The sequence below is a fragment of the Bubalus bubalis genome, chromosome 11 (assembly GCF_019923935.1).
Source record: "Bubalus bubalis isolate 160015118507 breed Murrah chromosome 11, NDDB_SH_1, whole genome shotgun sequence".
Lineage (NCBI taxonomy): Eukaryota > Metazoa > Chordata > Mammalia > Artiodactyla > Bovidae > Bubalus > Bubalus bubalis.
Window position 1 is genome coordinate 79738041 of NC_059167.1, and position 72089 is coordinate 79810129.

The 72089-nt window shown below is 39.6% G+C and overlaps 1 pseudogene and 4 gene segments (V, D, J or C); all 5 read left to right on the forward strand.

The window, feature by feature from the left end:
- Window positions 1–8087: 8087 nt before the first annotated feature.
- LOC123327521 lies at window positions 8088–8886 on the forward strand. The segment is given in 2 exon segments: window positions 8088–8313; window positions 8475–8886. Coding segments are annotated over 2 exon segments (384 nt in total).
- Window positions 8887–12902: 4016 nt separating this feature from the next.
- Window positions 12903–14242, forward strand: LOC112587990. The segment is given in 2 exon segments: window positions 12903–13158; window positions 13891–14242. Coding segments are annotated over 2 exon segments (369 nt in total).
- Window positions 14243–32445: 18203 nt separating this feature from the next.
- Window positions 32446–33062, forward strand: LOC102391526. The segment is given in 2 exon segments: window positions 32446–32534; window positions 32656–33062. Coding segments are annotated over 2 exon segments (453 nt in total).
- Window positions 33063–41039: 7977 nt separating this feature from the next.
- Window positions 41040–41853, forward strand: LOC112587976 (annotated as a pseudogene).
- A 6960-nt stretch (window positions 41854–48813) lies between these two features.
- Window positions 48814–49632, forward strand: LOC102391857. The segment is given in 2 exon segments: window positions 48814–49049; window positions 49209–49632. Coding segments are annotated over 2 exon segments (369 nt in total).
- The last annotated feature ends 22457 nt before the right edge of the window (window positions 49633–72089 follow it).

Genomic DNA, 72089 nt, shown 5'->3' on the forward strand with positions numbered 1-72089 from the left:
AGCCCTCCTCCCTCCTCCCTCCTCCCTCCCCGTACCATCCCTCTGGGTCGTCCCAGTGCACTAGATAGCATTTTTAAAAAGCAGAGACTTTATTTTGCCAACAGAGGTCCATCTAGTCAAGGCTATGGTTTTTCCAGTGGTCAGGTATGAATGTGAGAGTTGGACTGTGAAGAAAGCTGAGCACCAAAGAATTGATGCTTTTGAACTGTGATGTTGGAGAAGACTCTTGAGAGTCCCTTGGACTGCAAGGACATCCAAACAGTCCATCCTAAAGGAGATCAGTCCTGGGTGTTCTTTGGAAGGACTCATGTTGAAGCTGAAACTCCAATACTTTGGCCACCTGATGCGAAGAGCTGACTCATTTGAAAAGACCGTGATGCTGGGAAAGATTGAGGGCAGGAGGAGAAGGGGACGACAGAAGATGAGATGGTTGGATGGCATCACCGACTCGATGGACATGGGTTTGGGTGAACTCCAGGAGTTGGTGATGGACAGGGAGGCCTGGTGTGCTGCGGTTCATGGGGTGGCAAAGAGTTGGACATGACTGAGAGACTGAACTGAACTGAACTGAACTGATGTTATAGTAGTTGGTACACATGTGAGGAAGGATCAATTTCTTGTACTTCACCTGCTGAACTGATAACAAATAGAACATGTTAAAGTCATCTCCACAAGTTCAATGGCAGTTTTTCTCTGGGTATTTTGGCAGCACCCAGTCACTCAGGTTGTCATGAAAAAGCTGATTAAATGAACGGCTAGGAAATCAACCTGTGCCTGTGATGAAAGGACTGACTATAATGGGTTTATTTATTTAGTTCAGTTGGTGAAGGATTGGAATACGTGTGGTTTGGGCCCTTGTGAGTTACCTGGGCATATCAGGGACCAGCTGGTAGTGAGACAACCTGTGACTTTGTGAGGGAAGAAAGCAGGGCCATGGGGGCCAAGACGAATTAATAATGTATTAGGCCACAGTAGTTCAAGGGTGTCTGATACTGTAATTCATTTCAGTTCTAATATTCCATTTGTTATTTCCACTTCTTCAGAAGATAGAGGGACAGTAAGAGAAGTGAAATTTCTGAGTGAGGGCAAAAGTTTATATAACTGTCTCAGAGGAACTGCTTCCTTATATAGATACAATTTGAAATGACACAGGTAGTAAACACCATATCAAGTTCATTTTTAATTATGGTGAGTGCTGTGGTTTATCAAAAGATTGCTTCCACCCATGTGAAGAATAAAAATACTGTTACTAGTACATACTCATAACCCATGGAGATGTGAAATTGTTTAAATTTCTTTTGGAAATACTCAGTTATTTCCTTGGTATAGTATTCTAGTTCATATTCGACTTTTACAAATTTTATGAGATTTTGTGGGTTCCAAGAAATGCATGAGGTGACCCTAACATCTACCAATCTAGAAAATGTCCTACAATATTTTTTAAATGTTGCAGCCAATATTTCCCTAATGCCATATCTCAAGGATTTAGTAAGAGTTCAATGGAGATCATTTAACTTCACCAGATTGCTGTCTTGGCTTTGATATATTTTGTCCTCATGGATCAAACAAATCAATCATTCCTGGCCATTCTTTACAAAAATCAGGGTCTGGCATTCTGAACATAAGATGGAATTTTTGAGCCTTTCCATGGATTTGCCTTTATGTTCTAAAAGAGGTTCTTGCATAAGGACTTTACTCAGAAAATTATGTTTAATGTGATAATCTGCTCGATCATTTTTACCCCATACTCTGCAGAGTCTTTCATGCTGAAAGACTTTGTCTTTATGACAAAATTTCTTTGAGTAGCATGATGACATCAAATAATTCATGTATTTAGTGTTCATTTTAATTGGAGTACATAAGACATATTCCAAGACTAAGAAACGTCAGAGAGTTAGGAAATCTTGTTGTCTCCATTGTATTTGGAAGCTATGAATGGCATTCAAAACCTACTGACTAACACTGAACATAATTTTTTTGGTAAATCGACTTGCCCAAGAGCGATGCACAAGTTCAGCTACTTGAATTAATTATACTTCCCCTAAGGATTGAGTTTCATAAAGGGGTGTGGAGTAATAATGCATAAACAGCCTGGTATTCTCCCTTTCAATTTTTAAGGTTAAATACTTATTAATGAAGACTTTTTTATGAGAATGTCTGAAAGATCTGTTCTGGACACAGACACTTCTTGAATGACAGAAGTGCAATCATGAGTGTCCTTTTATTTAGAAATATATTACAGTTGAATAATGGGAGGAGAAATTAATAATATTTCATATTTATTCAGCCAACTGACATGAAAGTGTTGGGTGTTTTCAGAGAGTTATAGTATATAACTCAGAGAGCAGAGCGGTTTGTACTGCAAGTGGTACCATCAGATTTAATGGAGATACTAGAGCAAGATTTGATAACACTTCAACCAATTTATCTGAGGCTGCTGTTATTTTGAGACAAGGCTGATAAACTTTGGATACTGTATCAAGAGGGAGAATAATAAGCCAGGGGTCTTTGTTATTTGCCATGATGTTGAATAATATTCCTAGAGCATGGCCTTACTTTTAACATACATATGCAGAGAAAAAGTTTCATTACTGCCAATAATATTGCAATTATAGTCCTTTGTAGGCATATGGGGTCACCTAGAGAAGGAAATGGCAACCCACTCCAGTACTCTTGCCTGGAAACTCCCATGGATGGAGGAGCCTGGTAGGCTACAGTCCATGGGGTAGCTCAGAGTTGGACACAACTAAGAGACTTCACTTTCACTTTTCACTTTCATGCATTGGAGAAGGAAATGGCAACCCACTCCAGTATTCTTGCCTGGAGAGCCCCATGGGCAGAGGAGCCTTGCAGGCTACAGGCCATGTGGTTGCAAGAGTTGGACAAGACTTAGCGACTAAACCAACCAACCAAGGAAACAGTGCATTTCAAAAAGCAGTGATTCCTCAAAGATTGTTTATTCATCATTTTTGTTTAATTGGACAGATATTTTGTGATGTAATAAATCTCAGTTGACTGCTCTATATATTAGGGTACAGTAAAGAATCACTCAGTAATGACTTGGTTTTTTATTACTTCTTCTAAGTTCAACCCCAAACGCTTTTCTGGTTTTCGATGAATTATGACCAGCTCACACGGAATACATGACGATGTAAAGGACTGTTTTAACATGCTCAAGGAAATTGGTATCTTTTCAGTTACAGACATACCCTAGGGATGTTCTGTTAAAGGATTTCTGTCAGGTAGACGCCTAACAACAAAATAGACCTAAGAGGTTAGAGCAACTTGTTCAGATTTCCAAGTGCCATCTGAAGACTGGTGTAGTGTTAGTCGCTCAGTCGTGCCCGACTCTTTGCGACCCCAGGAACTGCAGCCCACCAGGCTCCTCTGTCCGTGAGATTTTCCAGGCAAGGATTCTAGATAATGGGTTGCCATTTCCTTCTCCAAGGAAATGGGTTGGGATCTTCCCAACCCATGGATTGAACCCGGGTCTCCTGCACTGCAAGCGGATTTTTACCGACTGAGCTACAAGGGAAGCCCCGAAGACTCCTATATGTCTCAAAAATAAAGAACACGTTTGGGAGACTAGGTTACACACGTCCCATTCCTCTCTCTGTCCACGAGAGGGTGCAGCTTCCTGACACCAACACATTTCCTGTGTGAAATGCAGGCTTCGATTTGTCACTTCACTGTGATTTCAACCTTTTTTCCTCTTAAAAGTCAAGAACTTTACTCAGGTGACACTCCAGAGATGAGCTCTTCTCCAGGCTTAGTGATGGTGATACTCTTAATGCTTGGTAAGTAAAATGCCTCTTAAAATATGGATTCTTCCTTCTATTATGTCAGCAAAATCTTTAACCATAATTTTATCCTAGAAAATATGCCCAAGGTGACACTGAATTTTTTTTTTTTTTATAATTTGCCCAGGACAAACCCATGGAAACTCAGTGACCCAGATGGATGGCCACGTGAGTCGTTCTGAAAGGACTTCTATGACTATAAACTGCACTTATTCAACTTCTGGGTACCCTTATCTTTTCTGGTATGTCCAGTATCCTGGAGAAGGTCCAGAGCTCCTCCTGAAAGCCACGAAGGCCAATGAGAAGGGAACCAACAAAGGTTTTGAAGCCACATATAATACAGCAACTACCTCCTTCCACTTGGAGAAAGACTCAGTCCAAGAGTCAGACTCAGCTGTGTACTACTGTGCTCTGAGAGACACAGTGACAGAAACTGCAGGGGGAGCTGAGCACAAACTCTGAGCAGCAAAGGGCCCTGGCTGCTGCATGTCTCTGATCCCCTCTGGTCCCAGCAGAGTTTATGGTGGTTTGTCTCTCAGTTTCTGGTTGATACAAAAATCATACCAATGTCTAGAGCATAAGAACAAGAAGTAAACATTTCCCTTGTGTGAGTACTCAGTCACTTCAGTCATGTCCAACTCTTTGGGACCCCATGGACTGTAGCCCTCCAGGCTCCTCTGTCCATGGAATTCTTCAGGCAAGAATACTCGAGTGGGTTGCCATGCCCTCCTCCAGGGGATCTTCCTGACCCAGGGATCTAGCCTGGGTCTGCTGCATTGCAGGCAGATTCTTTACCACTGCATCACTGGGAAACTTTCCCTTTACCCAACGTCTTATTAGTGAAGCTAAATACTGTCTGACACCAATGGTTCCTTATCAAAGACCAAAGTAATTTCAAGGTTAAACCACATAAACAATGCAATAGTCCCTTGCTCATCCTTGCAGTAAAAATCCATGCCCCGCAGGTTGTTCCAGGCCAACTTGATGGGTTTTACTTTACTGAGTTTTATTATACTTTCAGTATACAATATACTTTATACTGTATACAATATACTGAGCCAGAGTGCACCAGAGGTGTCATTTGCATGGTGTCTTCCTGACAGAGCATGCAGGAGAAGTAATAGGAGAGCTGCTGCTGCTGCTGCCAGGTCACTTCAGTCGTGTCCAGCTCTGTGCGACCCCATAGACAGCAGCCCACCAGGCTCCCCTGTCCCTGGGATTCTCCAGGCAAGAACACTGGAGTGGGTTGCCATTGCCTTCTCCAATGCCTGAAAGTGAAAAATGAAAGTGAAGCCGCTCAGTCACGTCCGACTCTTAGCGACCCCATAGACTGCAGCTTACCAGGCTCCTCTGTCCATGGGATTTTCCAGGCAAGAGTCCTGGAGTGGGTTGCCATTGCCTTCTCCAAATAGGAGAGCTGCAGCCTCCAAAAACCATGACCTTTTAAAAACTTTTAATTTTAAATTGAAGTATAGTTGATATACAATGCTGTGTTAGTGTCAGGTGTACAGCAAAGTAATTGTTATGTACATGAGTATAATATGTATACACATAGTATATGTATTCTTTTTCAGATTTTCCCTTATAGATTTTTGCAAAATATTGAGTATTTTGTAACAATCTTGAAATCGTGAGAGAGAAGGAAGTAAGAGAAGATGGTGTATTGAAAAGAATAACAGAGCAATCAATCTCTGTATTGCACTGCAAATATACTGCTGGTCTTTGCAAATATTGGTGCAATCCTATTTAATTAACATCTGTTTATTGGCACACTAGGAGTACTTTTGTTGCTTGTGAGAAGGTTTTAAGCACAGAAGTGAACAACATATGTTTTCTGGTTCTACAGTGACTATTATGGTAAGAATGATTAAAAATGTTATTGACCTTGAAATGCCTGCTTCTTCTAAAATATTTTTCTTTGCTCCATCCTTCCACCTTCATGAAAATTTTCTTCTACTTTTTTCAAAGGCTGTATTTGTAGGCTTTATGAATGAGCTATAGTCATAACATTAATATATTTTTATTATGCACTGTTGGTTTAAATCTAGTATATATTAGTTATTCATTGTTGGTTTAAATCTAGTTAATTTTTTATTAGATTTGTTTAAATGCAAATTTTATTTTTGAAGTTCTATAAATAAAATGCATGTCAAAGTATACTTTAAACAATATAAAATGTTGTGCAATAAAATGTTTTCTCTGAAATTTGTATAAACATAGTAGATTAATAATACACATTCATCTCTAAGATAGTAAAGAAATCAGAAAGAGTATAAACCTGCAATCACAAAAAGAATAGATAAGGAGATCACAGCACATAGTGATGTCAACAAAATTTCAGAAGGTGAGAAGTGTAAGGAAGAATTAAAGCTTGTGTTACAGACTAGACGAAGAAGAAACCTAGGTTTAGTGTGAGAGGTGTCACAATGTGTGCTGTGGAAGAGTTTACAAAAGAAGGACCAGTTATCTTTGAATAGTTGAGAAAGATGGTGGTGTTCTTGCGAGTGCCTGTGTATGTGTGGGTTGAAGGTTTGTGGCGGGCACTAAAATAGGAGGCCTGAGTGAGATTACTTATAAGTAAAGAACACCAGTGCTCTCCACAATTCTTTATAGTAGTGTTAGTCGCTCAGTCATGTCTGACTTTTTGCAACCCCATGGACTGTAGCCTGCCAGGCTCCTCTGTTCATGGGATTTTTCCAGGCAAGAATATTGGAGTGGGTTGCCATTCCCTTCTCCCGGGGATCTTCCTGACCCGGGGATCAAACCCGGGTCTCCCACCTTGCAGGTGGATTCTATACTGTTTGAGCCTCCAGGAAATTTATAACAAGCAATAATTGCTTTCTAAATCCAGAAGAGAAGTGGAAGTTAGTCTTTGATGAATTAAGAACATCACATAAAAAATTGTTCCAAACTTTGTGTATTACCTGGGCTTCCCTGGTGGCTCAGATGGTAAATAATCTGCCTGCAATGCAAGAAGTTTAACACACATAAAACCCGCACATTTTAGTAAATATACATATTTATATATTGAGTAGATATTCTTCACCATAGCTGTGTGAGTTTTTAAAGGTATAAGATATGAAACAGAGGTTAATTTATTCTTTGTAATCCACAGGGCCAGAGAATCCAAATCACAGCAGAGGGGCTTCTACCTCTGGAAATGAGGTAGTCTTGGTTGCCCAGGGACCATTTCTTACGACAGGTTCTTTAGGGTCAATCTTCTATTTGCACTATTTCTCTAGAAGACACAGGCAATATTGAGGCTTTCTTGGATTTATTCTCACAGAGGTAACCAGAAAATTCTAAGTAATCAAAGTGGTTTCGGCAGAGGAAGATAATTCTGGAAACTCACAGAAGTTAAGGGGAAATGTCTTGGGGAAAGAACATTTTACTGGGGAAATGTCACTGTCAGTGACTTGGGGAAAGAACATTGTAGTGGAGATTGGAAGAAAAATAATAGAATATAGACTCTGAGCCAGCGATGGCCAAGGCAGCAGAAGCATGCCAGTAGAATTGACTCATACTCATACTCTGGAGGAAATTCCACTAAGGCTGAGTCATTCACTGCTTTTAAGATACGTGTGAGTTTAAGGTGTCTATAATGATTTGATGTATGTATATATTTTGAAGTGATAACACTGATAAGGTTAGTGAACACATCTTTCACTGCACATAATTACCAGGGTTTTTGTCTTGTTGTTATTATGGTGAGTTATTTAAGGTCTGCACTCCCAGTAACTTTCAAATGAAAAGTACAGTATTGTTAACTATAGTTAATGTTAACAGGCAAGACAAGCTTAGAGGAACACAATCTAAGATAATAGGAATTTGGAATATCAAATGATCTTTTTTCTCTTATACTCTTCTTTGGCTTACATGTTGCTTTTAGAAAGATTTTCTCCCCATAATAGACAAAAGAGCATGGTATACAGGCTAAAAAGGAAAGTTTTGTATTTTTATGTTTAAGAGTGAATCATGGTACTTTTCTAATTTCAAAACGAATATCAGGCCCATCATTGGATAAAGAACAACAGCATCTACCTCCTTCTAACTTACTAAAAATGACTCAGTTGTGTGCAGAGGTGTAAATCTTAATCTCTACATTCTTACTGTGCATTTAAATTTTCAATCTAAGACATAATTTGTTTGATCTTTGCTGTTTTTATGCATCAGAGTCCCTCATAGGCACAGGTATGAGAAAGACATTTAACCAGAGAGTTCAGCAGGTAGAGATGTGACCACCAGATGGTGGTGCACCTCTGTTGATCAGGACATGTGGAGGGTTCATTGAGTGAGTTCTGAATGGATAGGTAGGCTTGGGGCAAAAGCAGAGCCTTTTTCTTATTGGCTGGGTAGACAATGAAAGAAACCACTAGAGAAAAGAAGGGATTACTTGGTAACAGAAGCAGATCTCCTGGCTGGAGACTGCAGGTCCACAATTGATTCTAAATAGGAAAAACAATGAAGATACCCATTGGAGCTTTAATCACATTTTTGTGGCTGCAGCTGGACTGTGAGTTGAGGGTTTAAGGGAAATAGAGTGTATTAGTAGATATTCTTTAGATGCCAAGACTGGCTTTATTCAGGTTTCTTCTAGTTATTGTAGAAAAGGGAAAGTAAACTCTAGAGCTAAATAATCTAACAACCTTTCTCTGACTTCTACTCTCTCCATAGGTGTCAGCCTTGGAAACAAGGTGGAGCAGAGTCCTACCCTGAGTGTCCAGGAGGGAAACAGCACTTTTATCACCTGTACTTATACAGATGGTAACTCAAACTACTTCCCTTGGTATAAGCAAGAACCTGGTAAAGGTCCCCAGTTCCTTATAGGTATTTATTCAAATAAGGCCAAAGAGGAAAACCAGAGACTGACTGTTTTATTGAATAAGACAGCCAAACATCTCTCCCTGCACATCGCAACCACTGAAGCTGGAGACTCAGCTGTCTACTTCTGTGCAGCAAGTACACAGTGCTTCCCAGGCATCTTCTGTCTGTACTCAAACCTGTGACTGGGGCAGCCCCCTTCCTTTGGTGCAACCTTCAAATATGACAAATGTTATACTGTTTGTCTGCAGGTGGAAACTGATGTGCTAGTCATAAAAAACATGTGAAAGAAGGTGAAAGTCACTCAGTCGTGTCCAACTCTTTCCTACACATGGACTATATAGTCCATGGAATTCTCCAGGCCAGAATACTGGAATGGGTAGCCTTTCCCTTCTCCAGGGGATCTTCCCAACGCAGGGATCAAACCCAGGTCTCCCACATTGCAGGCAGATTCTTTACCAGCTGAGCCACAGGGGAAGCCCAAGAATACTGGAATGGGTAGCCTATCCCTTCTCCAGGGGATCTTCCAGACCCAGGAATCGAACCGGGGTCTCCAGCATTGCAGGCAATTATTTACCAACTGAGTTATCAGGGAAGCCATAAAAAGCATTGGATAAGGATATTAGGCTCAAAGGTAGCTAGAAAGGGTTAGAAAATGTTGTTGGATACCTGTTGCTTACTGAATTCTTGAAGAGAGTTAGTAATTTACTGATTTATTTTTAAATTGTAAGACCAAATTTACATTTTGCCATTCAGACTCCTCTTCTACAAATACTCCCCATGTTATCCATATCACAATCCTTATTATGAATGGATTTTTAAAATATTGTGCTTTGAAAACAGCATATTTTTTTCTGATTATACAAATTACATGCCAAATATAAGAAAATGCTTTATATAATTAATATGATATTGACAATTCTATTATCACACAATGTTGCTAATATTCAGTTTACTTTTTTTTTTTAGCGTTTTTAAATTTTATTTTATTTTTAAACTTTACATAACTGTATTAGTTTTGCCAAATATCAAAATGAATCCGCCACAGGTATATTCCTATCTTAATTAGTATCTTTTTCCACTTAATATTAAATATTGAACTGAGCATTCCCCATTTCATTGTCTTGTTCCCAAACATCAGCTTTGAAATAGCTCTATGAGAAATATTAATAAATCGCAATTTTACATTGTTTGACATCCCCTCTATGTGCATTGACCATTATCTTATTGATAAAATGTGATATGTGTTTTCCTTTCAGATCAGATCAGATCAGTCGCTCAGTCATGTCCGACTCTTTGTGACCCCATGAATCGCAGCACGCCAGGCCTCCCTGTCATAGTATATATTTTTTGTGTATTTGAGGAAAAGTAAGATAGAAAGTGATTTGAAAATGTCACATTTAAATGACTGCAAATCAAATGGTGTATTTACTTTCTCCTGTCTGGACAATTTACTGCAAACTTCATGGCCTTCTCTTGATCCTAGGAGGCCAGTCTGGGTGTTGATAGCCTCCACTTTTCTTCCTTTCTTTAGGGGGATGCTGGCTGCTTACACCTGTCTTGTTTCTTCCAGGCCAGGAGAGTGGAGCCGCCTTCTGCACGTGCTCACTAGGCATCTGCAAAGCCTCACTCTGGCTGTTCTTTGCGACCTGGGAGCAGTGACAGGGTGGGGTGGTGTTTGAGTCAGACATTGTGTGATGGCTGGTACCCCTGGGCCACTTTTGATGATTTAAAGGCAAGGCATCCCAAGTGACTGCTGGGCAGTCCTGATGGAGCCAGCGCCTTGGTCGTAGGAAACGTGCCCATTTTAATGCCCTCCTGGAGACCTGCCTGCTGTTCCCAGGTGCTCCCCACTCCCCAGCTGAGCAGCACACCTAAGTATTCTGGGTGAGGTGAGAAAGGGGCGAGGCTTTTCTGTAGGTTCTCCCAAAGCTGGAGAGCAGATGCTCACTCACAGGCCCTTACTTTCCTCTGTGGAGAAATTGCAGGTCAAGAATGTTTCCCCCGGAGCCCAGCTGTGTGCTTTGAGGGGAGGAGTGATGAAGGTAATGTGAAATTGTTCCCCTAACCCTCTTCAGTGTGTCTGACCTCAGACGGTGTGCTGGAACTTCTCTGCTGGATTTCTGGACTTCTCAAAGCTCCCTCGGAGTATGACTGTGAAAATTGATGTTTTTGGCAGGGTGAAAAGATGGTAGAAGGTTCTTAATTTGCTATTTTGAGTTCAGTATTTTAAATCTTAATTCCTAAGTAATTACATAGAAAATTTGACTATTTTTGATTTATATTTCTGTTTATTTTGAATTTTAATCCATTGTAGAGATCATGTAGCCATCACAAGATAATGACACGGAACAGTTTCACTGCTCCCCAAAACTTCCTTGTGCTCTCCTTCTGTAATGACAAACTCCCCATTCCTGTGCTGTGCTGTGCTTAGTCACTCGGTTGTGTCCGACTCTTCTCAACCCCATGGACTGTAGCCCGCCCAGTCTCCTCTGTCCACAGGGATTCTCCAGGCAAGAATATTGGAGTGGGTTGTCATGCCCTCCTAAAGGGGATCTTTCCATCTAGGGATCAAACTCAGATTTCCCACATTGCAGGCAGATTATTGACTGAACTACTAGGGAAGCCCATGAACACTGGAGTGGGTAGTCTATCCCTTCTCCAGGGCACCTTCCCAACCCAGGAATTGAACTGGGGTCTCCTGCATTGCAGGCAGATTCTTTAGCAGCTGAGCTACCAGGAAAGCATCCCCCGCCCATACCTAACTCATTTCAAAAATTAAAAAAATATAAATTCAGAGTTTGATATGAGACTGTCCAAAGAATTGTTCTGGGTATGGATGTATTTTGAGTAACAGAATACAGTCATGAGATCCTTTAATTGAGAAGTTTAAAAGACTTAAATAATGTGAAGAGAAATTAATGATATTTCATATTTAGTCAACCAGTTGTTAGAAAAAAGTTGGGTGTTTTTAAATTAGAGAACAATTCCTACTGTATGTGGTTCCATTAAACTTAATAGAGATTACACTGCAAAATCTAAAGATGCTTCAAACAATTTCGCTGAGGCTGTCATTACTGAGACAGGAAGATGTGAAGTGAACAGTGAAGTGAAAGTCATTCAGTCATGTCTGACTCTTTGTGACCCCCATGGACTATACTGTCCATGGATTTCTTCAGGCCATAATACTGGAGTGGGTAACCTTTCCCTTCTCCAGGGGATCTTCCCAACCCGGAGATCAAACCCAGGTCTCCTGCATTGCAGGCAGAGTCTTTACCAGCTGAGCCACAGGGGAAGTCCAAGAATACTAGAGTGGGTAGCCTATCCCTTCTCCAGTGGAACTTCCTGACCCAGGAATTGAACCGGGGTTTCCTGCACTGCAGGTGGATTCTTTACCAGCTGAGCTATGGGGGGAAGATAAGTTTTGGCTAATTTATCAAGAAATAGGCTGTGATAGGCAGTGGGTCTTTGTTGTTTGCCATGATATAGAGTGATATCCCTAGGCATGGCTTTCCTGTTATATTCATATGCAAAGATTTATTACAGACAGGAAGTGGTTAGGGATGTGGTGGCACAGGTGTAGGGTTGGAGGTGGAATCAGTGGTGATCTTAGGGTTAGCTGTCTTAAGGAGGTATATGAGATCAGCTGCTATGTACTTCCTTTAGAGCTGGGCATACAGGATATATAACAGTTTGGTATGGCTCGTTTATGGTCCCAGTTGAGTTAATGGGATGAATATAAATTCAAAGGCTTGATAACCTAATGACAAAACTAAGATATCTAATCTGGCTTTCATGAACAGAGCTGGACTATCAAAATTAGTAGAGAATAAAAGGGGATTTCTGTGACAGGAGTCAATCTCTGCAACATAGCCTAAACTCTTTAGAAAAGGATGATTAGATTTTCCTGCTCTGGCCCCAAGATGGGCAACTGAAAATGTTGATAGTGAGGAGAAGCTTTATTGTAACAATAGGCAGAATAGAAGAGCTAAAGTGCTTTGCCTTCTTACCATAAAGTGATTTATTTCTACCTTAGGTGGAAGAACTGAACACAGAAGTGAGGCTGCATGGTTAGTATGTCTTATATTATTTCCATAATACATTATAGACAATATTTTTAAATAAGAGTTACTCACTCATTTCTTTCACAGAAGCAATGATCCAAAACAGCATTGTGTGTGTGTGTGTTGTCGGGGGTGGGGGTGGGGAGTCTTCTTTGTAATATCAAATTTAACTTGTGTTTATTCTAAGATGTAATTGCTATTGGTCAAAGAACTGGTTAATACAAAAGGAAGTTTGGGGTGAGTAGGAGTCTCACCTGGTTCATAGAGAAGTTGATGTTACCCGCATAAACTTGCTACTCAACTAACTACATCAACTTGCTACTCAACTTGCCCAGCAATTCTTCCCTCACCCTGCCAGGCTCACCTCACCTTGAAAAGCCTTAACACTGAAGAAGATATTTTCCATCAGTGGAAGAGCTGAAACATGCTTCTCTCCAGCCTTCTGAAGGTGGTCGTGGCTTCACTGTGTTTAGGTAAGGATGGTCCTGATGGGATTGTGCCTCCTCTGTGACCTAAGGACCAAAGGAACAGGCAGTCTTAAGGGTGCCCTGGGAGGGGAGCCTAGCTGAGTGTAAAGTAGAATTTCTTTATTCTGCATCACTTATTCCTAAATATCTTTTGTTTTTGTTCAGTAGCTAAGCTGTGTCTGACTCTTTATAATCTCATGGACTGCAGAACACCAGACTCCCCTGTTCCTTGCTATCTCCTGGAGTTTGCTCATATTCACGTCCATTGAGTCAGTGATAATCTCTAATCATCTCATCTTCTGCTGCACCCTTCTCCTTTTGTCTTCTATCTTTCCTAGCATCAGGGTCTTTTCCAATGTGTATGCTCTTTGCCTCAGGCGGCCAAAGTATTGGAGCTTCAGCTTCAGCATCAGTCCTTTCAATGAATATTCAGGGTTGATTTCCTTTAGGATTGACTAGTTTGAGCTCCTTGCAGTCCAAGGGACTCTCAAGAGTCTTCTCTAGCACTACAATTTGAAAGCATCAATTCTTCAGCACTCAGCCTACTTTCTGGTCCAACTCTGACATGCATATGACTACTGGAAAACCCATAGCTTTGACTATACAGATCTTTGTTGGAAAAGTAATGTCTCTGCTTTTTTAATACACTGTCTAGCTTTTCCATAGCTTTCCTTCCAAGGAGCAAGTGTTTTTCAATTTCATGGCTACAGTCTACTTCTATCTATTTTTTTCCTCTAGGATCCAGTATTGCCCAGAAAGTAACTCAAGACCAACCACCAAAGTCAGTGCAGGAGAAAGAAACTGTGACCCTGGATTGCACATATGACACTGGTGATACAACTTATAGTCTATTCTGGCACAAGCAACACAGCAGTGGGGTGATGACCTTCCTCATTCGCCAGGACTCTTATAACAAGCCAAATACCGCAGAAGGTCGCTACTCATTGAATTTCCAGAAGGCAAGCAAATTCATCACACTTACCATCTCAGCTTCACAATTGGAGGACTCTGCAGGGTATTTCTGTGCACTGAGTGAGCCCACAGTGAGAGGCATGTAGGAGGGACCTGTACCAAAACCCAGAGTTCTAATTGATACATCCACCTGCTGTAGGGACCAGGGTAGGGAATTGCCTTCACAGACAGGAAGGGGTTAGTACTGTGGCAGCAGAAGGGTAGGTTTAGAGGGGAAACACTCATTCTAAGAAAGTATTTCTCTAGGTTCATAGACCATGTCTAGAGCTATCACTCATCAAAAACATTCTTATCCCTGAAAATTTGGATTTAAATTTCTTATCGAAGACAAATATAACCACCAAAATCTTTATCATTTGCTGATTAAATTAAACTAGAGGAATGGACTAAGGAAATTCAGAAATGTCTGAATTAAAAATCAGTTAAAAATACGTGTGAATTATTGGTCTTTCAGATCAGTTCAGTTCAGTTCAGTCGCTCACTTGTGTCTGACTCTTTGCGACCCCATGGACTGCAACAAACCAGGACTCTCTGCCTATCACCAACTCCTGGAGTCTACTCAAACTCATGTCCATTGAGTCGGTGATGCCATCCACCATCTCATCCTCTGTTGTCCCCTTCTTCTCCCAACTTCAGTCTTTTCCAGACTCAAGGTTTTTTCCAATGAGTTAGTTCTTCGCATCAGGTGGCCAAAGTATTGGAGTTTCAGCCTCAGTATCAGTCCTTCCAATGAATATTCAGGACTGATTTCCTTTAGGATGGACTGGTTGGATCTCCTTGCAGTCCAAGGGACTCTCAAGAGTCTTCTCCAACACCACACTTCAAAAGCATCAATTCTTCGGCACTCAGCTTTCTTTATAGTCTAACTCTCACATCCATAATGACCACTGGAAAAACCATAGCCTTGACTAGATGGACCTATCTTGGCAGAGTAATGTCTCTGCTTTTTTTTTTTTTTAATTTATTTATTTTTAATTGAAGGATAATTGCTTTACAGTACTGTGTTGGTTTCTACCAAACATCAACATGAATCAGTCATAGATTTACCCATGTCCTCCACTTGAACATCCCTCCACCTCCCTCCACATCCCACCTTTCTTCCTTTTTTTTTTTTTTTAACTTTACAATATTGTATTGGTTTTGCCATACATCAACATGAATCCACCACAGGTTCCCACACGTGTTCCCAATCCTGAACCCCCCTCCCACCTCCCTCCCTATACCATCCCTCTGGGTCATCCCAGTGCTCCAGCCCCAAGCTTCCTGTATCCTGCATCGAACCTGGACTGGCAAATCGTTTCTTATATGATATTATACATGTTGATGCCATTCTCCCAAATCATCCCACCCTCGCCCTCTCCCACAGAGTCCAAAAGACTGTTCTATATATCTGTGTCTCTTTTGCTGTCTTGTATACAGGGTTATCGTTACCATCTTTCTAAATTCCATATATATGTGCTAGTACACTGTATGAAGGTTTTTCTCTCTGGCTTGCTGCTAAGTTGCTTCAGTCATGTCCGACTCTGTGCCACCCCATAAACGACACCCCACCAGGCTCCCCATCCCTGGGATTCTCCAGGCAAGAACACTGGAGTGGATTGCCATTTCCTTCTCCAATGCATGAAAGTGAAAAGGGAAAGTGAAGTCGCTCTGTCATGCCGGACTCTTAGCGACCCCATGGACTACAGCCTACCAGGCTCCTCCATCCATGGGATTTTCCAGGCAAGAGTACTGGAGTGGGTTGCCATTGCCTTCTCCGTCTCTCTGGTTTACTTCACTCTGTATTATCGGCTCCAGGTTCATCCACCTCATTAGAACTGATTCAAATATATTCTTTTTAATGGCTAATACTCCATTGTGTTTATGTGCCACAGCTTTCTTAACCATTCATCTGCTGATGGACATCTAGGATGCTTCCATGTCCTGGCTATTATAAACAGTGCTGGGATGAACATTGGGGTACACGTGTCTCTTTCCCTTCTGCTTTCCTCAGTGTGTATGTCCAGCAGTGGGATTGCTGGATCATAAGGCAGTTCTATTTCCAGTTTTTTAAGGAATCTCCACACTGTTCTCCATAGTGGCTGTACTAGTTTGCATTCCCACCAACAGTGTAAGAGGGTTCCCTTTTCTCCACACCCTCGCCAGCATTTATTGCTTGTAGACTTTTGGATCGCAGCCATTCTGACTGCTGTGAAATGGTACCTCATAGTGGTTTTGATTTGCATCTCTCTGATAATGAGTGATGTTGAGCATCTTTTCATGTGTTTATTAGCCATCTGTATGTCTTCTTTGGAGAAATGTCTATTTAGTTCTTTGGCACATTTTTTGATTGGGTCATTTATTTTTCTGGAGTTGAGCTGTAGGAGTTGCTTGTATATTTTTGAGATTAGTTGTTTGTCAGTTGCTTCATTTGCTATTATTTTCTCCCATTCTGAAGGCTGTCTTTTCACCTTGCTAATAGTTTCCTTTGATGTGCAGAAGCTTTTAAGGTTAATTAGGTCCCATTTGTTTATTTTTGCTTTTATTTCCAATATTCTGGGAGGTGGGTCATAGAGGATCCTGCTGTGATGTATGTCAGAGAGTGTTTTGCCTATGTTCTCCTCTAGGAGTTTTATAGTTTCTGGTCTTACGTTGAGATCTTTAATCCATTTTGAGTTTATTTTTGTGTATGGTGTTAGAAAGTGTTCTAGTTTCATTCTTTTACAAGTGGTTGACCAGATTTCCCAGAACCACTTGTTAAAGAGATTGTCTTTAATCCATTGTATATTCTTGCCTCCTTTGTCAAAGATAAGGTGTCCATATGTGCGTGGATTTATCTCTGGGCTTTCTATTTTGTTCCATTGATCTCTATTTCTGTCTTTGTGCCAGTACCATACTGTCTTGATAACAGTGGCTTTGTAATAGAGCCTGAAGTCAGGTAGGTTGATTCCTCCAGTTCCATTCTTCTTTCTCAAGATAGCTTTGGCTATTCGAGGTTTTTTGTATTTCCATACAAATTGTGAAATTATTTGTTCTAGCTCTGTGAAGAATACTGTTGGTAGCTTGATAGGGATTGCATTGAATCTATAAATTGCTTTGGGTAGTATACTCATTTTCACTATATTGATTCTTCCAATCCATGAACATGGTATATTTCTCCATCCATTAGTGTCCTCTTTGATTTCTTTCACCAGTGTTTTATAGTTTTCTATATATAGGTCTTTAGTTTCTTTAGGTAGATATATTCCTAAGTATTTTATTCTTTCCGTTGCCATGGTGAATGGAATTGTTTCCTTAATTTCTCTTTCTGTTTTCTCATTATTAGTGTATAGGAATGCAAGGGATTTCTGGGTGTTGATTTTATATCCTGCAACTTTACTATATTCATTGATTAGCTCTAGTAATTTTCTGGTGGAGTCTTTAGGGTTTTCTATGTAGAGGATCATGTCATCTGCAAACAGTAAGAGTTTTACTTCTTCTTTTCCAATTTGGATTCCTTTTATTTCTTTTTCTGTTCTGATTGCTGTGGCCAAAACATCCAGAAGTATGTTGAACAGTAGTGGTGAAAGTGGGCACCCTTGTCTTTTTCCTGATTTTAGGGAAAATGCTCTCAATTTTTCACCATTGAGGATAATGTTTGCTGTGGGTTTCTCATATATAGCTTTTATTATGTTGAGGTATGTTCCTTCTATTCCTGCTTTCTGGAGAGGTTTTTTTTTTATCATAAATGGATGTTGAATTTTGTCAAAGGCTTTCTCTGCATCTATTGAGATAATAATGTGGCTTTTATCTTTCAATTTGTTAATGTGGCATATTACATTGATTTGTGGATATTGAAGAATCCTTGCATCCCTGGATAAAGCCCACTTGGTCCTGGTGTATGATCTTTTTAATGTGCTGTTGAATTCTGATTGCTAGAATTTTGTTAAGGATTTTTGCATCTATGTTCATCAGTGATATTGGCCTGTAGTTTTCTTTTTTTGTGGGATCTTTGTCAGGTTTTGGTATTAGGGTGATGGTGGCCTCATAGAATGAATTTGGAAGTTTACCTTCCTCTGCAATTTTCTGGAAGAGTTTGAGAGGATAGGTGTTAGCTCTTCTCTAAATTTTTGGTAGAATTCAGCTGTGAAGCCATCTGGACCTGGGGTTTTGTTTGCTGGAAGATTTTGATTACAGTTTCAATTTCCGTGCTTGTGATGGGTCTGTTAAGATTTTCTATTTCTTCCTGGTCCAGTTTTGGAAAGTTGTACTTTTCTAAGAATTTGTCCATTTCTTCCACGTTGTCCATTTTATTGGCATATAATTGCTGAAAGTAGTCTCTTAAGATCCTTTGTATTTCTGTGTTGTCTGTTGTGATCTCTCCATTTTCATTTCTAATTTTATGGATTTGATTTTTCTCCCTTTGTTTCTTGATGAGTCTGGCTAATGGTTTGTCAATTTTATTTATCCTTTCAAAGAACCAGCTTTTGGCTTTGTTGATTTTTGCTATGGTCTCTTTTGTTTCTTTTGCATTTATTTCTGCCCTAATTTTTAAGATTTCTTTCCTTCTACTAACCCTGGGGTTCTTCATTTCTTCCTTTTCTAGTTGCTTTAGGTGTAGAGTTAGGTTATTTATTTGACTTTTTTCTTGTTTCTTGAGGTATGCCTGTATTGCTATGAACTTTCCCCTTAGCACTGCTTTTACAGTGTTCCACAGGTTTTGGGTTGTTGTGTTTTCATTTTCATTCGTTTCTATGCAAATTTTGATTTCTTTTTTGATTTCTTCTGTGATTTGTTGGTTATTCAGCAGCGTGTTGTTCAGCCTCCATATGTTGGAATTTTTAATAGTTTTTCTCCTCTAATTGAGATCTAATCTTACTGCATTGTGGTCAGAAAAGATGCTTGGAATGATTTCTTTTCTTTTTTTTTTTTAATTTACCAAGGCTAGATTTATGGCCCAGGATGTGATCTATCCTGGAGAAGGTTCAGTGTGCACTTGAGAAAAGGGTGAAATTCATTGTTTGGGGGTGAAATGTCCTATAGATATCAATTAGGTCTAACTGATCTATTGTATCATTTAAAGTTTGTGTTTCTGTTAGTTTTCTGTTTCATTGATCTATCCAAAGGTGTGAGTTGGGTATTAAAGTCTCCCACTATTACTGTGTTATTGTTAATTTCCCTTTTCATACTTGTTAGCATTTGTCTTATATATTGCTGTGCTCCTATGTTGGGTGCATATATATTTATAATTGTTATATCTTCTTCTTGGATTGATCCTTTGATCATTATGTAGTGTCCTTCTTTGTCTCTTTTCACAGCCTTTATGTTAAAGTCTATTTTATCTGATATGAGTATTGCTACTCCTGCTTTTTTTGGTCTCGATTTGCATGGAATATCTTTTTCTAGCCCTTCACTTTCAGTCTGTATGTATCCCTTGTTTTAAGGTGGGTCTCTTGTAGACAACATATATAGGAGTCTCGTTTTTGTATCCATTCAGCCAGTCTTTGTCTCTTGGTTGGGGCATTCAACCCATTTACGTTAAAGGTAATTATTGACAAGTATGATCCCGTTGCCATTTACTTTATTGTTTTGGGTTCAAGTTTATACACCCCTTTTGTGTTTCCTATCTAGAGAAGATCCTTTTTCATTTGTTGGAGAGCTGGTTTGGTGGTGCTGAATTCTCTCAGCTTTTGCTTGTCTGTAAAGCTTTTGATTTCTCCTTCCTATTGGAATGAGATCCTTGCTGGGTACAGTAATCTGAGCTGTAGGTTATTTTCTTTCATCACTTTAAGTATGTCTTGCCATTCCCTCCTGACCTGAAGAGTTTCTATTGAAAGATCAGCTGTTATCCTTATGGGAATCCCCTTGTGTGTTATTTGTTGTTTTTCCCTTGCTGCTTTTAATATTTGTTCTTTGTGTTTTACCTTTTTTAATTTGATTAATATGTGTCTTGGGGTGTTTCGCCTTGGGTTCATCTTGTTTGATACTCTCTGGGTTTCTTGGACTCGGACGATTATTTCCTTCCCCATTTTAGGGAATTTTTCGACTATTATCTCCTCAAGTATTTTCTCATGGTCTTTCTTTTTGTCTTCTTCTGGGTCTCCTATGACTCGAATGTTGGAGCGTTTAATATTGTCCTGGAGGTCTCTAAGATTGTCCTCATTTCATTTAATTCGTTTTTCTTTTTTCCTCTCTGATTCATTTATTTCTACCATTCTATCTTCTATTTCACTAATCCTATTTTCTGCCTCCGTTATTCTAGGATTTGTTGCCTCCAGAGTGTTTTTGATCTCATATATTTCATTATTCATTATATATTGAATCTTTTTTATTTCTTCTAGGTCCTTGTTAAACCTTTCTTGCATCTTCTCAATCCTTGTTTCCAGGCTATTTATCTGTGATTGCATCTTGATTTCAAGATTTTGGACCATTTTCGCTATCGTTATTCAGAATTCTTTATCAGGTAGATTCCCTATCTCTTCCTCTTTTGTTTGGTTTGGTGGGCATTTATCCTGTTCCTTTACCTGCTGGATATTCCTCTGTATCTTCATCTTGTTTATATTGCTGTGTTTGGGGTGGCCTTTTTATATTCTGGCAGTTTGTGGAATTCTCTTTAGTGTGGAGTTTCCTTGCTGTGGGTGGGGTTGTATCAGTGGCTTGTCAAGGTTTCTTGGTTAGGGAAGCTTGTGTCAGTGTTCTGGTGGGTGGAGCTGGATTTCTTCTCTCTGGCGTGCGATGAAGTGCCCAGTAATGAGTTATGAGATGTCAGTGGTTATGGAGTAACTTTGGGCAGCCTGTTTATTGAAGCTCGGGGGTGTGTTCCTGTGTTGCTGGAGAATTTGCATGGTATGTCTTGCTCTGGAACTTGTTGGCCCTTGGGTGGTGCTTGGTTTCAGTGTAGGTATGGAGGCTTTTGATAAACTCCTATCTATTAATGTTCCCTGGAGTCAGGAGTTCTCTGCTGTGCTCAGGTTTGGACTTAAGCCTCCTGCTTCTGGTTTTCAGTCTTATTTTTACAGTAGTCTCAAGACTTGTCCTTCCATACAGCACCATTGATAAAACATCTATGTTAAAAATGAAAAGTTTCTCCACAGTGAGGGACACCCAGAGAGGTTCACAGAGTTACATGGAGAAGAGAAGAGGGAGGAGGGAGTTAGAGGTGACCCGAATGAGATGAGGTGGAATTGAAAGAGGAGAGAGCAAGCTAGCCAGTAATCACTTCCTTCTGTGTGCTCCACAGTCTGGACCGCTCAGAGATGTTCACAGAGTTATACAGAGAAGAGAAGAGGGAGGAAGGAGACAGAGGTGTCCAGGAGGATAAAAGGGGGGAATGAAAAGGAGAGAGACAGATCCAGCCAGTAATCAGTTCCCTAAGTGTTCTCCACCGTCTGGAAAACACAGAGATTCACAGAGTTGGGTAGAGAAGAGAAGGGGGAGGGAGGGGACAGAGACGACCTGGTGGAGAAAAAGGAGAGTCCCAAGGAGGAAAGAGCAGTCAAGCCAGTAATCTCACTCCCAAGTAAAAATGGGTACTGAAGATTGGGTTCTTAAAGGTAGAAAATTGATAACAAATACCAAAAAGCAAAGATTAAAAATCTAGAGTAGAGATTGGATTTTCAAAAATACAATATTAAAGAAAAGAAAAAGTAAAAGAAAAAAAAGTCACAAAATTTATATATGTGTGTGTATATATATATATATAAATATATGTATTATATATATATATGAAGTATGTATGTGTATATATATATATATATATATATATATATATATATATGAAGTTTGCTTTAAAAATAGGGTATTTTTTTTGAAAAGTAATCAGATCAGATCAGATCAGTCACTCAGTTTTGTCTGACATTTTGCGACCCCATGAATCACAGCACACCAGGCCTCCCTGTCCATCACCAACTACCGGAGTTCACTCAGACTCATGTCCATCAAGTCAGCGATGCCATCCAGCCATCTCATCCTCTGTCGTCCCCTTCTCCTCCCACCCCCAATCCCTCCCAGCATCAGAATCTTTTCCAATGAGTCAACTATTCACATGAGGTGGCCAAAGTACTGGAGTTTCAGCTTTAGCATCATTCCTTCCAAAGAAATCCCAGGGCTGATCTCCTTCAGAAAGGACTGGTTGGATCTCCTTGCAGTCCAAGGGACTCTCAAGAGTCTTCTCCAACACCACAGTTCAAAAGCATCAATTCTTCGGTGCTCAGCCTTCTTTACAGTCCAACTCTCACATCCATACATGACCACAGGAAAAACCATAGCCTTGACTAGACGAACCTTTGTTGGCAAAGTAATGTCTCTGCTTTTGAATATGCTATCTAGATTGGTCATAACTTTCCTTCCAAGGAGTTAGCGTCTTTTAATTTCATGGCTGCAGTCACTATCTGTAGTGATTTTGGAGCCCAGAAAAATAAAGTCTGATACTGTTTCCACTGTTTCCCCATCAGTTTCCCATGAAGTAGTGGGACCGGATGCCATGATCTTCACTTTCTGAATGTTGAGCTTTAAGCCAACTCTTTCACTCTCCACTTTCACTTTCATCAAGAGGCTTTTGAGTTCCTCTTCACTTTCTGCCATAAGGGTGGTGTCATCTGCATATCTGAGGTTATTGATATTTCTCCCGGCAATCTTGATTCCAGTTTGTGTTTCTTCCAGTCCAGCGTTTCTCATGATGTACTGTGCATAGAAGTTAAATAAACAGGGTGACAATATACAGCCTTGACGAACTCCTTTTCCTCTTTGGAACCAGTCTGTTGTTCCATGTCCAGTTCTAACTGTTGCTTCCTGACCTGCATACAAATTTCTCAAGAGGCAGATCAGGTGGTCTGGTATTCCCATCCCTTTCAGAATTTTCCACAGTTTATTGTGATACACACAGTCAAAGGCTTAGGCATAGTCAATAAAGCAGAAATAGATGCTTTTCTGGAACTCTCATGCTTTTTCCATGATCCAGTGAATGTTGGCAATTTGATCTCTGGTTCCTCTGCCTTTTCTAAAACCAGCTTGAACATCTGGAAGTTTACGGGTTCACATATTTCTGAAACCTGGCTTGGGGAATTTTGAGCATTACTTTACTAGCGTGTGAGATGAGTGCAATTGTGCGGTAGTTTGAACATTCTTTGGCATTGTCTTTCTTTGGGATTGGAATGAAAACTGACCTATTCCAGTCCTGTGGCCACTGCTGAGTTTTGAGTACTTAAAAATTTTTAAAAGTTAAAAAAAAAAGAATGATGGTAAAAATAATAAAAATTTATCTAGGACTTTCTCTGGTGTTGTCGGCAGTGTGGGGTCAGTTCATTTTTAGATAGTTCCTTGTTCCAGCTTATATTTCTCAAGATCTATAGGCCCCTTCCTATGTAGTCAGTACTAACTACAGGGTTTTAATCTATTGCACCCGTCACTTCCAAGGCTCTTCCCTCGGTTTTAGCTTCTTCTGTTTGCTGGTCTCTTCAGTGTCTGATTTCCACCTTGACACAAGGGGGGCAGTGGTGGACACATTTTTTTTTAGGCTCACTTGTTCAGTCGCACTGTGGGGAGGGAGGGATACTGCAAACAAATAACACTCGCGTGTACTCGCAGTGTCTCAGCCACACTGGGCCTGCCCTAGCTCACGGCACATGTGCCCTCCCTGCCCACACAGCTCAGGCTCTAGGTTGCTCCACCGGGAACCATCCGAGACTGGCCCTGGTCTGCATGCACCTCCTACATCTAAGCTGCTCAGGTTCAGGCACTCGGGTAGTCCTCAGAGGCTCAGACTCCGTTGGGCCTGCGTTTTGTGCTCTTCCCAGGTCTGAGCAGCTTAGGCCATGAGGTGTTTGGCGAGCACGGTCGCTGTTACTTATCACCTCTCCCATTCCTGCCGCTTGGTTTTCTGGGTGTACAACCGGCACCCCTCCTCAGGTGGATGATGATTGTCCTGAATCCCAAGAAGTCTTAGTTAGCAAAGAAGCCTGCTTGCAGTTTGGTAGATAATGTCTCTCTGGGGCTGCAATTGCCCCCTTCCAGCTCTGGCTGCCTGTCACCAGAGGAGGATGGTCTGCAGCTGGCTAATTCTGTTCAGTCCTTTGTTCTGTGTGCGGTCCTGGTGGTGTCTTAGGTTAGAGCTTTTCGCGTCGTATCTATCCCACAGTCTGGTTTGCTAGCCCAAGTTAGTTCACTCTGATTATCCTCGGGGCATTCAGGCCCGATCCTTACTCTAGGCAAAGCAGCCTGCGCCTTCCTGCCCAGCCCCCGCCTGCTAGTGGTGGATGCAGGCGTCTGCGCTGCTTCTCCACTGGTGGAGTTACCGTTGGGCTCATAATCTGTTTTAATTATTTATTTATTTTTCCTCCCTGTTATGTTGCCCTCTGTGCTTCCAAGGCTCGCTACAGATTCAGTAGTGAGAATGTTCCCTGGTGTTTGGAAACTTCTCTCTTTTTAAGGCTCCCTTCCTGGGATGGAGCTCCATCCCTACCTCTGTTCTCTCTTTTTTGTCTTTTATATTTTTTCCTACCTCTTTTCAAAGACAATGGGCTGCTTTTCTGGGTGCCTGATATCCTCTGCCAGCATTCAGAAGTTGTTTTGTGGAATTTACTCACCATTTAAATGTTCTTCTGATGAATTTGTCAGGGAGAAAGTGGTCTCCCCATCCTATTCCTCCACCATCTTAGGACCGCCTCCTAGGTCCTCTTTTTCAATCAGTGTTAACATAGTCCAAAATACCCTTGTCTCCATTTTCCTCCTACCTCTAACCTCATTTTCTCAGCACCTTAAAATCTGAATGGTAATGGATGATTGATAAGTGGTCTTGTAAATAACTCCCTCTTATATTTGCATTTGGTAGCAGATGTGTAAAATAGAATTCTTAAAATACTCCCTTAAATTTTTTAAAATTAAGTTTTTATCATTTTGACATTAAGTTTTACTACTTTAACTATTTTAAATGTTCAACCCAGTGATACTAAGTACATTTACATTGTTGTTCAGCAAGCACCATCCATCTCTAGTACTCTTTGGATCTTGAAAATTGAAAATTTATACTCATTAAAGACTAACTCCTCAGGACTTCCCTGGTAGTCCAGTGATTAAGATTCCATGCTTACAATGCAGGGGACACACATTTGATCCCTGGTTAGGGAACTGATATTCCCCATGCCTTGATGTGCAGCCAAAATTTTAATTAAAAAAAAAAAAAAAGACTAACTCCTCATTCCTTTGTCCCTCCAACCCATGGCCACTACTGTTCTACTTTCTCTATGAGTTTGACTACTTTAGATAACTCATATAAGTGAAATTATAAAATATTGGTCATTTTGTGACATTTCTTTTACTATAATGTCCTCAAATTTCATCCATGTTGTAGATTTTTTAAAATACCTTTCTAAGGTTGAATAATATTCCATTGTACATATACACTACTTTTTGTCTATTCATTCATCCATTGATGAGCATTTGGATCCCTTCCATCTTTTGGTAGAAACATGGATATATGAATATCTCAGTATTTGGGTTATATATCCAAATTCTTGAAAGTGTTTTGAATATAATATAATTAGAAGTAGAATTGCTGGATCACATGGCAGTGCAATTTTTAAATTTTTGAGAAACGTTTATCCTGGTTAGTCTGAAAAACTGTGCTTTAGACTACTTTATCACATGCCAGTTTCAAGGGAAAGAGAAATAGAGTGATCAGTAGTCATTAATGAGGTTTCAGAATTGTAGTGGTTTATGGAAACCTAGAAGAGTTTGTCACCCTGGGTATGGTGTATTGCTCCTCAGGTGCCAAGTAATTAGTAGTCTGAAAGGAATGGTCAAGGCACTACCTCATGGTCATCTTCTGAATTGCAGCTTGATTTTTTTTTTAAACTTTATATTATATTGGAGTATAACTGATTAACAATGTTGTGATAGTTTCAGGTGGACAGCAAAGGAATTCAGCCATACAGATACATGTATCCATTCTCCCCCAAGCTCCCATCCTATCCAAGCTACCACGTAACGTTAGGCAGAGTTTCCTGTGCTATATATTAGGTCCTTGTTGGTTATCCATTTTAAATATAGCAGTGTGTACATGTCCATCCCAAGCTCCCTAACTATCTCTCCCCCCATCCTTCCCCTTTGGCAACCATAAGTTCATTCTCTATGAGTCTGTGAGTCTGCTTCTGTTTTGTAAACAAGTTCATGAGTATTCTTTATATTTCTTTCCTCTTTTGGCGAAAGTGACAAATCTACAATTATTTAATTAGTTCAATTTGCATAAGTAGAGAACCTATTAAAAGACTGTCTTAAAATATTTTAAAGATTCGAGAAGTAATTTTGCTGCCCTCTCTCTCTCAAAATTTATCTGAAAAAAATCTATAGGGGAAAAAAGGGGACAGATTTTTGCTATTAGATAGGTCTGTGTTGAAAACTATTAACTCTAAATTTAAGTTTCTAGATAGCTTTGTTTTACTATTTGTAAGATGATAGAGTGATATCTTCTTTCATATTTTGTTGTGACAATTTATCAGTAATGTATCCACAGAGATTAACAAGTCACAGATGATTAATGACAGCAACCTCTGTAGCTACAGAAAAATCATTGGACAAAACTCAGTATCTATTCTTGATTAAAAACTCCCAGCTGATTAGGAATTCATTAATTTAATAAAGGTCCTGTACAAAAAAATCTACATCAAATACACTTGATGGCAAAAGACTGAATGCTTTCCTTCAAATTTCAGGAATAAGGGAAGAATTTTGACTCTCACCACTTTGCATTGAATATTGTACTAAGGGTCCTACCCAGTGTAATAAGACAAGAGAAAGAAACAAAAATCATACAATTTGGAAAAGAAGAAGTGAATCTATCTTTAGTCACAGACAACATAATTATCTGAGTGTCAAATCCAAGGGAATTTACAAAAAAGCTACTAGAAAAAATAAGAAAGTTAAACAAAGTCAAATATATACCTAACATAGGCTCCAGTCATTGCACTCCCAGATATTGACACAAGAGAAATGAAAATGTGACTATAAAAAATCTTATTCACACATGTTCATAGCAGTTTTATTTGTAACAGCCTCAAACAAGGACTAACATAAATGTCCATTAATAGGTGAACAGATAAATGTATCTATAGATAAATCATATATATATATAATGGAATACTACTCAACAATACAAAGGAATGAAACGTGATTATACTAACCATGGAAGAATCTTAAAGTAATTATGCTGAATGAAAGAAGCTATCAAAGGCACATATCATACCATTTATTTGTGATTACTGAATATGCAAGCTATTTTATGAGAGAAATGTTGCTTGAAAATGGGAGTAGGAAGTGAAGAGAGGGCTGAGAGGACTAAATAGAGACAAGAAGAGACTTTTGGGGTGATGCATTGTTCATTATCTTGATTATGGCGATGGTTTCACAAGTATATACATACGTCAATCTTATAAAGTTAAGGAGGTACAATTTATTTTAAAGAGAACTATGCATAATGACTTCCCTGGTGGCTCAGACGGTAAAAGCATCTGCCTACAATGCGGGAGACCCAGGTTCAATCCCTGGGTCGGGAAGGTCTCCTGGAGAAGGAAATGGCAACCCACTCTAGTATTCTTGCCTGGAAAATCCCATGGACGGAGGAGCCTGGTAGGCTACAGTCCACGGGGTCGCAAAGAGTCTGGAGACGACTGAGCGACTTCACTTTCACTTTCATGCATTAATGAAGCCATTAAAATCCAAATATAGCAAATACTTCTCTTCAGTGTTGTACAAGTCTTCTTTTATGACCCCCAAAGTGCAAAAATACTTCTCTTATATGTACTCATTGACCTTAAACTATTTTTTTTAAAGTAGAAATAACAACTATCTGCATCCATGTGCTATACATTTATTTTTCAGTCCTACATCATTACTACCTAGTTTGCATTCTTTCTATATGCCAGAATTGCCAGCGGATTCTTTACCATCTGAGCCACCAGGGAAACTCAACTACCAGAACAGAAGTTTGTAACTGATTTTCCAGAATTTCTTTCTATAGACAGTTTTTCAGTATGTGATTTGGAAGGTGAGAAGAAAGGAAGGGATATGTGAATCCAAGCAGTATCAAGCCTGTTTTTTTAAATTTAAATCTGGATTTAGGAAATGATTCATGTGCTAACTCTGGACTCATGAAATTCCATGATGTGAATCTGAGAAGAGTGAACTCCCAGAAACAGAATGAGCTAAGCTTCCATCTGTGTGCCTAGGGATCTGTGGTTACAGGGCTTTACAGAAGATGAATGCTTTTTAGAACTTCTTGATACTCCTCAGAGGTTTTGTTTTATAAAACGAAAGGTCATAAAAAGAGAGATAAAAAAGTGCTTGTTTTTGCTGCTGGTACTCAAAAAGAGAGGTTTGAGAATGTATGCAGTTCTGGGAACATCCTGTTGCTCCCTGATCTTTGACAACTACCTTGATCTAGGACATCTGTCCCAAATGAAAACTTGTAAACCAACATTGGACTGGCTGCCACCCAGCTTCTTGGGGAGCGCTCAAAAATTACAGATTTGTGGGTCTCAACTCTGGATAATGTGATTCATGAAGTTATTGGTGGGCCCAGAATCTGTAATTTTAAATCATTCACTCATTAATTCTACTTTCAGCAGTCATGTGAATATCGGCTGAGAGGTCTTTAACAATTTGAAAAGCTGGGAAGGAAGAGCGTCCTAACTCATGCTCTGAGCTTTTGACACAAATCCCCATCTTCAGGGTTTCAAACACTGGGGGAAAATTATTTAATTAAAGTTTGGCAACAAAATGTGGCAGATGGAATAGAAAGTATCTTTGAGGCTAGGTATCAAGTAAGAATATAAAATAGGATTAGTACTTATCTGATTTACATAGACCAACCCTCTTATTTTAGAGTCAAGGAAGAAGTAGGAGAATAAGATATTGCTCTTAGATAATTCTACAAGGATTTGATAATTTCATTTATGACATTTCTTTTGTTTTCACATTTTAATGATTCTGAAATTCAGGATTATTTGACTATTGATAAGACAGTGTGACTTTTTCCCTTAAAAATTTTTATTAGAAAGATAACATTTCTTACAAATGATATTATTTTAGGACTGAGAAAATATTTTATTTCAAGTAGTAGTGATTCCACAATCAAAGACCCTTTATTCATTACTTTTTTTTTTTTTGGTATAGCAAACATTTAGTGAGCATGTAATAAACATCAGTCAGGGCTTCCCTGGTGACTCAGTGGTAAAGAATCTGCCTGCCAATGCAGGAGACTCAGGTTCGATCCCTAGGTTGGGAAGATCCCCTGGGGAAGAAAATAGCAACTGACATCAGTATTCTGGACTGGGAAATCCCACGGACAAAGGAGCCTAGCAGGCTACAGTCCTTAGGGTTGCAAAAGAGTCAGACATGACTGATTCCGCAACTAAACAACAAATAATTCTCAGTTACTCTTTATAAATTTGGGTACAATGCTGAAAAACAGGGTTTCACTCAATAATGACCTAGCTTCTTATCACTTCCTCTGTAATCAGCCACAAACTCTTCTGACAGTCCGTGGATTATAGGTTGGCCCACAATGGATACATAAGAATATAAAATACTATATTAAAGTGCTTATGAAAATTGATATCTTCTCAGCTACAAAAATACCTGGAATGCTTTGTTAAAGAACTTCCATGTCAGGTAGTGTCCTAAGAACAAAACAGACCTGAGAAGTGTTGACAGCTGTTGATCAGATTTCCAGTTCAGATCAGTTCAATTCAGTTCAGTTGCTCAGTTGTGTCCGACCTTTGTGAACCCATGCAGCATGCCAGGACTCCCTGTCCATCACCAACTCCTGGAGTTTACCCAAACCCATGTTCATTGAGTCAGTGATGCCATCCAACCATCTCATCCTCTGTTGTTCCCTTCTCCTCCTGCCCTCAATCTTACCCAGCATCAGGGTCTTTCAAATGAGTCAGGTGACCAAAGTATTGGAGTTCTAGCTTCAACATCAGTCCTTCCAATGAATATTCAGGACTGATCTCCTTTAGGATGGACTGGTTGGATCTCCTTGCAGTCCAAGGGACTCTCAAGAGTCTTCTCCAACACCATAGTTCAAAAGCATCAATTCTTTGGTGCTCCATTTTCTTTATAGCCCAACTCTCACATCCATACATGACCACTGGAAAAACCATAACCTTGACTAGACGGACCTTTGTTGACAAAGTCTCTGCTTTTCAATATGCTGTCTAGGTTGGTCATAACTTTCCTTCCAAGGAGTAAGCATCTTTTAACTTCATGGCTGCAGTCAACATCTGCAGTGATTTTGGAGCTCAGAAAAATAAAGTCAGCCACTGTTTCCACTGTTTCCCCATCTATTTGCCATGAAGTGATGGAACCAGGTGACATGATCTTAGTTTCTGAATGGTGATCTTTAAGCTAACTTTTTCACTCTCCTTTTTCACCTTCATCAAGAGGCTCTTTAGTTCTTCACTTTCTGCCTTAAGGGTGGTGTCATCTGCATATCTGAGTTTATTGATATTTCTCCCAGCAATCTTGATTCCAGCCTGTGCTTCCTCCAGTCCAGCGTTTCTCATGATGTACTCTGCATAGAAGTTAAATAATCAGGGTGACAATATACAGCCTTGACGTACTCCTTTTCCTCTTTGGAACCAGTCTGTTGTTCCATGTCCAGTTCTAACTGTTGCTTCCTGACCTGCATACAGGTTTCTCAAGAGGCAGGTCAGGTGGTCTAGTATTCACATCTCTTTCAGAATTTTCCAGTTTATTGTGATCCACACAGTCAAAGGGTATGGCATAGTCAATAAAGCAGAAACAGATGTTTTTCTGGAACTCTCTTGCTTTTTTCATGATCCAGCGAATGTTGGCAATTTGATCTCTGGTTCCTCTGCCTTTTCTAAATTCAGGTTGAACATCTGGAAGTTCACAGTTAACATATTGCTGAAATCTGGCTTGGAGAATTTTGAACATTACTTTACTAGCATGTGAGATGAGTGCAACTGTGCGGTAGTTTGAGCATTCTTTGGCATTGCCTTTCTTTCGGATTGGAATGAAAACTGACCTTTTCCAGTCCTGTTGCCACTGCTGAGTTTTCCACATTTGCTGGCATATTGAGTGCAGCACTTTCACAGCATCATCTTTCAGGATTTGAAATAGCTCGACTGGAATTCCAGCACCTCCACTAGCTTTGTTCGTAGTGATGCTTCCTAAGGCCCACTTGACTTCACATTCCAGGATGTCTGGTTCTAGGTGAGTGATCACACCATCGTGCTTATCTGAGTCATGAAGAACTTTTTTGTACATTTCTTCTGTTTATTCTTACCACCTCTTCTTAATGTCTTCTGTTTCTGTTAGCTCCTTACCATTTCTGTCCTTTATTGAGCCCATCTTTGCATGAAATGTTCCCTTGGTATCTCTAATTTTCTTGAAGAGATCTCTAGTCTTTCCCATTCTGTTGTTTTCCTCTATTTCTTTGCATTGATCACTGAGGAAGGCTTTCTTGTCTCTTGTTGCTATTCTTTGGAACTCTGCATTCAGATGGGTATATCTTTCCTTTTCTCCTTTGCTTTTCACTTCCCTTCTTTTCACAGCTATTTGTAAGGCCTCCTCAGACAGCCATTTTGCTTTTTTGCATTTCTTTTTCTTGGGGATGGTCTTGATTCCTGTCTCCTGTACAATGTCACAAACCTCTGTCCATAGTTCATCAGGCACTCTGTCTATCAGATCAGATTTCCAAGGTCCACCTAAAGACTGACATGTGCTTCATGGATAAAGTCAACGATAACGTTTTTGTAATTTAGGGAGGAGACCAGGATACTTGGGCTTCCTTGGTGGCTCAGTCGATAAAGAGTCTGCCTGCAGTGTGGGAGACCCAAGTTCGATCCCTGGGTCAGGAAGATCCCCTGGAGAAGGAAATGGCAACACACTCCAGTATTCTTGCCTAGAAAATCCCATGGATGGAGGAGCCTAGCAGGCGACAGTCCATGGGGTCGCACAGAGTCGGACACGACTGAGCGACATCACTTTCTTTCCAGCATACATGCATCAAGCTGCCAGGTGGCTCAGAGCGTAAAGCATCAGCCTGCAATGCGGAAGACCTGCATTCCATCCCTGGGTCGCGAAGATCCCCTGGAGGAGGAAATGGTAACCCACTCCAGTATTCTTGCCTGGAGAATCCCATGGACAGAGGAGCTTGGTAGGCTACAGTTCACAGGGTCGCAAAGAGTAGGACAGGACTGAGAGACTTCACTTTCACTTTCTTTCATATATGCATCGCATTTCCGTCCCTGTCCACCAGAGGGTGCAGTTTCCTAACACAGACACATTTCCCTGTGTCTAAACCTCACAGAAACTAAACTTTACTGTGACTTCAACATTTCTTCATGTTAAGAGTCAAGAACGTTATTCAGGAGACACTGTAGAGATGAGCTCTTCTCCAGGCTTAGTGACTGTGATACTCTTTCTGCTCGGTAAGCAAAACCCCTCTAAAAATTTGGATTCTATCTTCTGTTATGTCAACAAAACCTTTAAGCGTAATTTTATCCCAGAGTTTTATGCCCAAGATCACAGAGAACTATTATTTTCCCCTAGGACAAACCCGTGGAGACTCAGTGAGCCAGATGGACGGCCAAGTGACCCTTTTGGAAGGGGCTACCTTGACTGTGAACTGTACTTATTCAGCCACCGGGTACCCCACTCTTTTCTGGTATGTCCAGTATCCTGGAGAAGGTCCAGAGCTCCTCCTGAAAGCCATGAAGGCCAACGACAAGGAAACCAACAAAGGTTTTGTAGCCACATACAATACAGAAACCACCTCCTTCCACTTGGAGAAAGCCTCAGTCCAAGAGTCAGACTCGGCTGTGTACTACTGTGCTCTGAGTGACACAGTGACAGAAACTGCAGGGGGAGCTGAGCACAAACTCAGAGCAGCAATGGGGCCTGGATCCACTGTGGCTCCAACAGAGCCTATGGTTGTTTGTCTCTTGGTCTCTGGTTGATGCAAAAAACATACAAATGGCTAAAGCATAAGAATAAGAAGTGAATATTCCCCATCAGTTCAGTTCAGTTAAGTCGTTCAGTCATGTCCGACCTTTGCGAACCCATAGACCGCAATGTGCCAGGCCTCCTTGTTCATCATCAGCTCCGGGAGCTTACTCAAACTCATGCCCATCGAGTCGGTGATGCCATCCAGCCATCTCAGCCACTATCGTCCCCTTCTCCTCCTGCCCCCAGTTCCTCCCAGCATCAGGGTCTTTTCCAATGAGTCAACTCTTCGCATGAGGTGGCCAACGTACTGGAGTTTCAGCTTTAGCATCAGTCCTTCAAAGAACACCCAGGACTGATCTCCTTTAGAATGGATTAGTTGGATCTCCTTGCAGTCCAAGGGACTCTCAAGAGTCTTCTCCAACACCATAGTTCAAAAGCATCAATTCTTCAGCGCTCAGCTTTCTTCACAGTCCAACTCTCACATCCATACATGACCACCGGAAAAGCCATAGCTTTGACTAGAAGGATCTTTGTTAGAAAAGTCTCTGCTTTTGAATATGCTATCTAGGTTGGTCATAACTTTCCTTCCAAGGAGTAAATGTCTTTTAATTTCATGGCTGCAGTCACCATATGCAGTGATTTTGGAGCCCCCCAAAATGAAGTCTGACACTGTTTCCACTGTTTCCCTATCTATTTGCCATGAAGTGATGGAACCAGATGCCATAATCTTAGTTTCTGAATGTTGAGCTTTAAGCCAAATTTTTCACTCTCCACTTTCACTTTCATCAAGAGGCTGTTTAGTTCCTCTTCACTTTCTGCCAGAAGAGTGGTGTCATCTGCATATCTGAGGTTATTGATATTTCTCCCAATGATCTTGATTCCACCTTGTGCTTCTTCCAGCCCAGTGTTTCTCAAGATGTACTCTGCATAGAAGTTAAATAAGCAGGGTAACAATATACAGCCTTGACATACTCCTTTTCCTATTTGGAACCAGTCTGTTGTTCCATGTCCAGTTCTAACTGTTGCTTCCTGACCTGCACATAGGTTTCTCAAGAGGCAAGTCAGGTGGTCTGGTATTCCCATCTCTTTCACAATTTTCCACAGTTTATTGTGATCCACACAGTCAAAGGCTTTGGCATAGTCAATAAAGCAGAAATAGATGGTTTTCTGGAACTTTCTTGCAATATTCCCCATACCCAACTTATTAGTGAAAATGAAAATTCTCTGACACCAATAGTTCCTTTTCCAGGGTCAAAGTAATTTCAAGGTAAAACCACATAAGCAATGAAGTGGTGTTTTGCATATTGTTGCAAAGTCTTGCTTCCACAAGTTGTTCCAAGTCACCCAGGTGGGTATTACTATGCCTTACTATATTTTCATAGAAGCAAAGTGTGCCAGTTGAGGTGTGGTCTGCACAATGTCTTCCTGACAGAGCATGGCTTGAGGGGTGATAGGAGAGCCACAGCCTCCAAAAATTATCATTCTTAATAGAGAAAGATAGGATGAAAGGAAGAGGAACAGAATCTCATATATAATGCAACAGTGGAAAGAGAGGAAAGGATTTTATTCACACTCATCTCTTTATCTCCCTGGAACTCTATTTAAAAGATAGAAAAGAAATTAGAAAGGGTATAAACCTGAAAATATAGGCAACAGAAAAGGAGTTAGCAGCGCAGAGTGCTATCAACAAATTTCAGAGGATGAGAAGTATAAGGAAGAACGAAGACTTGTAGAATAGTTGAAGAAGGAACCTAGACCTCGTGTGAGATGCATCACAATGCGTGCTGAACACCTGTGCAAAGGTTAAGAAAACAAGGCACCAATCATCTCTGAATAATTGAGACAGATGGTGTTGCCCTCATAAGTGCACGTGTGTGAGTGTTGAGGGTTTTGGAGAGCACTAAAACAGGAGGCCTGAGTGAGGTCACTTGTAAGCAAAGAATAGCCGTGCTCTCCACAATTCTTTATGACAAGCAATGATGACTTTCTAAACTCAGCATAAAAGTGAAAGTTAGTCTTTAATGAACTGAGAACAACACAAAAAATTCCCCAAACTTTGTATGTGCTGTGCTGTGCTTAGTCACTTCAGCTGTGTCCGACTGTTCGCAACCCCATGGACTCCTCTGTCTCAGGCTCCTCTGTCCATGGGATTCTCCAGGCAAGAATACTGAAGTGGGTTGACATTTCCTTCTCCAGGGGACCTTCCCAACCCAGGAATCGAACCCAGATCGGGTAGATTCTTTACTGTATAAGCCACCAGGGAAGACCAATAATACTGGAGTGGGTAGCCTGTCCTTTCTCGAGGGGAACTTCCAGACTGAGGAATCAAACTGGGGTCTCCTGCGTTGCAGGCGGAATCTTTACCAGCTGAGCTACCCAAGTTTGTTAAACTTTACTATTAAACTTTTTGACTTTTACTCATTGGTTAGGCTTTCTTTTCTTAAAAGTGTTCTTTTAAGTGTAAATTTTAAGTGTAAATTTTTTCCCTTCTTTCCTATAACCCCTTGCAAACACTGATCTTTTTACTGTCTCCATAGTTTTGCTTCGTCCAGAATATCATATAGTTGGAATCATATGATATGTAGCTTTTTCAGATTGGTTTCTTTCTCTTGTGCATGTGTGTGCTCAGTCGCTTCAGTCCTGTCTGGTTCTTTGTGACCCTGTGGACTGTAGCCATAACAATGGCTATGTAACAATTTTAAAGGTTACTTTCCATTTACAGTTATTACAAAATATTGGCTATATTCTCCGTGTTGTAACAATACATCCTTAAGCCGACCTTATACCCAATTGTTTGCATCTCCCACACCCACACCCCTCTACTGGCCCTGACCCCACTAATAACCACCAGTTTGTTCTCTGTGAGTCTGCTTTTATTGTTATATTCACTACTTTATTGTGTTTGTTAGATTCTATACACAAATGATATCATACAGTATTTGTCTTTCTCTGACATATTTCACTTAGCATAATGCCCTCCAAGTCCATCCCCGTTGCTGCAAATGGCAAAATTTTGTTCTTTTTAATAAATTACCATATTTATAGCACAACTTTTATAAATAAGGATTTATTTTGAACTAAAGAAATGAAAAAAAAGCACAAGATGAAATTTGTCAATTTTTTTAAGACATAAATTTCCATCAAATGACATTTTAAGAGTAAGAGTTTACTTTTAGCTTCCATTCAATCTAGGCAGTGACTGTTTTTTTCTGACTACTTTCTTCATCAGGAAGCATGCAGTGAATGGGACTGAGGATTAGTGATGCTGCAATTGTTGGTCTGAAGGGGTCTTTGTTGATGGTTTCAGTCCACTAGGGGGCACTGTAGGCTTTACCGGATATGAAGACCTTTTCTGATGATTCCAAAGATGAAACAGTCTGTAAGGTTTTCTATGTAGAGGATCGTGTCATCTGCAAATAGTGAGAGTTTTACTTCTTCTTTTCCAATTTGGATTCCTTTTATTTTTTTTTTTCTGCTCTGATTGCTGTGGCCAAAACTTCCAAAACTATGTTGAATAGTAACGGTGAAAGTGGGCACCCTTGTCTTGTTCCTGACTTTAGAGGAAATGATTTCAATTTTTCACCATTGAGGATAATGTTTGCTGTGGGTTTGTCATATATAGCTTTTATTATGTTGAGGTATGTTCCTTCTATTCCTGCTTTCTGGAGAGTTTTTTTTATCATAAATGGATGTTGAATTTTGTCAAAGGCTTTCTCTGCATCTATTGAGATAATCATATGGTTTTTATTTTTCAATTTGTTAATCTGGTGTATTACATTGATTGATTTGCAGATATTGAAGAATCCTTGCATCCCTGGGATAAAGCCCACTTGGTCATGGTGTATGATCTTTTTAATGTGTTGTTGGATTCTGATTGCTAGAATTTTGTTAAGGATTTTTGCATCTATGTTCATCAGTGATATTGGCCTGTAGTTTTCTTTTTTTGTGGGATCTTTGTCAGGTTTTGGTATTAGGGTGATGGTGGCCTCATAGAATGAATTTGGAAGTTTACCTTCCTCTGCAATTTTCTGGAAGAGTTTGAGCAGGATAGGTGTTAGCTCTTCTCTAAATTTTTGGTAGAATTCAGCTGTGAAGCCGTCTGGACCTGGGCTTTTGTTTGCTGGAAGATTTTTGATTACAGTTTCGATTTCCGTGCTTGAGATGGGTCTGTTAAGATTTTCTATTTCTTCCTGGTCCAGTTTTGGAAAGTTGTACTTTTCTAAGAATTTGTCCATTTCTTCCACGTTGTCCATTTTATTGGCATATAATTGTTGATAGTAGTCTCTTATGATCCTTTGTATTTCTGTGTTGTCTGTTGTGATCTCTCCATTTTCATTTCTAATTTTATGGATTTGATTTTTCTCCCTTTGTTTCTTGATGAGTCTGGCTAATGGTTTGTCAATTTTATTTATCCTTTCAAAGAACCAGCTTTTGGCTTTGTTGATTTTTGCTATGGTCTCTTTTGTTTCTTTTGCATTTATTTCTGCCCTAATTTTTAAGATTTCTTTCCTTCTACTAACGCTGGGGTTCTTCATTTCTTCCTTTTCTAGTTGCTTTAGGTGTAGAGTTAGGTTATTTATTTGACTTTTTTCTTGTTTCTTGAGGTGTGCCTGTATTGCTATGAAGTTTCCTCTTAGGACTGCTTTTAAAGTGTCCCATAGGTTTTGGGTTGTTGTGTTTTCATTTTCATTAGTTTCTATGCAAATTTTGATTTCTTTTTTGATTTCCTCTGTGATATGTTGGTTATTCAGCAGCGTGTTGTTCAGCCTCCATATGTTGGAATTTTTAATACTTTTCTCCTGTAATTGAGATCTAATCTTACTGCATTGTGGTCAGAAAAGATGCTTGGAATGATGATTATAGTAAAGTTGTAGGATATAAAATCAACACACAGAAATCCCTTGCATTCCTATACACTAATAATGAGAAAACAGAAAGAGAAATTAAGGAAACAATTCCATTCACCATTGCAACGGGAAGAATAAAATACTTAGGAATATATCTACCTAAAGAAACTAAAGACCTATATATAGAAAACTATAAAACACTGGTGAAAGAAATCAAAGAGGACACTAACAGATGGAGAAATATACCATGTTCATGGATTGGAAGAATCAATATAGTGAAAATGAATATACTAACCAAAGCAATTTATAGATTCAATGCAATCCCTATCAAGCTACCAACAGTATTCTTCACAGAGCTAGAACAAATAATTTCACAATTTGTATGGAAATACAAAAAACCTCGAATAGCCAAAGCTATCTTGAGAAAGAAGAATGGAACTGGAGGAATCAACCTACCTGACTTCAGGCTCTATTACAAAGCCACTGTTATCAAGACAGTATGGTACTGGCACAAAGACAGAAATATTGATCAATGGAACAAAATAGAAAGCCCAGAGATAAATCCACGCACATATGGACACCTTATCTTTGACAAAGGAGGTAAGAATATACAATGGATTAAAGACAATCTCTTTAACAAGTGGTGCTGGGAAAACTGGTCAACCACTTGTAAAAGAATGAAACTGGAACACTTTCTAACACCATACACAAAAATAAACTCAGAATGGATTAAAGATCTCAACGTAAGACCAGAAACTATAAAACTCCTAGAGGAGAACATATGCAAAACACTTTCCGACATACATTACAGCAGGACCCTCTATGACCCACCTCCCAGAATATTGGAAATAAAAGCAAAAATAAACAAATGGGACCTAATTAAACTTAAAAGCTTCTGCACAACAAAGGAAACTATTAGCAAGGTGAAAAGGCAGCTTTCAGAATGGGAGAAAATAATAGCAAATGAAGCAAATGACAAACAACTAATCTCAAAAATATACAAGCAACTCATACCTCTCAACTCCAGAAAAATAAATGACCCAATCAAAAAATGGGCCGAAGAACTAAATAGACATTTCTCCAAAGAAGACATACAGATGGCTAATAAACACATGAAAAGATGCTCAACATCACTCATTATCAGAGAAATGCAAATCAAAACCACTATGAGGTACCATTTCACGCCATTCAGAATGTCTGCGATCCAAAAGTCTACAAGCAATAAATGCTGGCGAGGGTGTGGAGAAAAGGGAACCCTCTTACACTGTTGGTGGGAATGCAAACTAGTACAGCCACTATGGAGAACAGTGTGGAGATTCCTTAAAAAACTGGAAATAGAACTGCCTTATGATCCAGCAATCTCACTGCTGGGCATACACACTGAGGAAACCAGAAGGGAAAGAGACACATGTACCCCAATGTTCATCGCAGCACTGTTTATAATAGCCAGGACATGGAAGCAACCTAAATGTCTATCAGCAGATGAATGGATAAGAAAGCTGTGGTACATATACACAGTGGAGTATTACTCAGCCATTAAAAAGAATACATTTGAATCAGTTCTAATGAGGTGGATGAAACTGGAGCCTATTATACAGAGTGAAGTAAGCCAGAAAGAAAAACACCAATACAGTATACTAACGCATATATATGGAATTTAGAAAGATGGTAACAGCAACCCTGTGTACGAGACAGCAAAAGAGACACTGAAGTATAGATCAGTCTTATGGACTCTGTGGGAGAGGGAGAGGGTGGGGAGATTTGGGAGAATGGCATTGAAACATGTATAATATCATGTATGAAACGAATCACCAGTCCAGGTTCAATGCACGATACTGGATGCTTGGGGCTGGTGCACTGGGATGACCCAGAGGGAGGGTATGGGGAGGGAGGAGGGAAGAGGGTTCAGGATGGGGAACACAGGTATACCTGTGGTGGATCCATTTCAATATTTGGCAAAACTAATACAATATTGTAAAGTTTAAAAATAAAAAAAAAAAAAAACAAACAAACAAACAAAGATGAAACAGTTAAGAGAGGAGCCCAGAGAGCATGGGGAACAGTCAAATTATAGACAGCAAAGGTGTAGAGAGGGGAACAGTGTTTGTGTAAAGTTCATCTCAGATTTCAGCTTTGTCATTATATATAAGGTTTGGAAAGCTGTAGCCCTTACTTCTGTAAATCCATAGTGAGGATGATTCTCTGAGCAGAGGTAGAGAAATAGGGATACTACTGAGCTCTGAGAGCATGGAAGCTCAACAGAAATCATCTGCATTACCTGGATTCATTTTTTAAATTTTTATCTCTGAATTCCGCAAACCCACTGACCCAGAAATTACTCCAATACCCCAGACCTCCTACCTTTTCATATATTTCCTCTAGAGTAGAAAGAACAAGAATAGAAAGAGGAAAAAATAAGGAACAAAAATAGAAGGAAAGGAGAAAAACAATATTGAATTTGAGCAAAAAAGTGTGGCCAGATCAGAATTAGCTATGGGTCAACAGGGCATCCAAGAGTTGAACAGTAGGAAGGGAGAGGTGGAAATTAAGGAAGAGTGAACATTATACGCATGTCCTGGTTTTCAACAACCAAATTCTTATTGGAATCATTTCTGTGCAAAGGCCAACTATATATCTTTGTTTCTAAATGATTTCAAGAAATTGTATTTACTTCTGCAATAAACAATGCATGTATCAGATAGTTTTCCTTGACCAGAATTTTCACATAACCGAATTATCAAAATCTCTGCCAAACTATGCAATTTGAAAAATGAGTCATCCTTCCCTATAATTCCTCAAGGTTCTACGTAATCCATCCTGACACAATTCTTCTAGAAATATCATCTACCTTTCCTTACACACTATCCCACAATCTTCTCTTACATATAGTCTTCTAAGAAAAAAAATTCTTTACGACTTCACATATAGGAAATATTGCTTTTACCTCTCTGCTCTGTCCCTCCAAACCTCAATTTTGGAGAAATTGCTGACCTTACTGCAGTCTCACTAGGCCACTGTGGGTGGAGTTTCCTGTTAAGTGAGTTGACTCACCTCAGATGTGATTGGTACTCAGTGATTCGGCTGGAACATACTGACAGTAAGAACAAAATTTCTCTGGCCCCAAGACTCTATATTCTTCAGGGTAGGGGCAAAGGCACCTCAGTAACTGGGCAAGGGATCATGAAGAGAAAATGGGGAGCCCTGCTGGGGTTTCTGTGGGTCCAGATTTGCTGTGAGTCGGGGTCATCCCAGATAGGGAACTGGGGAGTGTCCACAGCTGTCAGTGGGAGGGAGGGGGGGAAAGCTGACCTGGAGCTCCTAGATGGTCCTACATCCTCAGGTGTTTCCTGAGATAGTTTCCTGGCCTGGAAACCCCATCTGTGGCTCCTCAGTGACATCATATGTGTTTGTTTTTCTCTTTCCAAGCAGGGGTGAGGGGAGTGAAGGTGGAGCAGAGTCCTTCAGTCTTGAGCCTCCAGGAGGGAGCCAACTCTACTCTGAGGTGCAATTTTTCTGAGACGGTGAACAATGTGCAGTGGTTCCAGCAGAATCCCGGAGGCAGCCTCACCAGGCTATTTTTCATAGCTTCAGGGACGAAGCAGAATGAAAGGCTGAGTTCCACAGTGAATTCTAAGGAGCGGTATAGCACCCTACACATCACAGCCTCCCAGCTGGAAGACGCAGCCACCTACCTCTGTGCGGTGCAGGCACAGTGCTCCCAGGCGGCCTGCAGCCTGTACCCAAACTGCAGCTGCCTCAGCCCCAGCCCTCCACAGTACTACAGCATCCAAGTACCCTTGTTACATCTTTGGGTTTCCAGATTCATAATTCAGCATTTTTTCCTCTGAAGATCAGATCCTTTAGGACTGTCATTTCACTTTTTTTTTTTTTTTTTTTGCCCTTCTTCTTCCCAGAAATCTCTTGTGGATACAAAGCTCTAATATGGAGCCATTGTCATAACTGATGTAGATGCCAATATTCAATGTCCTGTTAAAACAATCTAGTGCTCCTGACAGATAAAATGTAAGCTACATATAAATTTATTTGATGGAAAATGCTTGGAAAAATATATGGTGATCAACAAATAGAAAGACATGACTCAATTTTTTGGTTAACTGCACGTGTGTGTTCCTCCAAAGTGAAAAGGGAATTAAATGTGTGTAATGCTTTTAAAATTTGTATTCAGATTTTTGAGTCCTGGTAATAACAAATATGAGAAAAATAATTTTTTATGTGAAGACAAGGCAGAGACTGGAGTGATGTGTCTGAAAGCCAAGGAGCACCAAACACTGATGGCAGTTGCCACAAGCTAAGAGGAAGCATGGGAGTTTATAGCAGCTTTATTCATAATTACCAAAATTTGGGACTAACCAAGATGTCCTTCAACAAGAGGATGCATAAGTAAATTGTGGTACATCCAAACAATGGAATATTATTCAGTGTTAAAAAGAAATGGGCTGTCAAGCCATAAAAATACAGAGGAAACTTAAATGCATGATACTAAGTGAAATAAGTCAATCTAAAAGGCTGCCTACTATATGATTCCAACTAAATGACATTCTGGGAAAGGCAAAATTATAGAGAGTGAAAACCAGTGATTGCAAGGATTGAGGGGAGTGGAAGGATGAATGGGCAGAGCACAAAGGATTTTTAGGAGTGAAACTACTCTCCGTGATACTATAATGGTGAACACATGTCACTATACCTTTGTTAAACCCATAGAATGCACAACACCAAGAGTGAATCCTGGTAAACTATAGACTTTGGGCGATTATAATGTGTTAATATGGGCTCATCAGTTGTGAGAAATAGACCCATCTCATGTGGAAGTTGACAAGAAGAGAGGTTATGCAAATGTGGGAGTGGGAGGTATATTGGAAACCTCTGCATCTTCTCTTTAATTTTTCTGTGAACCTAAAATGATCAAAAGTCTCAACAAATTAGATTCAGATACATGAAACTAATTTGTATGAAGAGTTAAAGCATTTTAGAAAAATGGTGCCACTAGAAACGTTGAAAGTGAAAGTGTTAGTCGATCCATCCTGTCCTACTCTATGTGACCCCATGGACTGTAGCCTGCCAGTCTTCTCTTTCCACGGAGTTCTCCAGGCAAGAATACTGGAGTGGGTTGCCATTTCCTACTCCAAGGGATCTTCCTAACCCAGGGATTGGACCCAGGGATGGACCCAGGGATCGAACTCAGGTCTCCCGTATTGCAGGCAAATTCTTTACCATTTGAGCCACCAGGGAAGCCCATTAGAAACATTACCTAATGAAACTTTACCCTGCTTCTTGTAAAGAAGATTCCAAATTTTCATTTTGCACTGGTTCTAAAAATAGGAGAAAGACAGACGCCAGAAAGCAATTTGGTTGCTTTAGAAAGAGCCTCTTGCTTTACCTGTTGGCAACTCATCTACTTCCTCCAGGTCCTCCACTCGCGCAGATGTTTTTTCTTTTATTCCTACAAGATGAAATAAGACTTATAGAATGAATCACCAAAAGAACATCTTCTACCAGTTCAGTCACAAAGCCCCTTTGACCTCAGTGTCTGTGATGAGGCTTACATTCAGTGAGCCACGTCCCACTTTATGCCATTTTACTATGGATTTATATTTTCCTTTGTCTTATAGGAGAAATGAAATCACAGATAGGGATTCATTCCAAGGACCCTGCCTCTGTTTCAGAAGAGGCCCTAGGGTTAATTCGTGGCAACTTCAGCCCCCAAAGACTGCAGGGGATGCGAAAATAGTGTTGGGTTTCAGAGTGCAAGGGGTTTCTCCCCACTCTCTCTCATCACTTTACATTGTATATAAGCAGGCCTCAATAAAGATTTGTTCTGCTAACCCATGGCGGATGCATGTTGATGTATGGCAAAACCGATACAATATTGTAAAGTAAAAAATATATATATAATAAATAAATAAATTTAAAAATAGTATAAAAGAATTTAGAGCTAGATGAACCCATAAACAGGATTTAATTCAACCTCATTTTACAAAACAAGAACTCGATCCAAGATGACAGAATGAAAAATTATATAATTAAAAAATAGATCAAATGAGCTAGCAGTAGAAAGTTGAGGATAAACTGGATATCCTCACCTCCCCCTTAATGTTCTTTTCCTATCTCCTTCTTCCAGACCCTTGTTGCTGAGCAAAGAAAAGCTGTCTAATGCAAACTACAAAACTTATCTCTCTGCTGTTTAGTAATTACATTTTAGGACACATTTCAACTGTTTCTACTGTCAGTTCTCTGAGAAAGCAAGGGGCCACTAAAAACCAGCTTAGGGGAGACAGTCTGAGATAACAGGCAGTTGAAATGTAAAATGATCTGCTCTCTGTTACTCTCATCTTTGGCTTACAGGTTCCTTTTAGAGAGAGTTTTCCTCCATAACAGGCAAATGAAAATGGTATATTGGGTGAACTTGATAATTTCATATATATATATATATATATATATATACACACACACACACATATATTTGTTTTGTTTGTTTAAGAGAGTGAATCATGGTGCTTTTATAAATTAAAAACTATATATCAGGCCCATCATTGAATAAAGAGCAACAGCATCTACCTCTTTTCAGCTTATAAACAGTCAAATTCTCTATCTCTATATTCTTACTGTGCATGAGCACTTAAGAATTGATGCTTTTGAACTATGGTGTTGGAGAAGACTCTTGAGAATCCCTTGGACTGCAAGGAGATCCAACCAGTCCATCCTAAAGGAGATCAGTTCTGGGATCAGTCCTGTTCATTGGAAGGACTGATGTTGAAGCTGAAACTCCAGTACTTTGGCCACCTGATGTGAAGAGCTGACTCATTTGAAAAGACCCTGATGCTCGGAAAGATTGAGGGCAGGAGGAGAAGGGGATGACAGAGGATGAAATGGTTGGATGGCATCACTGACTCGATGGACATGGGTTTGGGTGGACTCCAGCAGTCAGTGATGGACAGGGAGGTCTGGCATGCATGCGGAGGCTGGCATGGGGTCACAAAGAGTTGGACATGACTGAGCGACTGAACTGAACTAAATTGAGATTACTTCAATCTGAGACATAATTTGTTTGACCTTCGCTGTTTTTATGCATGTTCCTCGTAGGCACAGCCATGAAAAGGACATATAACCAGAGTTCAGTAGTTAGAGATGTGACCACCAGATGGTGGTGCACCTCTGCTGATCAGAACATGTGGAGGGTTCATGTGAGTGGGTTCTGAATGCATAGGCTTAGGGCAGAAGCAGAGCCTTTTTCTTATTGGCTGGGTAGACAATGAAAGAAACCACTAGAGAAAAGAAGGGATCCCTTGGTAACAGAAGCAGGTCTCCTGGTTGGAGACTGCAGGTCCACAATTGATCCTAAATGGGAAAAACAATGAAGACACCCATTGGAGCTTTAATCACGTTCTTATGGCTACAGCTGGACTGTGAGTTGAGGGTTTAAGGGAAACAGAGTGTATTAGTAGATATTCGTTAGACACTGAGACTGACTTTATTCAAGTTTCTTCTAGTTATTGTAGAAAAGGGAAAGTAAATTGTGGAACTTAATAATCTGACAACCTTTCTCCTTTCTCTGACTTCTACTTTCTCCATAGGTGTCAGCCTTGGAAACGAGGTGGAGCAGCGTCCTTCCACCCTGAGTGTCCAGGAGGGAAACAGCTCTGTTATCACCTGCACTTATACAGACACAGCTTCAGACTACTTCCCTTGGTATAAACAAGAACCTGGGAAAGGTCCCCAGCTCCTTATAGCTATTCGTTCAAATATGAGTGAAAAAAAAAGACCAGATACTGACTGTTTTATTGAATAAGACCGCCAAACATCTCCCCCTGCACATCGCAACCATCCAACCTGGAGACTCAGCTGTCTACTTCTGTGCAGCAAGGACACAGTGCTTCCCAGGCGCCCGCTACCTGTACTCATACTTGTGACTGGGGCAGCCCCCTTCCCTTGGTGCAGCCTTCAAAGTAGCATTTGTCATATTATGTGTCTGCAAGTGGAAACTGATGTGTTAGACAAGCATAGAATAAGAAGGTTAGGTTCAAGATGACCCAGAAAGTATGACACATTTTATGGATGATTGCTGCTTACTGAATTCTTGAAGGGAGTTAGCACTGTTTTGTTTCAAAATTGTAAGATTGCCTTTACATTTGCCACTCACACTCCTTTTCTATAAATAACCTCTTGGTATCAATTCACAATCCTTATTATGAGTGGTTTTTTTTTAATACTGTGTTTTGATAACAGCACTTATTATTTTTCTGATTATATATTGCATGCCAATTATAGGGAAATGTGTGATATACAATAAATATGATATTGATAATTCTGCAATCTCATAATATTGTGAATATTCAGCTTATCTTTTTAATAAATTATTGTTACAATAGGCTTATAATGTTTTTCACTTACTATTATATGTTGAATTGAGCATTCACCATTCACATAGTTGATTATCAGTAGATGTTTGTTAAAGACATAAGAAAGGGTGACTCCTGCAATGCAGGAAACCCTGGTTCAATTCCTGTGTTGGGAAGATCTGCTGGAGAAAGGGTAGGCTACCCACTGCAGTATTCTTGGGCTTTGCTTGTGGCTCAGCTGGTGAAGAATCCGCCTGCAATGTGGGAGAGCTAGATTCAATCCCTGGGTTGAGAAGATCCACTGGAGAAGGGAAAGGCTACCCGCTCCAGTATTGTGGCCTGGAGAATTCCATGGGCTGTATAGTCCATGGGGTCACAAAGAGTCAGACATAATGAGCAACTTTCACTTTTACTTTAACAAGCATACATGATATGTGAATTGTGTTAAAAACCTATAACTACCACTGTAAGTATACTTTTTGCAATTTAATGTATCCAAGATAGATCCACAAGTTCAGCTACTTCATTAATTTCATTTTTGTTAATGATTGGTTTAAAAAGGAGTTTAGAATAGTTATTGCATAGACAGCCTGGCATTGTTTCTTTTCAATATTTAAGATAAGATTATTTTAAAACACATTAATTCACATTTGGTGTGAGACTGTTAAAAAAATCTGTCAGGACATGAAGGTGTTTTGAATAGCAGAGGTGCTATCAGGAGAACCTTTCACTGAGAAGAGTAACAAAGTTGAATAACCTGGGGGAAAATTAATATTTTATATTAGTCAACTGATTGGTAGAAAAAGGTTGGGTGTTTTAGGTTGGAGAACAATTTGTGCTATGTGTGGTACTATCAGATTTAATGGAGATTCCAGGGCAGGATCTGAAAAAACTTCAACCAGTTTAGCTGAGGCTGTGATTACTTTGAGGTAAGAAGGTAAGTTCAGTTCAAATTTAAGGGGTAGGCCACTGTAGGTAACAGCCCTCTGCTGTTTGCCATTGTCGACTAAAAAGATGCACAATGTGAGAGCTAAGTTTTACTTGGGGCAAAATGAGGACTGCAGCCGGGGAGACCGAAGCTCAGATAGCTCTGAGAGACTGCTCCAAAGAGGTAGCGGGGGAAAGTCAATATTTAAGATTTTGGTGAAGGGGGAATTTAATGCAATCAAGTGCTTACTTTACAAAAGATTTTCTGCGTCACAAGGAGCTGACATCATCATGAAGGGATTTAGTGCTTTTCTAGATATGAAGAGATGCAAGGATTGGGATCATGAAATCAGTTCCTGAAAATATCTAACCACGTAAAGACCTGTTTCACCAGTTTCCCTGGAGCACAGAGTGCCTCACTTTCCACCCTCTACTCCCCTCATCGGGCGTTGAAGGTTAGCAGCTGCAGCAGCGCAGGGTTCAGTCTCTGCAGAGGCAGAAGACAGATGCCCTTGCTGTTGGTCAGTGGCTGGCAAATACTCTTGGCAAGTGCCAGTTTGTAGTTGACACCATGTTGTTTAGTAATATCCTTAGGCATGGCTTTCCTTTTACATTCTTACACAAATATTATGATCAGTAGTGGTCTTATGATCAACTGTCTTATGGAGGTCTCTTGTGGTATACTCCCTTAGAACTAGGTGCACAGAATATAGAGGCTTTTTGTGGCTTTTTTGGGCTTCCCTGGTGGCTCAGATGGTCAAGAATCTGCCTACATTGCTGGAGACTTGGGTTCAGTCCTGGGGTTGGAAAGATTCACTGGAGAAGGGAATGGCTACCCACTCCAGTATTCTTGCCTAGAGAATGCCATGGGCAGAAGAGCCTGGCAAGTCTGGGGTCACAAACAGTCAGACCTGACTGAGAGGGCTCCAATTGAATTAATGGGAACAATATAAATTCAAAGGTTTGATAACCCGATGACCAAAATCTACCATCTATTTGCCCTCTCTGAACAGACCTGGGCTGTCAGAACAAATAGAGAAGAGAAAGGGACCACTGTGACAGGACGCCATGTCTGCGAGATTCATCCTAGCCTTCTGCAAAGGGAGATTATCTTTTCTCCTACTATTAGGTCCCAAGTTAGATAAGTGAACAGATGTTGTAGTGAAAAATTATAGTGATCGCTATATTGATATGTAGGTTGAGAAAGCTGCAGTAATTGACACAAACAGATATTTCTTCTTTTCATAAAGCAATTTATTTCTATCTTAAGTGAAAGAAAGCATATGTAGGTATGAGGATAAATGATCATTACATCTTATGTTGTTTCCATAATCCATTACATGCAATATCTTAAAACAAGTTCCATCATAGACACAACAGCTGAACACAGTAGTTCATCAAATTATCACTCTTCCTTTCAATATCAAATTTGACTTGTGTTTATTTTCAGATGCAATTGGTATCAACTGAAAATGGGTTTGGGTGGACTCCGGGAGTCGGTGATGGACAGGGAGGCCTAGCGTGCTGTGGTTCATGGGGTTGCAAAGAGTCGGACACAACTGAGCAACTGAACTGAACTGAACTGAACTAAAGAGCTGGTTAATGCAAAAGGAAGTTTGGGGTGAGTGAGACACTCACCTGGTCCATAGAGAGTTGACATGAGCCACATCAACTTGCTACTCCAGGAAACCCCTGTTTCCTGTTGTGGGGCAGCAGCAGCACATGCCCAGCAGTTCTTCCCTCACCCTGTCAGGCTCACCTTGCAAGGCCTTGACATTGAAGAAGAAGATATTTTCCATCTAGTGGAAGAGCTGAAACATGCTTCTCTCCAGCCTTCTGAAGGTGGTCATGGCTTCACTGTGTTTAGGTAAGGATGGTCCCGGTGGAACTAGGCCTCCTCTGTGACCTAAGGACTGGCAGAACAGGCAGTCTTATGGGAACCCTGGGAAGAAGTGGGGTTTAAAATAGGATTTCTTTATTCCATACCACTTATTCCTGAAGTTCTGATTCTATTTTCTTTCTTTAGGATCCATTATTGCCCAGAAGGTAACTCAAGACCAACCACAAGTATTAGGGCAGGAGAAGGAAGCTGTGACCCTGGACTGCAAGTATGACACCAGTGATTCACGTTATAGTTTATTCTGGTACAAGCAGCTCAGCAGTGGGGGGATGATTCTCCTTATTCGTCAGGATTCTTCTAACCAGCAAAATGCCACAGAAGGTCGCTACTCATTGAACTTCCAGAAAGCAAGAAAATCTATCACACTTGTCATCTCAGCCTCACAGCTGGAGGACTCTGCAGTGTATTTCTGTGCACTGAGAGAGCCCACTGTGAGACGTGTGTAGGAGGGACCTGCACCAAAACCCAGGGCCCTCTCCACCTGCTGTGGGGACCAGGGCAGGGAGTTGCCAGCACAGACAGGAAGCGATTAGGGTTGCACAGGCATAGGGTTAGAGAGAAGATACTCATTCTAAGAAAATAATTCTCTAGGTTCAGAAGCCATATTCAGAGCTATGATTCATAAAAAAATCCTTATCCCTAAAATTTAGGTTTAAATTATTTATTTATTAAAAATGTAAAATTATGTATTGAGGACAAAAATTAACCACATAAAATCCTTGCCATGTAGTGATTAGTATGAGCTAGAAGAATTGACTAAGGGAATTCAGAAATGTCTGAATTACAAATCAGTAAAAATATGTGTGAATTGTTGGATTTTCATTTCAATTTATTCATGTTTTACCAAAAGTTTTCACTTTTGTCTCAGGTTCAAAGGATTTGTTAACAAAATAAGCCATTTGTTATATACAAATAAATAATATAGATGTTTATTGGAGAATTATCTATGATACATCACCAAATTGGGTTTTGACCAACATCCAGACTTGGATAGAGGTCAACATCCAGACCTGAGAGTTTTCAGCACTGGGAAGTCCCAGGTCACAGCACATCTGGGGTCCCAATTATGAAAAGAGTCCTCTCCGTGGGTGAGACTTCAAAGATTGCAGTTCAGGGCTCCCATTTACAATCCCAGGGCAGTTGCAAACTGATATCATCATCAATCTGTGACCAAATTGCAGCTCTGGTTTCATGTTAATGCTGTTCATTTAGTCATGTAAAACTTAGAGTGTTGCTAAGGCTGGGGGATCCCTCTAGGAGCTCAACAATCTCAACATTCCTTCCCCATCTTATCCATGGTGCTGGAAGCCTTGCACTCACAGCAGGCAGTTCTCACAGTCAACTCACAGTCAGGGCAGTGTCCAGGCAGGTCAGAAGCAAGGTCAGAGGCCTGTTTTGCTTTGTCTCTGAAGCCTAAACAAGACTATTTAATTTTCCTAGCAATTCATTAAATATTAATTGACTATATGTTATATTACAGGCATTGTTTTGTCATGAAATCTCTGTGTGATTTTCCTTCTTTTGAATATCATGTTTTTTCATACCACTTAATAAATTCATTCATTTTAGTTTTGTTAGCTGAGTTAATAGGACCCTTATTTACATTCTAAGGTGCCTACTTTGTGCTAATACTCATTGCTTCTTATTAACACCTCTATCACTGAATGGCTCAATTTTCATAATGTAAGTTTTTCCTGCCTCTCTTCAGTCTTATCCACAAAAAGATCAATAATTAGTGGCTCTTAGAAGGACATTTTGTGAAGTACTGTATGAATTATGTTCTGTCTCTGGTCTTGCCTTTCACTGCACACGCCTCCAAAAGCATTTTTTGCCATCATGTGGCTTATTTTGCACCCCTCTAGGCCCTCTCTTTCAATCAGTGTTACACAATCCCAAATATTCCTTCTCTCCAGTTTCCTCCTTCTACCTGAAATCCCATTTTTCTCAGTGTTTTAAAAGTTGAATGGTAATGGGTGGTTGCTAAGCGATCTTGTGTAGTAGCTGCCCCTTATATTTGTATTTGGAAAGCAATTGTGTAGAGTAGGAATCTTCTTTACAATAAGTGAGGCTGAAAAAACTGTACAGCTACAAGTAAAAGAATGAAATCAGAACACTCTCTAACATCATACACAAAAATAAACTGAAAATGGATTAAAGGCCTAAATAAAAGACCGGATACTATAAAAGTCTTAGAGAATAACATAGGCACAACACTCTTTGACATAAATCAAAATAGAATCTTTTCTTGGTCTACCTCCTAGAGTAATGAAAATAAAAACAAAAATAAACAAATGGAACCTAACTAAACTAAAAAGCTTTTGCGTAGCAAAGGAAATCATAAACAAAACAGAAAGAAAATCCCAGAATGAGAGAAAATATTTGCAACAGAATTGACAAGGGATTAGTCTCCAAAATATATAAACAGCTCATGCAGATCCATATAAAAAAAAAAAACAAGCAACTCAAATTAAAAATGAGGGGAAGACCCAATAGACATTTCTCCAAAGAACATGTACAGGTGACCAAAAGGCACACGAAAAGATGCTCAACGCTGCTAATTATTAGAGAGATGTAAATAAAAACTACAATGAGATATCACTTCACACTAATCTTTGGGCTTCCCTGGTGGCTCAGTTGGTAAAATATCTGCTTGCAATGTGGGAAACCTGGGTTTGATCCCTGGGTTGGGAAGATCCCCTGGAGAAGGGAAAGGCTACCCACTCCAGTATTCTGGCCTGGAGAATTCCGTGGACTGTATAGTCCACGGGGTCACAAAGAATCGGACATGACTGAGTGACTTTCATTTTCACTCACACAATCAGAATGGCCATCATAAAAGAATCTACAAACAATAAATGCTGGAGAAGGTATGGAGAAAAGAAGAAAAGGGAATCTTCCTACACTGTTGGTGGAAATGTGAATTGGTATAGCCACTATGGAGAACAGTATGGAAGTTCCTTAAAAAACTAAAAAGAGTGCTACCATATGACCCAGCAATTCCACTCCTGGGCATAAATCTGGAGAAAACCATAATCTGAAAAAAATACATGTACCCTAATGTTCACTGCAGCACTATTTACAATACCAAGGACGTGGAAGCAACCTATATGTCTATGGAAAGAATGGATAAAGAAGATGTGGTACATGTATACAATGCAACATTACTCAGGCATAACAAACAATGAAATAATGCCATTTGCAGCAACATGGATAGACCTAGAGATTGTCATACTGATTGAAGTCAAAGACTATTTTCATATAATATTTATAATACTTATATGTGGAACCTTAAAAAACGGTACAAATGAACCTATTTCCAAAACAGAAGTAGAGTCACAGAAATAGGAAACAAATTTATGGTTACTAAGGGGGAAGTAGAGGAGGGATAAATTAAGAGGTTGGGATTGTCATATACACACTACTAAATATATAATATAGATAGATAACTAATAAGAAACCTACTATAGAGCACAGGGAACTCTAGTCAATACTTTGTAATAACCTACATGGGAATATAATTCTAAAAAGAGTGGATATGCTGTATATGTACAACTGATTCACTTTGCTGTACATCGGAAACTGACTTTGTAAATCAACTATACTCCAGTAAAAATTAATTTTAAAAAGTCTTACATTCGTTTAACTCAAAAAATCTTACCATCCTAACAGACATTTTTTTTTACCATATTTAATCATTTTAAGTGTATAATACAGTGATATTAAATACATTTACATTATTATTAAACAGAAACATTATTCCTCTCTAGAACTCTTTTCATGTTGAAAAGCTGAAAATTTACACTCATTAAAGGGTAACTCTGCATTCCCCTGTCCCTCCAGCTCCTGACCACTACTATTCTGCTCTCTCTGAGTTTGACTACTTTAGACATCCTGTATAAGTGGAATCATGCAACACAGGTCATTTTGCGTCTTATTTCATTTATCATGATGTACTCAAGTTTCGTCTATGTTGTAGCATGTTTTAGAATTTCTTTCCTTTTTAAGGTTGAATAATATTCTAGTGTAAGTATAGACCGTACTTTGTCTATCTATTCATTTGTTGATATTTGGGTTGCTTCTACATTTTGATGGAAACATAGATATATAAATATCTCAGTATTTTGGGTATATACCAAAATTTCAACTTTTTATATAATTAGAAATGAAATTCTTGAATCATATGGCACTTCTATTTTAAAATTTTTGAGAAATATTTATCCTAGTTAATTTGAACAGCTCTCCTCTAGACCACTTTATCACAAGCCAATTTCAAGGACTAAAGAAAGCGAGTGATGAGGAGCTGTGAATGAAGTTTTGGGACTCTGGTGGTTCACTTAAACCCAGAAAAATCTGTCATCTTTGCTACAGTGCATTGCTCCTCAGGTGCCTAACAATCGATCTGAAAGGAACTTGGATATTCTTGGATATTCTTTCTAATGTGTTGCAGTCCTCTTTTCGTGAAAGGGTCAGATCTGTGATTATTTATTCACTTTTTATTAGTTCAATATGCAGAAACAAAGAAGAAAGTTGTTAACAGATTGTATTGTGTGCGTGTGTGCTTTGTTGCTTCAGTCATGTCCAGCTCTTTGTGACCCCGTGGACTGTAGCCTCCCAGGATCCTCTGTCCATGGGATTATCCTGGCAAGAATACCAGAGTGAGTTGCCATTTCCTCCTCCAGGGGATCTTCCCAACTCAGGGATCCAACCTGCAGCTTCTGCATTGCAGGTGGGTTCTTTACCACTGAGCCACCAGAGAAGCCCCTGAAAATAATCTATAGTATAAAAAACAGGGAATCAGGTTTTGCTATCAGAGAGACTTCTATTCAAAATTATTAGTTCTGCCATGAACTTTCTAGACACTTGTGAGCCTTGTTTTATTATGTAAAATGGGAGAGTGATAGATTCTTTGACATTGTATTGTGGCAAGTTATCAATAGTGTAGTTACAGGGGCTGACAAGTAGCAGTTGATTAATTAATGAGAATAACCTTAATAGATGTAGAAAAAGCATTTGAGAAAATTAAGCATCTATTCCTGTTTTAAAACTTCCAGCAAATTAGGACCTAAGGAATTTCCTCAACTTAATAAAAAACCTCTACAAAAACTACAGCAAACACCATACTTGATGGTGAAAGAATGAATGCTTCCCCCCTAATTTCAGCATTAGGGAAAGAATGTTGACTCTCACCTTTTGTATTTGGTGTTTTACTAGGGATTCTAGCCAGTGTAAAAAGGCAAAAGAAAGAAACAAAAAACAGTTTGGAAATGAAGAAGTGAACATATCTTTAGTTACAGACAGCATAATTATCTGAGTATAAAATCCAAGTGAATCTATAAAAAAACTATTAGAAAAAATAAGAACGTTAAAGTCAAATATTTGACACCTACCATATGCTCCAGGAATTCCACTCCCAGATATTCACCCAAGAGAAAAATGAAAGCGCATGTCTATTAAAAGTGTGACATAAAATAGCTCAAAGCAACTTTGTAGCAGCCTCAAACTAGAGCTAACAGAAATGTTTGTTAACAGATGAATAGATTAACAAATACTTTTATATCTATGTAATGGAAGACTTTTCATCAATACAAAGGAATGAGCCATTGATACTTACAACCATGAAAGAATCTTAATTATGCTGAATGAAAGAAGTTAGACAAAAGAGTACATAAGATTCCATTTATATCATATAAAATATGCAAACTAATTCATGACAGAAGTGCTGCATGAAAATTGGAGTAGGAGGTGGGGAGAGGATTGAGGGGAGATTATAAAGAGATGTGAGGAAACTTTTTTGGGTGATGCATTGTTCATTATCTTGATTGGAATAATAGCTTCACAAATGTGTACACATGTCAAATCTTATTAATTAGTTTACTTAAAATAAATGCAGTATAGTTTTGTGAATGTTGTGTATTAATTAAACAATTAAAAATCCAAATTTAGCAAATGTCTTTCTTCAATGTTGCATGAATCTTCTAATGTGACCTCAATTCCAAGTATTTCTCCTGTATGTTCTGGTCCTATATGTTTTTTTAATGTGTGGATAGCAACTTTCTATTTATTTTCAACCCAGCATCATCTAAACTTATTTTTTGCTTTCTGTTTAATGTGTCAATTTTTTTCAGAATTCCTTCCTAGCATAGTTTTGAGGCCATTTTTGACAACGGAGTTGGAAAATGAAGGAGAAAGGAAGGAATATGTGAATCCAAAAGAGAATCTGAGCCTGATTTTATTACTTAAATCTGCATCAGGGAAATTACTTGTACGGACTTTGGACTGATGAAGCTGCCTGATACAAATCTGTGGAGAGTAAACTCCAGGAATCAGACTGAGCTAAACTTCCATCTTTGTGTCTAGGGGGAGGCTTCCCTTGTGGCTCAGCGGTAAAGCATCTTCCTGTAATGCAGGAGATGCAGGAGTTGTGGGTTTGATTGCCTAGTCAGGAAGATCCCCTGGAGGAGGGCATGACAACCCACTCCAGTTTTCTTGCCTGGAGAATGCCATGGACAGAGAAGCCTGGCATGCTACAGTCCATAGGATTGCAAAGAGTTGGACATGACTGAAGCAACTGAGTACCCATGCATGTGTGTCTAGGGATGCATGGTTATAGGGTTTTGCAGAAGGTGTGTTCCACTCCAGAACTTCATCCTGATAGCCTTCAGGATTTTTTATTTTTTCAAAAATGAATATTCATAAAAAGTAAGCTAAAGAAGTTCTTGTTTTTGTTGCTGCTACTTCATAGCAAAAAACCAGTTTAAAAAATTTCATTTCTCCCTGATCATTCATGGCCATCTTGCTCTAGGACACTGATTACAAAAGACACTGATTACTTATAAACCAGTATCAAACTGGCTGCAACAAAACCATCTGGAAGTTTTAAAAGTTATTAACTTCTGGGAATTCCCTGGTGGTCCAGTGGTTAGGAGTCTGTTCTTTCATTGCTGAGGGCCCTGGTTCCATCCCTGGGCAGGGAACTAAGATCCGACAAGCTGTGCAGTGGGGTCAAGGAAAAAAAATTACACGCTTGGTCTCAATACTGAAAAGTACAATTCATGAAGTTATAGTTGGGATTCCTGAATCTGTCATTTAAAATCAGTCACACATTGATTCTATTATCAGCTGTTGTATGAATATCAGCTATGTCTTTAATAATTTGAAAAGCTGGGAAAGAACAGACTAACTCATGCTCCAGGCTTTTGACAGAAATCCACATTTTTAGGTTTCCCAACCTGGTGGAGGAAAATTATTTGATTAAAGTTTGGCAACAAAATGCATCACATGGATGCTAAGATAATCAGTCCTGAAGCTAGATTTTCACTAAGAGTATGGGGTTAATCTTGGCTGATTCAGATAGATTATCCATCTTATCTTGAAATCAGGGAAATAGTAGAATAAGATATTGATGTCAGATCATTCTATAAGGATTTGATAAATTCAGTTATGATAGTTCTTTTGTTTTCATGTTTTAATGGTTTTGAAATTCAAGGTTATTTGACTATTGATAGGATAGTGTGAATTTTTCCCTGAAAATATTTTATTAAAATGATAGCATTTCTTACAAATGATATTATTTTAGAAATGATAAAATACTGTATTTCAAGTAGTAGTGATCCCTGAATCAAAGACCCTTTATTCATTACTTTTGCTTGGTATAGCAAATACTTAGTGAGCATGTAATAAATGTAAGTCACTACTCTATAAATTGGGGTACAATGCTGAGAAATAGAGATTCAGTCAATACTGACAACTTATTATTACTTCCTCTGTAATCAGCCACAAAACAATTGAGACTATAAAGCACCGTATTAAAGTGCTTAATAAAACTGATATCTTCTTAGCTACAGAAATACCTGGGATGCTTTGTTAAAGAACTTCCATGTCAGGTAGTATCTTAAAACAGACCTGAGAGGTGTTGACAGCTGTTGATCAGATTTCCAAGCCCCACCTGAAGACTGGCATGTGCCTCATGGATAAAGTCAAGGATAACATTTTTCTGATTTGCAGAGGAGACCAGGATACATGCATCACTTTTCTGTCCTGTAACACCAGAAGGTGCAGTTTCCTAACACAGACACATTTTCTGTGTGAAACTAAATTTCACTGTGACTTCAACATTTCTTCATGTTAAGAGTCAAGAACGTTATTCAGAGATACTCTAGAGATGAATTCTTCTTCAGGCTTAGTGACTGTAATACTCTTCCTACTGGGTAAGCAAAATGCCTCCAAAAATTTAGATTCTTACCTCTGTTATGTCAACAAAACCTTTAATCATAATTTTATCCCAGAGCTTTATGCCTAAGATCACGCAGAATTCTTTTATTTTTCCCCAGGACAAACCTGTGGTGACTCAGTGACCCGGTTAGGCAGCCAAGTGACTCTTCCAGAAAAGTCTGCCGTGACCATCAATTGCACTTATTCAGTCACTGGGTACCCCACTCTTTTTTGGTATAGTCAGTATTCAAGAGAAGGTCCACAGATACTCCTGAAAGCCACGAAGGACAAGGAGAAGAGAATCAGCAAAGAGTTTGAAGCCACATACCACAGAAAATCAAAATCCTTCCACTTGAAGAAAGCCTCAGTCCAAGAGTCAGACTCGGGTGTGTACTACTGTGCTCTGAGTGACACAGAGAAGGGAACTGCAGGGGGAGCTGAGCGCACTCTGAGCAGCAGCGGGGCCTGGGTGCTGAGCGTCTGACTATCTGATCCACTCTGTGGCACAGTCTATGGTGTTTTGTCTCAGTCTCTGGTTGATGCAAAACTCATACAAATGATGAGGGCATGAGAATCAGAAGTGAATATTCCCCATACCCAACTCTCATTAGTGAGTTTAGCAAAAGAGTATGACACCAATAGCTCCTTGTCCAGGAACTATTACATATATAAAGTAATTTCAGGGTAAAGTCATGTAAATAGTGAGACTTGGGGCCATTGAAAAAAGAAACAAGAAGCATTGGGATGCTGCTGTACCCTTGCAGAAAAATTTAGAGACCAGAAACCTCAATTACATTTGAATAACTAGGGTGGATGACGTGTTGTGTGTGTTTGTATGTTCCAAGGTCATTCAGGGAGTGAAGGTTGAAAATAGGAGGACTAAAATATATAAGCAGAGACTACCTATGTTCTCACCAGTTCCTGTATAATAAGCAGTGATCACTTCCCAAACCCAGCAGAAAATTGGAAGCTAGCCAGTGATGAATTGAGCAATGGCACATGTAAGTAAGAAAGCCAAAATAATTAAAAATTTAAAATATAATAATTAAGTATTCACTTTAGGGAACTAAAATATTATTTAAGAAAGTAACATACCCATAGTCTTTATGATTCAACTAAATTTTCTTCTAGATGAGTTTTACCACCAATTTTTCCTTAAACTTTGTGTATTACTGAGGTTTTGGACTTTTGCTTATCAGCTAAGCTTTAAATTTAAAAAAAAAATTATTAAAGTTTATGAATGAGATGGAACTTCATTTCATTTAAAAGTCATTTATATGTTTTTGTGTAAGTTTTCTATTCACGTTTCTTACCATTCCCTACTGTGTTTTGGGGCTTCCCAGATGGTTCAGTGGGAAGGAAATGAGGGTTCAATCTCTGAGTCCAGAAGAGCCCCTGCAGAAGGAAATGGCAACCCACTCCAATATGCTTGCTTGTGAAATCCCCTGGACAGAGGATCCTGGTGGGCTGTAGTCCATGGGGTGCATGAGAGTCGGATGTGACTTAGCAACTAAAACAATACCTGTGTTAGAGTTATTTAAATATAGATTTGAAAGAGCATTCTCTGTTAAGAAAGTTGTCATAAAACTGTCATATGTATGTCTTTAAAAAGTTTAATACAATCTTTTTGACTTTGTTTATGTTTGCTATGCAGAATTTTAAAAATAGTATGTAGTAAATTTATGAAAATTTTCTTTTATGGATTCTGAGTTATATATTTCGTTGTTCACAATCTGTAGCACCTTAAATGATAAAACTTTATCTCATATTTACTTTAATTTCTCTCAGATTAGTTTTGTCTTTAAATTTTCATGTGTGTGTGTGTGTGTGTGTGTGTGTGTGAGTTGAGATTGAGGTTAAGGCTATCTGTTTTTCTCAGTTTTTGTTTATTTTGAGGCAGCTATACAAGCTGAACATCTTGAATGGCTCATTTTTCTTCTGATTTTTAAATGTTATATTTGTCTTTTTTCCTATCTCTTTCATTTTTCCGTATTAAGATTTTCAACCCAGGAATTCTTTTCTGGTCAATATTTATTTCTCAATATTAGCAGTGCTTTTTGCCAGTTGCTTACTGGATACGCAAGGAATATATGTCCAGTCAACTTCAAGCCTGTGCTAGAAATATAGAGAAAACAATGTGGCTGGGAAAGCTGCCACTGGATAAGGAGGGAGAGATGAATCCACCCCATCACATCACAAGATGTGTATGAAGCGTCATCTCAGGCAATGGAAACTATCTGCCTGCGTTCCCAGCTCTGTCAGTCGGGGACCCAGGCAAAGTCGCTAAAAACATGTTCACAATTAGTCCACACAAGGATGGGAGGTGGACAATCAACACTGGAGAACAAGAACGATTTTGTGTCATCTGTCTTCTTGAAGAAGATTTAAATAATGAGGACTGGGATTTAGAGTTTGGAAGAATCACATCTACTTGAAATGCCTTGAAATCTGCAGCTGCCTCAGTGTTTTGAACTCTGTCATTGCTTTGTAGGACATTTTTGAATTTTTTTCTGTTGCCACATTGATTTTTGATGAAGTTTTTAAAAATCTACTTTAGTAACTATCCTTGCTTCTGTTGAGGGTGTTGTTGAAAACTGATTACTGTATTTCAAACCTCTTGCCTCTAATTTAAGCAGAAGAGGTATGGACAGCTCTGTGGTCTAAGGCTCTTTCCTTCTCTCTCCTCTTCCTCTACTGCTCCCTTTGCCTCTCTCCCCTCTTGTCTTCTCTCAGCTCTTCTGCTCTTGATTTTCCTGGGCTGATTCTGTTTTCATCCTTTTCTGAAGTAAGCATTTCTAATCAACCATTTCTTTGAGCCATCAATGTTTAAAAATAATTTTATTGTGAAATATAACAAATGTTCACAAAAGTATGAAAAACTCACAATATATATTATTTAGGTACATACAAATTTGAGACTATGGTTTTTTGCTTATGAACTTTCTTTATGAATTTTAAAAGTTCTCTGTATTAGGGCTCCCCAGAGAAACAGAACCAATAGCATTAATTTAATGTGTGTGTGTTTTCACCTCTAATAATCCTATTCTGAAGGCCTAGTTTGTTATATGAGGGGATGATGTTAGCTTTTTTAAGGTAAGTGTTTATGTGATATATCTTTTGCCATTCTTTTGCTTTCAAAACCTTTGGGCATTATATGTCAAGTTTGGAATAAATCCTCAGATATCCACACTCTCAAGTGTTCATTGGCCTATTTCACTGAGAAAATAGAAGCAATAAGAAAATTTTCACAAGCTTCTACACTTAGAACTTTTTAAGGTAATTCACAGATTTCCATTCTTTCAGTTGGTTACTGGAAATTTATTTCCTGCCTTTGATTGTATCATGTTTTCTCAATTCTTTATGCATCTTGTAGATTTGCCTTGTTGTGTGAGCTTTTGAAGCAGCAGATACCTCTCCCAGTATTTATGGTCCGGTCTTGACTAGAAGAGACCTTCCTCAGTCAGCAGTGCTAAATATGAGGCAAGATAGAGACCAGTCCCTTTGGGAGTGTACTCCTGAGGAAATTTGGACAAGGACCTGTTGGTTTCCTGTCTTTTCATTTGGAGGAAACACCTCAGTTCTATCCTATCTCCACCTTGCCGATCAGTACTAGTGGTAATACCACACCATTCTTTTTTCCTTTGCTGCTAGCTGTTCCAGTGACCAAGCCTTGCCAGTCATCCAATGCTAAGTATGACCCGAAGCAAGTAGAAACTGGCTCCATGGGGGATGCTTTGAATTAACTGGCATAAGGCCCCCTTCACTTTATTCCCATCTGTGTGGGGTTAAAACCAGTTCTGCGCTGATTCCCAGTCTTGCAGGGCAGTGCTAATTGTGGAACCATACTCTGCCTTTCCTTGTTCGTCACTATCCCAAGGGACCAGGCTCTGCTCCATCCTGAATGGAGGGAGATAGAGATCATTCCTACTCTGAAATGCTAGGAGTAAGGCCAGCTCCTTCTCCTCCCCCCATAAGCTCTTTTCCCCTGTGGAGGAAGAACCTCAGTTCTGCTCTTCCAAGTTCACAGAGCAGGACTGGCAGCAAAAGAGACATCCTGCATTTTCCTTTGTTTCTCACTTTCCCAAGGGATTGCTCTCTGCCTGTCATACTGGGCATGAGGTAAGATAGAAAACCACCACCCCACAGAGGGCGCCCTGAGAGGACTGAAGGTCGGGTGCAAGCTCCAGAATCACTCCCCTCCCCCATGGGGGACACGATGGGCACAGGCTATCTCCTTGGTACTGGGCTGAGCCCATCTGGCTGAGGGACTGAGGTGGGTGAAGTGAAGTTGCTCTTCTCTTCCCTGTAAATGTGACTGCCCTCAGCTTGTTCTTCCACAAGCGTGTTTACTTTTAGCTGGGTACGGCATTGTCCTTCAAGGAATATTGTTGCTAATATCATTGTTAAGTCCATGTCTGTGGAGGAAAGAGAGATAGGGCTTCCTCCTTTGCCATTATGCTGATAGTCCACATCATGTATTTTAAATCTTTCAAAAATGTCAGGAAAGTGTTACCATATATATTTTCAGATGAGAAAACTGAGGCTTAACTCTCTTATCCAATAAGTCAGAATTCATACTGGGGTTTTAAAACATATGTTTTATGTACTAACCTACTCTGTTTACAGAGACTTATAGAGGCTTATATACAGTATTATGTCCAAAATAGTGAGAAGGAAACCTAGCAAGAAGCCTAACCCAAGGTTCTGAGCAACCATAGCTCTGACCCCAGATGGCAGTATTTGCATTGGCCTTGCCTGTGGGTATGATTGAGTATGAAGCAGCAAAATCTGGTCTTTGGCTCAATAGAGTTGTAGTCTCTGATTGGCTAAGCGTAATCCCTGAGAATCCTTTGCTAATGTAAAAAAATAAAAGGTGTTGAATAGACAAGTCAGTTTTGGGGGACAGCCCAGTGCAGAAGAATGGAGATGCATGTGAGAGCCTCCCTGGTGGTTTTGTGGCTTCATTTTTGTTGTAAGTTAATGAAGAGTTTTAGCCAGGTTGACACAGTAAGTCCAGGGAATATTTTTAAAGGTTTTCAAAAAGGTATATTGCATGTATTGCTTTGGGGTAGAAGGAGAGAAGAATTTGGGGCCATGTTATGATTCAGCTGGGATTCATTCTGGAAAGGAGTAAGAGATGCAAATTAGAAAGCAATAAAAATGGGTGAGCTATCTCTCAGATCTCTCTTTGCTTTTTAAACAGGCGTGAGTGGCAAAAACCAAATGGAACAGAGTCCTCCATCCCTGGTGGTCCTGGAGGGACAGAATTGCACATTTCAATGCAATTATACAGTGAGCCCTTTTAACAACCTAAGGTGGTACACACAGGACACTGGGAGAGGTCTTGTTTCCCTGATAACCATGACTTACAGTGACAACAAAAAGTCAAATGGACGGTACACAGTGACTGTGGATGCAACTGCCAAGCACAGCTCCCTGCACCTCACAGCTGCCCAGCTCAGCGGTCCAGCCTTCTACCTCTGTGTGGTGGGTGCACTATGCTCCCCAGGCACTCGCACTCTGTACCCAAACCTGCACCTGGAGGTTGTCAAGGAGCATTTTTTGAAATGTTGTATGCAATTTCAAAGTGAGCTAGTGCTTCTCTTTCAGACATGGATGAATTTGTATCTACTAACATAGAGGGATCCTCGCTCAACACAGACAGTTAACTGCTCACCTGGTTATTCCAAAGGGTAAGACCATCATATTGCATTACTACCCTGAAGTAGAGGATGATTTTGATTAAAAGGGAGAGGTCAGCTCTGTGTGGGGTCCAGCAACTAGTAGAATGTCGATTGAGTATAAAAGGGAAATGTTGACAAAGCTGATGACAATATTTGGTAAAACCGCTAATGTCTTTTGCGTTTGCTTTCTTTATCTCACAGGCATTATGCACAGAAAATGACAATACCTCCCTTCTTGTATAATTTAATGTAGATTGGAAGAAGAATCCTTACAAGACTTATGAAGCAGGGTCTGGATATAAGATAATTATCCTGAGCTACAGTGTCAATAACTAAATTCATATAAATCAGCTCATTGAGAAGGTTTTGCACTGATTGGAGAGAAAAGAATCTTATGAGGTTTTCCCTGGAGAGGGTTGATTTTAATTATTCAATTTTTATAACTTGTACATGGTAGATGGTCAAGAATTTTATATAAGTAGAAAAAGAGAAAAATCTAGGAGATAAATAGTAGGTGTATCTCTCCAACTACTCTGCAACGACCCTGCACTTGATCTTGATGTGGTCCTCTCTCCATGTTACCTCTTCAGAGATCAGAAGATGCTGGGTGTGTGTGTGTGCACAGGGGCATGGATCTGATTTCTGATTTGCTGAGGAGTCTCTCATGTTCTTGTGACAGCAAATTCACGAATATGCACTCAGATAAACAAATTGCTTGACCTGGTAGTGTCTGAGAGCTCGCAGATTCCAACCTGAGTTGTCATGAGTCTGGCGAATGGAAAAAATGGAGAAGTCTTTGGGAGTTTCATTCCTGGTTCTTTATTGGCAGCTGTGCTGTGAGTTGGCTGGTTTTGAAGCTATGAATAAAAAAAGCAGATCCTAGTAATCTCTATAAAACTGAAAGTTATAGAAGGGTGGCTAGTGTTACTGGGGTCACCTGGGCGGGATTGCGAAAAGGAAATATATTCTTCCAAAAAATAATCGGCCATTAATATATCTCCTTTGTCTGTGGTTCTCTGTTCAAACAGGGGTGAGCAGCCAATATACATTGGACCAGAGTCCTTCATTCCTGAGTATCCAGGAGAGAACACATGCTGACCTTAATTGTACTTATCAAAAGAAAACATTTTACAACTTTGTTTGGTTCAAGCAGGAGCCTCGGAAAGGACTTGTATGTTTGTCTTTAATTCAATCAAGCCAGAAAGAGGAGGCAGACAAAAATTTTAAAGAACTCCTGGGAAAAGAGAAGGTTTACAGTGTTTTGCGTATCTCAGCCTCCCACCCTGGAGACTCAGCTACCTACTTTTGGGCTTTGCATCGCAGTGCTCTCCAAGCACCTGCAGCCTGTCCCACAACTGCCAGCTGGGCCTCTTGACAGGGGTCTAGCCTTGGGGTGAGAATGAAGGTGCTTCCTTTATCCACAGAGGGAGTTTTCTTAAAACCTCTGTCTCCAAACAGAAATCAAGGATAATCTATCCCTCCCTTATGTGATGAATCTGAATTTATATTGAATTAAATTTCCTTTTGTTACTATTGAAAATTCATTCCTCAGTGCAAATTGTACTCCTCCTGGGCCTGTTTGCCAAGATTTCTTTTCACCGTCTACCCTTCAGGTGAGAGGGCAGGCCCCTTTGTGCTCAGGCTCCAGTTCAGAAAGCAAGCTTTCACCATGCTCTACCCTCACCAGTAGCGTCATACTCATTGGTTCATGGTCTTCATGATATTTTTTTATATCTGTGTACCATTTATACAATTATTTACTAATTTAATATTAAATTTACTTAATGACTGTGCAAAAAGTTATCCTTGTTTTAATGGATGTTAATATGAAACCATGTATTTCATATGCAGGTTATATTTTTTCTATTACAAATTAAAATAATACCTTATCTGTAACAATTACAATTTTCTTTTATGTACTGCCTACCATGACCTATTGCATCAATCAAACTTTAGGAAATACTGATTCAGTCCATGCTGTTCATTTAATAGGTGAAAGAATTAGAATTTACAGGATTTGAATGGCCACTTAAAGCATGACTTTAACAAAATGGAATCTGGGAACAGAACTCAGACACTCTGACCTTTTGTCAATTGCTTCTTCCACTAAAGATAAAAAATGGATTGAGACTTTGAAGGAAGGAGTCTAGTATTTTAAATTTAAATTAAGCTAAAATTTTATTATTTAATTATATATATTAATTTTGAATAAATTAGAAGATATAAACACATTTAAAAAGAGAACACTCCCATAATTTCATGGCATAAAGGTTATGACTCACCAGTTTTCAGAATTTTTGGTGCATGTATTATACAGCTATATTTTTCTATGAGACGGACTATAATATACCTGGAATTTATAAACATATTTGTTTTTCTCAACACTGTAGACATTTCCATGTCGGAAAACATATATTAAAGGCATAATTTTAAATGATTGGCTAATTTCCATTACTTAGATGTATTTAAAAAACTAATCACTCTTTGGTATTTTTCCAATTATACAGTATTATAGACAATATTTTTATGAACAAACATCATTTAAGTTGTAGTTTCAATGGAAGTGAAATTGCTTGGATAAGGGAAAAAACGTGACATATTAAATGTTTGGTTTCCATGAAGAAATTTTTCACCAAGCTGTGGCTTCAACAGCAACCCATGAAGCTGCTGACTTTCCAATACTATACCAAGTCAGGATATTACTAGTTTAAATTAGTTTTCATTTTGCTGCTGCTGCTGCTGCTAAGTCACTTTAGTCGTGTCTGACTCTGTGTGACCCCAGAGAGGGCAGCCCACTAGGCTGCCCGTCCCTGGGATTCTCCAGGCAAGAACACTGGAGTAGGTTGCCATTTCCTTCTCCAATGCATGAAAGTGAAAAGTGAAAGTAAAGTCGCTCAGTCGTGTCCGACTCTTCACAACCCCATGGACTGCAGCCCACCAGCCTCCTTCATCCATGGGATTTTCCAGGCAAGAGTACTGGAGTGGGGTGCCATCGCCTTCTCCGAGTTTTCATTTTACTAAGTGAAAAATTTCAGTTTTAATTTCCTTTTATTTTAATCAGTAAGGTTTTTGTCATTACACATTTTGTAATAAAAAATAAGATTAGAAAATATCAGAGTACCTCACAGAGAATAAGAACTAATATATTTTCATAAAAGTGAAAAAGCTGGCTTAAAACCCAACATTCAAAAAATTAAGATCATGGCATCTTATCTTCATGGCAGATGGAAAATAGATGGGGAAACAGTGGAAACAGTGATAGATTTTATCTTCTTGGGCTCCAAAAGCACTGCAGATGATGACTGCAGCCATGAAATTTAAAGATGCTTCAAAGCTATCACAAACCTAGACAGCATATTTAAAAGCAGAGACATTACTTTACTGACAAAGTTCCATCTAGTCAAAACTATGTTTCTTCCAGTAGTCATGGATGGATGTGAGAGGTGAACTATAAAGAAAGCTAAGTGCCAAAGAATTGATGTTTTTGAACTGTGGTGTTGGAGAAGACTCTTGAGAGTCCCTTGGACTGCAAGGAGATCAAACCAGTCAATCCTGAAGGAAATCGGTCCTGAATATTCATTGGAAGGTTGATGTTGAAATTGTAACTCCAATACTTTGGCCACCTGATATGAAGAACTGACTCATTGGAAAAGATCCTGATGCTGAAAAAATTGAAGGCAGGAGGAGAAGGGGATGATGACAGAGGATGAGATGATTTGATGGCATCACTGACTCTATAGACATGAGTTTGAGCAAGTTTTGGAAGTTGGTGATGGACAGGGAAGCCTGGCATGCTGCAGTCCATGGGGTTGCAAAGAGTTGGACATGACTGAGTGACTGAATTGAACTGATCTTTTCATAAAATAAGATGTATTAAACAAAATTTGGAAAGCACTGTTCTGATCCAGGTTACATTCTAACTTGTCTCTTTTCTCTCAAAGTGTATTACCCAGAGTTTTGATATTCAAAATATAGACCAGCAATATTAGAACTTGTGCAGAATCCCAGGATCGATTTCAAATCTACTGAATTTGAATCTTCATTTTAACAAATCCCCAGGTAATTCTACCACTTTGAAATTTGAGAAGCACTAATCTAACTAGTAGCAAAAGTGGTTTTTTAATTATAAATCAAAGTTGTTGCCACCTGCCTAAATGCTTCAGTGGATTTCTATTGCCTCTAGAATAAAATACAAACTCTCGGCTATGCTATACAAGAGTCTGCACAATGTGAATCCCACCTGACCCTTCTTCAATCTTAGTTCATAACTCTATTCCCTGACTCTCTGTACAGTCACGATGCTGATCTTTCAGTTTTCTAAACTTGTCACATCTTGTCCCACATTGGGTCTTATTCTTTCATTTATCTGCAGTTTTCCTCCCCCAGATCTTGGTGAGACTGACTTATTTTCATCCTTCAGGTCTCAAGTCAAATATCACTTGTTTATGTTTGGTCACTAAATTGTGTCCAACTCTTTTGTGACCCCAGGGACTGTAGTTCACCAGGCTTCTCTGTCCATGGGATTTTCCAGGCAAGAATACTAGAGTGGGTTTCTATTTTCTTCTCCAAATATCACTACTGTAGAGAAACCCTTCTGACTTTTGCTGAACTTCCTGACTAGTGTAGCCATCCACAAACCTTTTCTTAACTCTGTATCAAACACCCTGGTCATTTCCCAATGATAACCATAATGAGCAGGCATGTTTTTGATTGACATGTCAATATATTCATTGCTAGTAACTCCAGTTAGATTATAAGTCCTGTGAGGTCAGTACTGTTGTGTGTTCTGCTCGTGGGCTCTACTCTTAGTGTCTAGAACAGTGACTGGTCAGGTGATAAATATCTACTAAATAAATATTACGTGGGCCTTCTCTCTCTTTGCTTTCCTTTTCCCTTCTTGTCATTTCCACCCTTGAAACTCTTAACTACATGTATCTTCTCATTGCTTCTTATGTGGTATAGTTTAGTTATCTCTGGCTCTTACTTGAAGACTCAGGTTCCAGCCTTCCTTTGCTCTGTAGGCTCTGTCAAATAATTAGATCCATGCAGGGTCTCAATCTGTCCTCAGTCAACTGACTTCACTTTAACAGGTATAATCTCAATGAATCTGGTCAACTTGAAAGCTAGAAACCCTGAAGTGAAATATGTAAAAGAGAAAAAATAAAGACATGTCCCAAAGACTTTGGAAAATATAAAAGGAATTTCAAGTCAAATAATTATGAGCACGTGTCAAAACTTGATTTCAAATTACTGCAAGAAAAAGTCTCAGGAAACATATTCAAATGATTAGCCTTGGTAGAAACATTTTATAGGGGATAAGATTTTTTTTTAAAGCTTTGATTAGAGATCATAATTATGGTCAGAGGGCTGGTTCATTTTTATTCTACTTTTGATTGTGTACTGGTATTAGGTTCCTCACATGATTAATAGTCATTTGAGGGTATAACACTAATTTTCCAGGAGTCTTTATTCCATTACAGTATGTAAGAGAATTGCTAAAGCATTTCATTATAAATAATAGTTAAATCCCATGTAAGGATATAAAGAATATCATTCAGAAAAGATCCATTTTAGTTTAGTTTGGGGAAACATTTTTCTCAAAAGTAATTCCAGTATTTATTATAGTATCTCTAAAGGTGGCAGAGAGGGTTTTGTCAGGTCTTGATCTTACTTCAAAGAAGGCAATGGTACCCCACTCCAGTACTCTTGCCTGGAAAATCCCATGGATGGAGGAGCCTGGTAGGCTGCAGTCCCTGGGGTCGCTAAGAGTTGGACACGACTGAGCGACTTCACTTTCACTTTTCACTTGCATGCATTGGAGAAGGAAATGGCAACCCACTCCAGTGTTCTTGCCTGGAGAATCCCAGGGACGCCAGAGCCTGATGGGCTGCCGTCTATGGGGTCGCACAGAGTCGGACACGACTGAAGCGACTTAGCTGCAGCAGCAGCAGCAGATCTTACTCTCTTACAGGCTAATAGCTTGTTGTTTCTTTGGTGCTATCAGTGAAGTCACAAATCCTGTGTCAGAGATGAAGGATGTTACTACTTAGGACACAGCAAGCAGCATGAACACTAGCATATTTGCTTCAGTTGCCTTTGTCCATAAGTCTCTCATGGTGATATCAGTTCATTTCAGTTCAGTTCAGTCACTCAGTCGTGTCCGACTCTTTGCGACCCCATGAATCGCAGCATGCCAGGCCTCCCTGTCCATCACCAACTCCCGGGGTTCACTCAGACTCACGTCCATCGAGTCAGTGATGCCATCCAGCCATCTCATCCTCTGTCGTCCCCTTTTCTCCTGCCCCCAATCCCTCCCAGCATCAGAGTCTTTTCCAATGAGTCAACTCTTCGCATGAGGTGGCCAAAGTGCTGGAGTTTCAGCTTCAGCATCATTCCCTCCAAAGAAATCCCAGGGTTGATCTCCTTCAGAATGGACTGGTTGGATCTCCTTGCAGTCCAAGGGACTCTCAAGAGTCTTCTCCAACACCACAGTTCAGGGGTGTAAATGGATGCTATGCATGCGGGATTGTGTCACAGCTGATGAATAGCAAGCTTGAGGAATTCATTGCTATTTGGTATTGCTATTGCCAAGCAGTAAGCAAGCTCACTCTGTCTCAGAGAAGACATTACCCCATCCATCAAGGTTACATGCTGCAAGCACAACTCTGAGAAATGGTTCAGGTTGAGTGGTAATGACCTTACGTTGTTGGTAAGCCCAGAACATCATGTAGAAGTATAAGAGACTCACAGCGAACTTCTTCCAACAACATTCACTTCATAGTTTTAAATTGAATTCTTTTCTAGAAATTTTTCTTGAGAGTTTGCCACTCCATCCACTGCTCTTATTTCTCTGAATGACAAAGACTGAGATTAAATCTATTTGATTTTTCTCTAACAATATTTAATTAAATCTACTATTAGCAGGGCTTCCCTTGTGGCTCAGTGGTAAAGAATCTGCCTGCAATCCAGAAGACACAGGAACACTGGTTTGATCCTTGGGTTGGGGAGATACCCTGCAGCAGAAAATGGCGACCCATTCCAGTATTCTCACCTGGAAAATCTCATGGACAGAGGCGCCTAGCAGGCTACAGTCCATGGGATCATAAAAGAACTGAACACAGCTTAGCGAATAAACAGCAACTGTGAGCAGAAATTTATATAGCAGGATGAGACCAATCTGCATGATTAAGCTCAGTCATGTCTCCTAGGATCCCAGATTCAGTCAACTGTGAGTAAGTTCCAGGATATAAACAGCTTGGACATCGTATAAGATTCATTATGACCCATGCAAGGGAATTGGACACACTGGTCTTTGGTTTAATTTCTAAAAAGGGACCAAAGATCAACCATCCTTCCCAATGGAGAGATATTCTTTCTTCCCAAACACAAACATATAACTCCAAGGGAGACAGATTGGTCCAGTTTTAAATTTATTGTTAACTTGATTAGAATCATCATTACATCACTTATTAAGTTATATAAGCAGTGTCTTTTGTGAGGCATAATTCAAGATGGGCAGACACCAAAAGCATATGCAATTGAACCCACCATACTGAAACAAAATTGTGCTGATTTATAGGTTTGTACACATAGAGGGTTGGGAATCCATGTTGAACAGCTTCCGTTGATGACGTCAGGCACAGAAGATCAGTCCAGGACAAGCTGTATTCATACTAATTTTTCTGTTTTCATAGACCATATGGTTGTTCTGCTGAGGCTGCAGTGCTGAGTCTAGCATACAAAGAGAGCATGAACAATCTTCCCTTCCAACAAACACAAACTTTCCAGGGTCTAAGGTGTTCCCTTCTCTAGTACCAGGGTTGTTGCTCCTTTTCCACTACCACAAAATTGGCGTGATCATTCTAGTAGCTATAACTTTGCCATTTTTCCTAGTCATTTCCTAATCACACTCAAAACTTTTGTATAGAATGATAAGGAGCAAGAGGAAAAAAGGCATTTTCACGCCATTTACAGAGATCATTTATATTCACCACCTTGGGCCTACTGGGCCATTTAAGGGAATTCTTAGAGCAGTGTATTCAAGTAAACCATAGTTATCTTCACAATCTAGGGCCGTATTTATTCAACAGGAGAATCTAGGTGGCTGAACAAGAATTAAATAATTTTAATACCATTTTGACTAGCCTACTGCCAAGGAGGTGGACTAGCCAAGCTGATCAGAGGTTCACTCTTCAGGGAAAGAAGGAAGCATCATGCTTTCTTTCCACTTCTGACAAGCTGTAGTAGGTGTATTTTTTTTTTTTCTACTCAATTCTGTTAAGGACAGTTAGAAACCCTGGACCACATGTAAAAGAAAAACATAAGAATTTGGAGAGAAGAAGCCAGACTAGCTTAGGAACTTGGGGCTTGAGGAATGATAGAGCAGTGAGTTCCCTGAGCTTTCTTCTGCCTCATGTAACCCAAGTGAGTCCTGGAGAAGCCAGGAACCTGGAAATGCCAACAGGTGTAGACAAAAAAGGCCATGAAAAGTCTTCTCTCTGCAGTCAAAGGTCCAGGAAGAGGACAGCTTAGAAAGACAGGAAACTTCAGCACATTTACCTGTACATAGAGGCAAACACCACAGAGAGCTGTGCAGCAGCTGAGCAAACACATAAGTAGAAGGGAACGGACGCCTGGCAGGAAAGCCCTGTGGTGTTTTCACTCACCCTTGTTCTGTCTTTCCATCACTGGATCCATGACAGTTTTTAGATAGCTGCTTGCATCTCCAGTGTGCGTTCTGGTGGTGGAGGGGGAAGAGCTCTTTGTCATGAAAGAGCAGAGCTTCACTGCTTTAACCTGTCTCGTGGCTCCCTCAAGGACTAACACAAAGGGCTTGTCTATGTCACATAACTTAGCATTCTCTCAGGGCAGAGAAATTGTTACACAGAGAACATTTTCTAAGAAAAATTCAACAGTAGATTTGGATAGGCAGGAGAAATAACTTGAAGATAGGTTAATTGAAGTTGTCCAGTCAGGGAGCAGAAAGAAAAAAGAATGAAGAAAAATGAACTGAGACTAAAGGACCTGGGGGACATTGTCAAATTTTCTGACATAAGTATAATAGGATTCCCAGAAGAGGAGGAGAGTGAGAAATAGCTGTGTGAGTTTTGTC